Consider the following 55,682-nt stretch of genomic DNA (forward strand, 5'->3'; position numbering starts at 1 on the left):
ACCCAGTCATAGTAGAACTATGACTTATGTTCATTAGAGGGATCAGTGATACTTAAGGAGACAGATGTAACTACTGGGGCATAACGGTTATTGGCCCAGCTGTACTTACGAGCGATCTATGAAGGGTTGTCGCACTATTAATTTGTTAAGATGGACACATAATATATTTGTGGTAAGAAAAGTTTAGCTATCGATCTTTAGTGGAGTGTCTGACAGTTAACGGATGGTGGATCCCGTGACTAAAGAGTTTAGTCAGTTATTCACGTACCGTTGGAGCTTCGAACTACAGGTCCATAAGATCCCTTTGGTAGCTCAGTGGATTCAGTTGAGGATCAGTTCTTGGTATTGATTTGAAATGTTCAAATTGATAAGAGGTATTTTGATTATATATGATATAAATGATATGATATATGAGATACATCTAGTGCAGGATTGATGTAAATGAGATTTACATTAAGTACCATGGAATAGAAAAAGAAATATGGTTTATATGTTTCATGAGATGAAATATTAAAACTATAGGTTATAAATATAATATGATAAGTTGGTTATCATTTATATTTATAATTATTAATTATTGGATAAAATATTTTTCTCTAATAAGCAATTGAGTGGGAGGTTATTGGTGTTGGGTTTTATGTCCTAAAAACTCGCAGTTTGTAAAATGATAAACATTTTCTATTATCAAAATACTTGTTATTGATCTCATAAATTGTATGAAAGTCTAAATCCGATAAACTAAGAACCCATGACTATTGTATGAGTACTTGAACTTTATGTGGAGACATAAGATGGATCAGGTTCGAGTAAATAGTCAAAATGATCTATGGTACATGAATGAGGTTGGGTACTTATTCTTGTAACACCATTGAATGCGGCCTACTCTGTATTTGTTACAAGGAGTTGTAAAGTGCTACAATACGATGTGATCCTAATTCATACATGTATATGACATGAGAAGTGGGGGCGTCCTATGCAATGAGTTTGCATAAGATCAAGACCAAGAAATAGGTCACTCTTACTTTATAACGTTGTTTATTGTTTAAGACTGACTATTTCACCTAGATGACCTAGATAACTCGATCTTAATCCTGAGCTCACTATGAATTCCTGTTTATTCGAGATTGCTCTTAGATTTGCATAGTTGAGGGTTGGCTCAATAGCGTCGACTCAATAAGACTCCCATTTCAGGGGTAAGATCGGATAGATAGCTGAGGACATAGAGTGCAAGACGGAGTTCGCGCCTACCCGATTTAGGGATAGGAGAAACGTTCTTCTCTCAAGTATTGAATCTAGGTCTTGAACAAGGGACCCCACTCTCTCACTAGACTGAGAGAGTTTGGTTTGGTGACTGAATCATAAAACAATTGTTCATTAAAGGATCAGTAGGGACTTGAGGAATAAGATGTAATCTCGGGGATAAAATAGACATTTAACTCAGCCGTTATTACGAACAATCTGAGAAGGGTCGACTTGCTGATTATTGTTAAATCACGTAGACATAATATATCTACAATGAGGGAAGTGCAACTATGAGCTTTAGTGGATTGACCCATTAGTTAACGAATGGGGATTAATTTGGTCTAATGAGTTTAGCCGATTAATCTCGGATCGTTGGAGCCCATGATCGTTGGAGCCCATAATCTGAGAATCAAATTAATTATGGTTTAATTTGAATTTTTAAAATTAATTCAAGGGAACTAATTGTAAAAGATACAATTATATAATGTATTAATATATATTGATACATATATAATTTTATGAGAAAAATAAATATTTGAATATGATTCAAATATTAATTATATGAATCTGATTCATAAAATCTATATGTTAAAATTTAATGTGAATCTAATTCATATTAAATTTATATAGTTTTACGATAGAGGTAAATATTTGAATATGATTCAAATATTAATTATGTGAATATAATCCACATAGAAACTATACGTTATAATTAATCTGAATGTGATTCATATTAAATTTATACAGTTTGTCGAGAGGAGTTGTTATTTGAATGTGATTCAAATATTAATTTATATGTATGTGATTCATATAAAAACTATAGATTAAAATTAATATGAATGTGATTCATATTAACACTGTAGGTTATTTAATAGAATAATAAACTAAGGTTTATGTTATATGTGATATAGCATATAGCTTGTATATATATTAAGTGGTTTATATATATATATATATATACACTAAATTCAAATTTTTGAATTTGAATTTAANTATATATATATATATATATATATATAATTCAATCTTTTAATTTGAATTCAATTTAATTAAAATTAAATGGACCTCACCTCTTATTTTTGTAGGAGGAGAGAGAAAGGTCATTCACTCACACTCTCACATTCACCTCCTCTTTGAGTTTTCTACATAATGGTTTTGACATAAAACTCTCTTAATCTTCTCCTTCCCTCATGCCAAAATTAAGTGGAAACTTATTGTTAGAGTTAGAAAATATGCAGTGGAAGAGAAACAGATCATTAAGCATTCTAATTCATTAGTTTTGACTTTGAATTAAGCATGCTTATAAGCTAACAAGAGGATTTCATGACATACCTTTGAAGATCCACTTGAATCACGATTCTAGCTGCAAATTTTCTCCAAATCAACTTGTGAACCACCATAAGATCTTCCTTACTATCTTCTTAGTGCCTTGGATTGAGTTGTGGGGCTCAAAATAAGCTTGAATTGAGGGAACAATGGAGAAGAAGTTTCTGGTTTTTCACTTGGAAGAACCCTTCTTATAACTTCAAATCTTATCTTAAATTCTGATTTTGCATGCCTTAATTCTACTCAGAAATGAAGTATATATTGCATGACATTCATGCAAAGAGAAACCATACATTTATTACACCTCCTATTATGAATTTGATTGAGAATTTGAAGTGGAAGAGTGATTGAGCTAGTTGGAAATGAAATTGGAAAATTCCAACTTTTCCATTTCCAATTTTCTTCTTTTTTTTCCTTTTAATTTAAAAATTTTCAAACTAAAACTTAATTTCAATTTTTAATTCAATAATTAAAACTGAAATTATATTTAGTTTTACAAAAATTAATTCAAAATTAATTTTTCTAATAAAATTAATAATTAATAATTAATTAAACAATTTAATTAGTTCAATTAATTTAATATCAAATATTAAATTAATTTAACACTAATTCTACCATCATGAATCTTTATTCATTAGTTTAATATTTAAATCGTATTTCAATATTAATTGATTTTCTAATTTCGTTTAATTCAAAAATTAAACGCGTAATTATATCATATATATATACTAATTCCCTTAATTTAAATTTGAACGTTTCAAATCAACTTATCACGCTACTCTAAGGCTAATCCATTTGTGAGCTAGTAGGGGGACCTCGTGGACCTACAGATCATGGGCTCCAACGATATGAGATTAATTGGCTAAACTCTTTACACCGAATTAACCTTCGTTTGTTAACTACTGGAACACTCCACTAAAGCCCAAAGTTGCACTGCCCTCATTGTAGATATATTGCGTCCACTCGATATAACCATGATTAGTAAGTTAACCCTTCATAGGTTGTTCGTAATAACAAAATGGTCAAATGGTTATTTTATCCCTGAGATTACCTCTTGTTCCTCAAGTCCCACTGATCCTCTAATGAACAATTTATTTGTGATCCGATCATCAAACCAAGTCCTTCTCAGGCCAATGAGAGGGCGGGACACCTTGTTCAAGATCTGGAGTCATTACTTAAGGAAACAACCTCTCTACTATCCCTGAAAGTGGGTAAGAGTAGAGATGTCCAATTTTTCTACGGGGACGGGGATTCTCGATTAGGCAGGGAATGGGGAAGGGAGTAGGGGAAAAAAATTTCCCGTGAGCTAAACGGGGACGGGGAATTCCCCACCCCGATTAACTTCTACATATTTATTTAGTATAGTTATCTAATGTTATGTTATTATTATTATTATTATATAAATATTACATTTAAATTTCAAAATTGATTATTTATTAGGAAAGATAATGAATATGTTTAAATTTAATATTTAAATTTAGATTATATATGTGAATAATTTGATTTATAGTTATTTCTTTCTACTAAAAAAAATTAATTAGCTTTGTTTAGCCCAAAATTTGAGTAATTTACCTTTAAATTCAAATTTTCATATAAAACTAATTATAATAACCAATCTAGTGATAGAGTTAATTATTTAATTCGATTTGCTCATATTAGTTATTTAAATTAATTGACTTTTTACAAAGAAAAAAATAAAATAAAAGTAACGAGGAAAATTCCCCGCAGGAATCCCCACCCCGATCCTCTGGGGAATTTCACAGAGATGGGGAATGAAATGGGGAGCGAGGATGGGGATGGGAATGGCATCCCCGACCCTGCCCTGCCCCGGGGACATCTCTAAGTAGGAGTGAGTTCCATCTTGCACCCTTTGTCCCCAATTATCTACCCGATCTTACCTCTGAAATTGAAGGTTTAGTAAGCCTGCGTTGTTGAGTTAACCCTCACCTATGAAAAATTAAGAATAATCCCGAATAAACAGGAGTTCATAATTAGCTTAGGATTAAGGTCAAATTACCTAGGTCATCACTTTGAAATAGTCAGTCTTAAACAATAAAAAAACGTTATAAAGTAAGAGTGACTTATTTCGTGGTCCGATCTTGTGCAAACTCATTGCACAAGACGCCCCTACTCCTAATGTCATTACATGTGCAAATCAGGATCACTTCGTTTGTAGCACTTTAAAACTCCTTGTAACAACTACAGAGTGGGCCACATCCGATAGTGTTACCAGAATAAGGCACCCAATCTTATTCATACACTATAGATCATTTTGACTATTTACTCGAACGTGATCCACTTTTATGTCTCCACATAAGGTTCAAGTACTCGTGTAATAGTCATGGATCTTTTAGTTAATTGGATTTATATCTAAAATAAAATAAGCAATTCATGTATTCAATAACAACTTTATTGAATTTTGAGAATAAGTTTGATTGTTTATAAACCACGAGTTTTAGGACATAAAACCCAACACCTACAACTCTACACGATTCTCGTCTCCAAGAATAATGGAGAAGACCCCATAGTGGTGTCCGGTTGCAGTGTTCGTGAGATCGAGAGAAGATTACGCGAATTGGAGAGGAACGCGAAGAATTGGTCTTCAAAGGTATGTGAATCCCTTTAAATCTTTCTTCTCTATTTGATTAACACGGTAGTTAGCATGCTTAGGTTTATGTTTCTCCATGGTTTCCATCATTTTGAATTATGTTGTATGTTCTTTAAAATGAAATCTAAAGACCGATGCATCCAATTGCTTCCGCTGTGGAGAATTTCAATCCATTCAATTGGTATCAGAGCAATCTCGAAACTCTAAATTTTATTTTTTGAACTTTAATTAAGAGTTTTGGTTGGTGCATGATGCATTTTGAATGTATGGGTTTTTTCATATTGGATGGTTTCGAAATTGACGTAAGATTACCAATTTAAAGTATTTAAAGTTGTAATTGTCTACTGTTTTGGGCGTTTAAATTCATGTAATCGAGTCTGTAATTGTTTCTTTCGTTCGTGATGGAGTTTTGGCTTCGATTCGATGAATTTTTTTTAACAAGAACGGAGTAATCGGATGAACAAGTGAAGCATAGTAGGCTTTCTGCCTTACAGTGCTACAAAGCTGTGATAACATAAAAGGCAGTGTCGCAACGCTAGCATCAAGCGTTGCGACGCTCCAGATGGTCCGCGTGCATCAGGAAACCTCCTAATCATGGATTTGAGCCTCTCTAACGGTTTCTTTGCAGTTTTTCCATTTGCAGCGAAGAGACATCCTACCTAGGTACATTACGAACACCTTTTTAAGAACCTTTGTAGCAAAAAATCTTATTAAAATAAGAACCACAAACCTCGGAGAAGTTTGTGATCAACAAATGTTTGTCGAGTTAAGGATAATGAGTTCTTCCATTGTTCCTCAAAAACTAAAATTATAATATGATAGAAAGAAATAGCAATAGCAGACAATTTAGGTCGTCTCTTATCTGAACACATCATTGAGGATAGGGTTGGCAAATTCCCCGCAGGGATGGGGAAGGTATCCCCGACCTCGTTTCGATTAGATTTTTAATATAATTTTCTAAGTATATATATTAGGTAGTTTAACTTTTTACATTTCGCTTAATATTTCATTTAGCCCAATCTAAGCCTAACTAAAGTGTCCAAGCCCAAACCAAAGATGGTTTTAGGATTTTTTTTTTTTTAAATGTTCCATGGAGAATCAAAAGGGAAAACAGGAAATGGGTCCCCAAAGACCTATTTCATCAATGGGGAATCCTCGCCCCCATCCCCGCCTTCAGTTCAGTTGTAGCAGTGTAAGGAAAGTCTATAGGTATTAGGTAGGCTTCTCTAGTAGTTCAATTGCCCGCTTATCTATAACTGAAAGGAGAGGAAAAGCGAACCCTTCAAGAAGTTAGAGGCAATGGGCCAAATAGCATAGCACCACTTGCTTAGCGCCCTAATTCTATAACCATCCGTTGAGTTGAAGAGTATTTGCCTTTCCTACGGCCGGCTAGGGATGGGGGTAAATTCATCGGGGATAGGGATGGGGAATCCCTCCTTGCCCTTGTTGCCAACCCTAGTTGAGGATTGTTCCACCCCTTGAGGGAAGGTTGGCCAGGTGCACTTGTCCAAGTGATGAACACGACAGTTAATGCATGCTATGACAGAAATAATTTTTAAAAAATTAAATTTTATATTTTTTTTAATAAAAAAATCAAATATTGGAATGTGAGATTATCTGTTATCTTCTAAATTTAAATGGCTCTAAAACTACTCTTTATTAATTCAATCATATTAAAATTTATATCATACTTTTGAATAACTCTAAAAATTAATTCATAAATAAATGTTTTTTATTCAAATTATTAGTTCAAGTTTCTATAAACATTGCATTTGAAACAACAACTTATACTTTATTATTACAATTAGTTTAATATGATTGACATCTACTACTTTAATAAATAAATAAAATATAAATTAAACGTTGTAAATCATAAGAGTATAAGTATTGAAATATAAAATTTAAATGCAACGAAAACTTATAAATTCCAACTATACATAATGTTCACACGAGATTTCCGAAGAAACGTGTTTCGTGGAGTTAAACTTGAGTTAGTGTTGATGTTGAAGTTGATTTGATGCGATGTGGTTCGATCTCTAATACATGATCCTCTGATTCTCTCTCAGTTGGGTGAATGTGCTTGACTTCGAACGTTCTTGAAGAAGAGTCTTTGTGTCTTCAAGGGTCTTCTATCTTATAGAAGTGTAGCTTCAGGAGAATTGGGAGTCTTCTGTTTGTTGATGAATTCTCTCTGGGCTCTCTGAATGTACAAAATGTTGCCTCTACAAATAAATAGAACTTCTATATTTATAGAGCTCTCAGGCGGACTTCGTGGGCTTAGGCTTGGTTGGTCCATGGGTCTGGCCCTTGGGCCTAATTAGTTGGTTTTGGAACTGATCTTTAGGCCTAATTACCTAGACTTAGGTCTATTTTGGCGTTTTAGTCCCACAATAAGCCCATATTTGGGTGTAACTGGGTAATGCCCAAATTATAACGTCGCATTGGTCGAAATTAATTTTACTCAATCGATGTCTGCGACGAAAACACCGAATTTGTCCTCAATTCCAATTTGAGACACATGTAACTCTTAATTGGTCACAAATTTGAGGATTTCAAAATTTCGTCATTAATTTAGCAAATGACATGGCGATTTGTGACATGGCGATTCCTGCACCTACACCACTTTTTCATGTCGCACCGTCAAAGAACATGACCCACAGCCCTGAGGTTTGTATGAAGAGAACTTCGTCATCAGGCAAGTCTTTACTTAACTCCCAATCCGATGGAACTGGGTGATTTGCCAGGAAGTCGGCCAATGCTTGCTCTTTAACTACCCTTTGCGGTACATAAACAATGTCATACTGTTGAAGAATAATTGCCCATTTGGCTAAACGTCTCGAGATGATCGGCCTAGACAGAACGTACTTGATGGGGTCGGCTTTCGCAATTAAGTGGACTGTGAAAACCTACATGTAGTGCCTCAACTTATCTATGGCGAAGAAGAGCGCGAGGCACGTCTTCTCTATAGGGGAATAATTAATCTCGACACCATTCAGAGTTCTCCTCAAGTAATAGAAAGCGCGTTTTTTTCCCTTTTCTCTTTCTTTTGCCAATAATGCCCTCAATGATCTCTCTTGCGCTGCAATGTATAGTATCAACAGCTTGCCTGCTACTGGGGCTTCTAAGACAGGAGGGCTGATCAGGTACCTTTTTATGTTATCGAAAGCATTCTGACAGGCCTCATCCCATTCGAATTTCTCTCCTTTTCTCATCAGTCTTTGAAAGAGTTGACACTGCCCTGCCAGGTTAGAAATAAACCTCCGGATGTAGGCCAGATGTCCCTGCAAACTTCTCAACTCATGTAGATTTCTTGGTCTTGGCATCTTCTGGATGGTATTAATCTTGGATTGGTCTATCTCTATCACTCGATGACTCACAATGAAGCCCAAAAACTTTCCTGAAGTTACGCCGAACGCGCATTTGAGGGGGTTCATCTTTAACTGGTACTTTCGCAGACGATCGAACAAGGTCCTTAGTTATTTCAAATGGTCCTATCGTCGCTTGGTCTTGACCACAAGGTCATCCACATAACACTCCACGTGTTTGTGCAATATATTGTCAAACACCTTCTGCATGGCACGTTGATAAGTAGTGTCGGCGTTCTTCAACCCGAAGGGCATTACCTTGTAACAATATATCCCTTTTGGGGTTTGAAATGCCGACATTTCCTCGTCTGCGAGGGCCATCCGTATCTGGTTATACCGAAAGATCCGTCCATGAAGGATAGGGCCTCATGTCCCATTGTCGCATCGACCATGATCTCCGTGATGGGCAATGGAAAATCTTCTTTCAAGCATGCGCTATTTAAGTCTCGAAAGTCTACGCAAACACAAAGCTGTCCATTATTTTTTCTAATTGGGACAATGTTGGCTATCCAAGTTAGATATTTAACTTCACGAATGAACCCGACCTCAATCAGCTTATTGACCTCAACCTCAATCTGGGGGATAAGTTCTGGCCGAAAGTGTCGTTGAGCCTGCTTAACGAGTCGACACCCATGTTTGATCGCAAGATGGTGGAATGCTACTTTTGGATCTAGTCCTGGCATCTCTTTGTATGACCAAGAGAAAATATCCCTGTATTCGGTGAGCAAACTCATGTATTCGTCCTCTTCCCCTTCTGAGAGAGACGCACTGATGAAAGTCAGACGCGACTCTTCTATAATGCCCAAATTCACCTCTTTTAGCACGTCCACCATGGATTGACCACCGTCCTCTAGACCTTGCAGAGTGTCTTCCACTTTCTCTTCGGTCATACCTTCTTCAGATTCTTCGGCGATGGTGATGTGGTGGCATGAAGTTTTGCCTTCCTCCTACTCTAAATTGCCATTATGAGGATTGGTGAATATGATGTCACGCCTCTTTATTTTGAGTGTGCCCTCGCTTGTGTTTAGAGTAACAAAGGTCTTTCTCTTCATGCATGAGGGGACGGTACTACAGATTTCTCCATCACTTCTTGCCTCTCCTGATGGCTTCTTATCCGATGACGCTTAAGCGTTTTAAGATCGATTTGCCGCCAAATGGACGCTTCAGTGCTTTCTTATAGTCATTTCGGGGGCGTCAGCGCAGACTTTTCCTTTCCCCTTTGTCTTACTAGGGACATATTGGTCGAATGGATCTTTAGCCCTCTCGTGCTTCAAGTGATAAAAAACAAGAGTGCGGGGTTTTCTTTCACTCTTCCTTGGAACTGCGCCTAGTCTCCCGAAGGCCGACGGTCGCTCCACCCACGAAAATTGATAGATGATTTCCTCATTTCCTTCATTCGACAGAGTCAACCTTCGAAAAACTGAACGTCGAGTAACTCTAGGAATAGTATGTGGGCTTCCCCTTTCTGCTTCTTTCATGCTTAACCTCTCGAAGACCAAGGCGCGTGCGGTCGACGGTCTAATACAGTTGAAGGCTGACGCTCTTTTATCTTCGCCCTTCTCTTCTCCTGCATCATCAACTTCTTCTGCAGTGATATGATTGCAATTAGCCACTTTCACCTTCGCCTTTCTAATTATGTGAATTGGCTCTGACGACTCATATCCAAGTCCCGCCCCCAACGTGGGTATAGCGTGTCCTTCTTGCAAAAGCTTCTTTTGGGTCGGCGAGAGTCGAGGTTGCTCATAAATCTTCAAACTCTTGAACTCGGTGTGAGTTCTGAAGTCATAGCCTGCCTTCGCCAATAGCTTGTAAGCCTTTGGATCGAATCCGTCTTTAGTTCGCCTCTCGGGCAGCTTTAACCTTGTCACTTCTGCCTCCGGTTTGGGGCTGTCTCTTATACACATCTAGATGTGTATAAGAGACAGTTATTGAGCATTCCGTAAAAGGTAACTCACCCTTTTTTCGTCTCGACAAAGGAACATAGTGCAAAATTCGAGGTTTTGGGGCTTTTTCGCTACTCACCAGGGGTGTTTCTCCAATGCCATGGGATGTTCTACTCTCTTTTGGGCTGGAGGCTTGTATCTTGCTACCTGCCTCTTTCTCTGTGTCTATTAGCAACCTCGACCAGGATCCACCTACATTATTTGCCAGCAAGTTCTTTGTCGGCATAGTCTCACCAGAATTCTCGCTCTTTAGGTATAACTTTGCATCTGCGAAGTGAGACTCGACTTCGAAAAACGGATTAGAATCTGCTTCAACCTTCTTAATCCCGTCTTGGTAAAACTTGAAACACTAATTTAGTGTCGATGTAATCACACTATTCCCATGAATCCAAGGGCATCCCAATAGCAGCTTATAGGTGGTCTTTGAGTCTATCGCAAGAAACAACGCATCAACCTTCAGATCGCCAATGAGGAGCTCTAAGCGTATCATACCTATCGCCCTTTGGCTGCCTTGATTGAAACCCTGAATTACTAATTTGTTGTTTGATAGCTCTTCCATGAGTATGCCCAACTGTTTCATAGTTGTCTTAGGCATTATATTGACGGTAGATCCGTTGTCGATGAGGATTCGACCCACTCTCTATTCTCGAACGTATCTAGAGACATACAAAGGTCTATTATGCAATTTGGATCCTAGTAGCAAATCTTCGTCTGAGAAGCCTATGGATGTGCAATACGAGGCATAAGCATGTGCTGCGAAGGTCGATGCACCAGATGCTTTGGATTCTAACAGTGCCTCAATGAGGGTCGTCTTAGCTTCTCACGGGAGTGAGAGCATGTCGTCTATGTTGAATGATGACGAACCCTTTGGTTCTCCTGTCGACTTTAATGGACCTGGAATGGTATTATCTTCTTTCATAGTACTGACAGCATGACATACAGTAGCCTCTGGCATCTTCTCTGAACCTCAATTACAGAAGTGCTTCGGGAGGAAATCTACTAACGTCATCTGTCGTTTGGGACGAGGAATATCCTTCTCTCTCTCGTCAACAGCTTTGGGCCTCCAAGTCTTCTTTCTACCCTTCCCTTTTTATGTCTTTCTCCCTCTCTTGTAGCTTCTATGAGATCGTAACTCTTTTTGGGTAGAGTTCAGTCTTTCCTTCTTACGGCGTGCCACAAGGATCCAACCTTCGTTATCGTCATCGTTAGCGTGCTCTCCTCCGTTTTGAGGATCTGTAGCTTCGACCTCCTACTGAAACCGCACTATCAAAGGTTCGAAGGCCCCAAACTGGACCGAGCTCTCCCTTTCTTCATAATATATGATTGGTGTTGCCACGCTTGGAGTTACCATAACCATAGCATGAGTCACCACAGCATGATTCGTTTGGACCACCTCATATAGATCCAACTCTATTTTCCTCTCACGGGCCAATTTGAGGATCAATTCCTTCGGTACAAAACATTTTTCAACTGGGTGGCTAACGACCCTGTGATACTTGCAATAGTTGAGATCATCCACTTTGTCGGCCTGTTCTGGTCGTTTACATTCTGGTAGTTGGATAAGGTGGTTCTTTAGTAGTGCTCGAGCATATCCGCAACGTCAGAATCGGGGAACAGGTAGACTTTTTCCTGTTGCTTCTTCAGGGTTAGGCGACGTCTTTCGCCTCCTTCGTCTTTCTTTTCTATCTTCTTATCTTTCCTTTTTGAGGAGAACTTCAACAGGGTTGTATTAACGACCATTAATTCCTTTGTGGCGTCTTTCACAATTTTCTCGGTGCCCTTCACCTTCTTCTTGTCCTTCCTCAGTTCGTGGCTCAGAAAGTCCCTCGTTCCTCTGTTGGTGATACTTAGCTCCATGTCATGAGCGTGGGTCGCCAATTCTTCAAAGGTACAGGGTTTTATTCCCTGCAGGATATAGAGAAGTTCCCAGTGCATACCCTGCATACACATTTCTACAACAGATAATTCAGTGAGTCGATCTTTGCAATCCAGACTCAGAGCTCTCCATCGGTTGATATAATCGACAACCGGCCCCCCTATTACTATCGAAGTGATTCAATAATTCTTTTTCAAGTTGCTCCCAGCTGTCAATCACCTCAGGCTCTAAGTCTATGTACCAGTTAAAAGCATTCCCTTTGAGGGTTTTGACAAAATGTTTGACTAGTAGGTCTCCCCTTGTTCCCGTATTCTCGCATGTTTCTACGAAGTGGGCGATGTGTTGCTTTGGGTTGTCCTTTCCGTCGAATTGTTGGAACTTTGGGGGTTGATACCCTGTAGGCATTCTCAGATTATCGATCCTCTGGGTGTATTGCTTGGAATATATGAAGGAAGTTTGAGCCGGCCCTCCATATTGAGCTCTTATAGAGGTCATGATCATGTCCTGCAGTTGTTTGACCGACAGAGAGGCCACGAGGCTGACTATTGCGGTTGGTTTTCTTGTAGCACAGTCTTCCCCTTGTCAGTTGCTTTGATCGTGGGTTCTTGGCTTGATTCGGCAGCCTCTCAATATTGCATTTGTTCTTTTAGGGCAATGATCTCATGGTCTCGCTCCTTGACGGCTTTCATCAGAAATTTAATCTTCCTTTCCATTTCTGCCATGGCCGCTTCCGCCGTTACATCCGCCATCATGACATAAATCATATCTGGCGGTGAATCTCTTTTCAGCTTACTGGAGGCAGAAGTAGAGTTGTCAAACAAAGGGTTTTCCTTGATGACAACCCCATTTTGTGGGGATTCCATCATTTGCCTCAAGATGTTGTGGGCGATGAGGGAGCTTTGCTCTTGCTCCTGCGTGACGTCTCTTGAGTGATCGCGAGTGACAGGTCCCATGTACGAGTCGTTTGTGGAGGAAGCTTTGAATGCCATCTTCTTAGGTGTCATTTGGCTTTTTTGGATGCTGAGAGAGAGATGAGAGGTAGAGAGGTCTCACTGGGCGTGCCAATTTGTTCACACGAGGTTTTCGGAGAAACGTGTTTCGTGGAGTTGAACTTGAGTTGGTGTTGGTGTTGAAGTTGATTTGATGCGATGTGATTTGATCTCTAATACTTGATCCTCTGATTCTCTCTCAGTTGGGTGAATGTGCTTGACTTGAAGAAGAAAAGCACCGAACGATCTTGAAGTAGAAGTCTTGGAAACTTGAAGTAGAAGTCTTGGAAGCTTGGAGTAGAAGTCTTGGTAGAGTCTTTGTGTCTTCAAGGGTCTTCTTTCTTATAGAGGTGAAGCTTCAGGAGTCTTGGGAGTTTTCTGCTTGTTGATGAATTCTCTCTAGGCTCTCTGAATGTAGAAAATGCTGCCTCTACAAAGAAATAGAACTTCTCTATTTATAGAGCTCTCAGGCGGACTTCGTGGGCTTAGACTTGGTTGGTCCATGGGCCTGGCCCTTGGGCCCAATTAGTTGGTTTTGTGCCTGATCTTTAGGCCTAATTAACTGGGCTTAGGTCTATTTTGGCGTTTTAGGCCCACATTAAGCCCATATTTGGGTGTAACTGGTAACACCCAAATTATCGTCGCATTGGTCCAAATTAATTTTACGACGAAAACACCGACTTTGTCCTCAATTCTAATTTGAGACACATGTTAACTCTTAATTGGTCACAAACTTGACGATTTCGGAATTCCGTCATTAATTTAACAAATGACATGGCGATTTGTGAGTGGTCCAAAATTTCTCTTTCAACATATAAATTTTAATGATTATAGAAAATCTAATCGACGATATTAACATAATACTACATTTTTCTTTATTTAATTTTACATATTTTTTTCTCAAATTCAACGCAAGTGGGTATTTTTTTCGTTAAGAAATACATGCAACGTAAATGGTGATTAATTAGTATATGAAAAGTAATATATGTATATATATATAGAATGTAAAATGATAATTATATCATACAGTTAACCTATAACATGTTAATAAATAAATCAATAATAATTTATATCGAAGGGTATCAGAAATACTTTAATGGGAGTGCTTGAAATTGAAAACGAAGAGAAATCTCACTAGGCGACACGTGGCAATGCAAAAGTAGTACACCACAAATTAATCACTAGAATTAAATTTATTCTGAGAGATACAGACATCAAGTGGCTGTAGTTTAGTGGTGAGAATTCCACGTTGTGGCCGTGGAGACCTGGGCTCGAATCCCAGCAGCCACAATTTTTTAATCAAAGTTTTGAAACATTAATTTTACTTTTTTTTATTTTACATTTGCTACATATTTTCTTAAAATATAAAAATAACATGAACTACGGAATAATACAACATACCGAATTTGAATGCTTTTAAAATTACTTTCTAAGGATATGGATTAAATTCTCGGTTTTTATAATTTATGAGCCACTTATCTAAATTATTTTACTTGGTTAAATTATAAATTTAATCATTTATTTATTGTGCCTTGAATTTTTTTAAAATAACTGATAAATCTTTGCACTATTAATTTTGTGTAGCTCTTAAATATTAAAAATTTTCTAATAATTTCTTAAACTTTCCATTTTATTCTCGATAGAACTCATTAATAAATCCTTAAATTTGTAGTTTTGTGTCTCTTATATCTCAAAATTTTATAATTTCGTATTTAATAGGGTTTATATTAAAAATTGTTTAATTTATATTCTTTCTAATTTCGATATAAATGAGAGGTTTTTTTTTAAAAAAAATGAATTACAAATTTAAAAAAAAATAAAAACAAAATTAATTGTTACACGTAAAAGTTCATCGACCATACTTCAACTAATATAGTATTTATTTATATCATCAAATAATTTTGATTTTAGTAGATTTTAAGACTAAAATGACATAAATCAGATTTTTTTTCCTTTTTTTAAAATGGAATAAAAATCTAACATATTATCAATTAAATATATAAAATAAAATCCAAAAATATTATAAATAGTAAATCATCAAAAAGAAATCTTGAAATAGATAAATTCAGCTATTTTTTTATTTTTATTTTTTAAGAAATAAACTCCAAAAAAAAAATATTATGAGAGGGAAAATGCATGGATGAGATTCATATTTTGAGAAGAGTTTGGAAAATGTCTCTTTCTCGTTTTATCCTTGTAATATGAATTGAATTGCTCATTGTGTTGTTTATGCAACTAATTTTTTTAGTTTTTTTAATTTATTTAAATAATTTGTTCCTTCTCATGCAAATTCTTTTTTTTAAAAAAAAAAAAAAAAGTTTGTTGCTAAGAGGCTGTTTGGTAGGAAATCAAAAAAACAAAGATTTGAAAACAAAGATTCAATAGAAATATATTTTTATTTCATAATTTTTTAGATATGTATTTGGTAACAAAATTTGGATTATAATTTAAATAATTGTCTTAAATGCTATTATTGAAATATTAAAATTGAAGATTGCATAATGATATATTCGGATATTTCAAATAAAGGAAAATTAGTCAACTTATTTACAAATATAATAAAATGTTACTGTTTATTAGTAATAGATTGCGATAGACATTTTTGCGGTTTATCGACATCTATCAATGTCAGTAATAGATGTCTTTTGTGATCTATCATTGATAGACAACAACATTATGTTATACTTAAAAATATTTTCGATAGTTTTACCACTTAAAACAATTATCCCAATATCCGTTGTTTATTGCATATAATATGTAAACACAATCACTAGTATTAAAAATTATATTGGTTTTTCTGGTTTAAAAACATTACTCTTGAATGGAGATTACATAAACATATTCATGAAAAAAATATATATTGAATCGTTAGCAATTACAATGTTACATAAAAAAATTCAATAAATTTCAGTTGATGAAATTGAATAACTCATATAAGTATAATAACTTTTTTATTTGCCAAAGTTTTTATTTTCAAAATGTTTACTGAAGTTAGATATGGTAAAAAAGTCTTCATCTACATCTAAATAAAAAGATCTTAAAAAACGAAAATAAAAAAATGCATGCATTTTAATTTAGACTTATATATATATATATATATATATATATATATATATATGCCAAATTGTGGTTTTTGTTTGTGGTAGTACAATAAGGAGTTAATTGGAGAGATAGTGTAGCGTTTGAAATTAATTAAGAAAAAAAATGGTAGGTTTGAAACTATTTAGGATTTTTTTTTAAATCTAAGGAGTTATTTTATTTAACTTAGTATTGTATAACTAAACTAAGATCAAAGGTTATTCGTGTAATTGGACTAGTATGAGGTAGACATACAAATGTATCATGTTTAAGTAATAACCAAAAAGGTTTGCAATATATGGATAAGGTTGGGTGTCTTATCTTGGTGACACTACAGATATGATTTACTTTGTAAATGTTACGAGAGTTGTAAGTATTACAAATGATTTACATGAGTTGTAAGTATTACAAATGATTTACAAAAATTATAAGTATTACAAATGATTTGATCTAAATTGTTCATGTGGCGACATGCAGGTGAAGGTATCTTATACAGAGAGTTCGTATAAGACCTTACCGCGAAATGATTAATCTCTCTTTGTAACACCGTTGACTGAAGATATTGACATTTCGTAGGACAATAGTGTAGCTCGATCTCAATCATGAGTGAGTTATGGACTCCAATCTACGAAGAAAGTAATTTGATTTGTATGGATGAGAGAGACCCGCATCGTCGACTCAATAAGTCTACCATCTTGGAAACTTGTTCAACATAACTACACAAGATGAAATTCACTCATTTTCATCTTTACGACAAGTAGAGGAACTGCTTCCTTAAGAACTGATTATGGGTTTTGAACAATGAGGCCTCACCCTCTCATTGGCCCGAGAGGGATTTAGTTTATAGTTGGACTATAAACTGAACAAAGAAATTGCATTAATTGTATTACTTACAGTTATTATAATGTATGAAGGTACGTTATAATATAAATTTTATTTTGAATTATATTAAAAAACCAATCTCTGTAATATAAGAGTATTAATATTTGAATAAGATTCAAATATTGAAATAATATGTATAAGATTCATATTACATGGTATAACGTATATCTACATTATATTATAAAGTTAATTTTGAACAATATTCAAAACTAAACTATATTAGATGAGAGAATAATGTATTTGAATGAGATTTAAATATGGAATAATATGAATGAGATTCATATTAAAATTATAACTTAAAATTTAATATGAATGAGATTCATATTTAAACTATAGGTTATGAGAGATAAATATATTTGAACATAATTTAAATGTAATATTAATTAAATATATAATATTTAATTAATTAATGTTTATTTATTTAATTAAGTTAAATTAAATTGAATTTAACTTTGTGATTAGGGGAGTTAAAGGTTGGTAAAGGGAAATAACTTCCTCCTCTGATTGAAAAAAAGAATAATGTATTGTGTGATGTGGATGGGTATTCTTTCTGACACATAAGGTTGGCAATGGGGTGGGACGGGGCCAGGATGCACTCCCTGTCCCCGTTCTCGTGGGGATTTATAATCTTCGTCCCCATCTCATTCTCCGTTTTAGGAGTCGGGGTCAAGATAGGGAATTCTCGTTCGGAGACTGGGTCCCCACTGGAAAAAACTCCTCGTTTATATTTTTATTTTTAATTAATTATTTATTTAAAATCAATTAAATTTTGGTATTTATATTCAAATTTTAAATATTTAATATAACAAAGTAGGATACACTCCCTGTCCCCATCCCCGGTCGGGGACCCGTTTTTTATCTCCTGTTGGGGATTTTTGCCAAACCCGATTGACACACTCTCAATTACCTGATCAATAAGGAAAAAGAAAAATTCTCTCTCAATTATCAACACTCACAAAAACAAGGGTTCCGACATAACCCAATCCTTGCTAGAGAATGATGGGAAAATCTATGTGATAATGTTTAATTCGGGATCAAAGAAGAAATTACTGAGACTGTGATCACAACATAGATTAAGGAGAAGTTTGAAGATTTGTTTTCGAAGGTAACTATTTTCTCCTTGAAATTTATATGTAAAATGCAGGTTGTAAATTGTTGTTTATTTTTGTTTTCTCTATTTTTATGGATCTTCTAAACTAAACTACAATGGCACGGGATTTATGCGCTTTCACATTGGGATTCGATCCCTTCCGGGAGTTGTTCCACTCTTAAGGGAAAGGTTAGCCAGGTGCACTTGTGCAAACAACAAAAGCTGCACCTAAGGCATTAGTGAGATCATTGAGGGCTTTGAAGGGACCATAAAAGTAAGCAAGTTTAGCGTAGTTGGGTTGAAATTCTCTCTCTATCCTGTTAAGATAGGTGTTGTCGATTTCGAGCGAGGAGGACGACAACTTGATATATATATATATATATATGCCAATTTATGATTTTTAGCCATATATTTGCACATAAACTAAAATTAATATCAAAACAATAAAATCTGCCACGCTTAAAGTTAAACTCAGGGTACATTTACATGAGGGAAAACATAATAAATTAATGGTAATGTGAAAAGTTGGCACATTTGTGTATATTGTTTACTTGTGTTCCATACTTGTACGGGCATTTGGGACCACTTCCAAATTTGTAATAAAAAGCGCAAACGGATTGACGAGCATAAGGTGCTCAATTCAATTGCATTTGAAAATTACGTCAATATCCACTATTATTATTATTACAACATGAGAATAATGAATTTGTCACATTTATTGTTATAGTTGCCATTAAACCCTGAACGGTAATTGTAAATGTGATATATTCATAATTATAAGTAAACATGATTAAAAAAACAATTTTGTTTGCGATGGTGGCCTATTACGATTACACAAATTTTTTATTACGAATGATAAATGTGACCTTAATTCTTAATTAAAGTAATAATTGATGCATACCAAGATACATCTACTTTTATGCATTTTACTCACACCATGTACAAAAAGTAAATAAATTAAAGTATTTTTAGAAAAGGATAAAATTTTAACGTGGGATGTATTTTTGTTTTAATAAAGTATGATTAGTCTGAGAAAGAAGGAAGTGGGCCGGATTGAATGGGAAACGAAAAACAAGGTTGGAGGTTTTTAGGGAGCCCCATATCAAATCAAATTCGCAATCGAAAACCGATCTTCCATTGTATCCATGGGATTCCAAAATTAATTCCGTTCGCCGCCGCAACATCTACCGGCAAGGATCTAGTTCATTTCATTGATTCTCTCCACTCTCCAGAATCTGCTCAACTCGAATCGCATCAAACAAAGCCCTAGACATTACATTACAAACACAAAGGTATGCAAAATACTACAGATCGTCGTCTTCTTTGTAATATTCTTTTTCTGCATCGTAAAAACAACCAGATCGCAGATGCCTGAAATTTGTTCCTAATTTTCTCATCTCATTCTTCTGTCGTTTCCTTAAATCATAAATCAAATTGATTTTCAAATCGGTATCGTCATCGAGCGGTCGCATAGCGGAGTGGATATCGCATTAGACTCCGGATCTAAAGGTCGTGGGTTCGAATCCCACTGCGATCGCACCTTTCATTTTTACGATTCTTTCATGGACCCATTTGGTTTCTCCACTGATTTCTCAATCAATATTATACGCGGAAGTTTCCGGTTGAGAGAAGAGACGTTCTAATTCTCTAGATATTACGGGTTGTTTGGATGATAGATATTATTTCGTGGTATAGATACTAAATATCAGGGATCTGGTCTGAGTTTTAAATGTTCATATCTGTGTTTGTGTTTGGATGTTAATTTGTATTAGAAACTCACAGTAACTAATTACTTAATTAAATTTAAGAAATCAATTAAATTTAATAATTAATTTATTGTTATATTAATTAATTCTTTAATTAATAAAATAATAAATAAATAAATACTTTTTAATTAAACACAAGGAGAATTTTTATAAATAGAAAAATAAAAAAAAAAATATTTACACTTTTTGCATTGTATTTTTGGAATTTTTGGTATAAAATTTAAATATTTTTAAATATTTTTTATTTAAAAAACCTCACTATTAAAAGTAATCAAAATCAATAAATACATTAATTAGAATATTGATAATTAACAATAATAATTTATATTAAATAGTTAAGATAACATAAAATATTAATAGTATAGATATTAGTTGAAATTTATTAAGTCTTAATAAAATCAATAGTAATGAATTCTTGATATTAATTAATTAATTAATTTTAAGTTATATTTTATTATTCATCTCTCAAATATAAAAACTTTCACACTTTTGCGTATTAAAAAACTCATAGAAAACAAAGCGGAGTAATGAAATTTATTAAAAAATGAAGTTCTGTAAAAGTAACAATGATATTAAATGTATGAAATTCTATAGGAAAACCTTTGAAACAAACCGAATCTTAAATAATTAGAATCACTTTTTTTAAATATATATATATATATATATTTAAAAAGATTATATTAATCATTTAAAATAATAATAATAAAAAAGCTACATAATCAAATATGGGTCTTTTCATATACAGTAAAATAACCAAATTATTTACAAATATAATACAATATAATACAATAGCAAAAGGATTTTCATTTTGACATTTTACTACTTTGCCATATTTAAAAATATTTTCAGCGATTTTGTTATTTAAAATACTTTCTCTTAATATTTGATTTTGAGTTATAAATATATTGTTTTAGAGTGGTTTTGAATTTCACAAATGTGATTTTAACACTTTCAAAATCACTCTCAAATATAGCAAGTCTTTTAGAATTTCAAATAAAAATTAAGGATCACAAAAATAATGACCTACACCAAAAGTTTGGATAGATCACCATATTTATTTATTTATTTTTATATCTGTGAATGTCAAGATATTTTTCTTATAATTGGCTAAATGAACTTTACCTTCTGAGTTTGATATCAACGTTCATACTTTAAAGAATTTCATATCATATCTCAATTTTCTAAGGGAAGGGAATGTTTGATTTTTAAAATATAGAGTTTTTTTGTTGTTTTTTTTTTTTTATTATAAATAATTTGGACTTTAATTTAAGATGAAGGTAACTTATAGATTTCTATTGACAATCTTGATCCTTTTGAGATGACAGTCTGTCTTGAAGCTTGTCTTCTGATTTATCAACTCTTTAGTTCTGGTTTTACTGTATTACTAAAGAAACTATTGAAAACAATATGTATTATTATCAAACTGATGAAATGGGATTGGTGAATCAAATAATAGCACGTGTCAGTGTGGACTGGAAGAAAAAAATCATCCAAATTTTCAAAATCATGACATTGGAAGTAAAATTCAATATTCAATCAGCTTTCTCATGATGGTTAATATGAAATATAGTTGTATGCTACACAGCCTACAACTAAAAATTTTACATATATATAACATAGAAGGCCAGCTCATGGAGTTATTTTTATTATTTCAAATTTCATTTCAATCAAGATACATAAAAAGTCTAAATGGGAGGCTGAAATGTTTAAATCATATATATGAGGTTTTTTTTGTGAAACAAAAATAAAAGCATGGAGAGCTCATGACCAAACAAAATATATTATCGTGAAAATGTGTGGAGAGTCTATTATCCCATGCACCTTATATTTTCCTAGCGAACCAATGTGATAAACAATCTTGAAAATAAGTGATTTAATAAAAACAAATTTGTATTATATGATTTGATGTGTTCTCTTATTCAAAATAATAACTAAAAAAGAGGAGGGAAGGAGGGTGAAAAGAGAGAAAGGTAAAGGGAAAAAAATGTAAATTTTTATGACCTCTTTGATAATCATTTTAATTTTAATTTTAATTTTTATAAATTAAAGCTTATAGACACTACTTCTACTTCCAAATTTCTTCTGTTTTTAAAAATTTGACTAAGAGTTCTACCATTGTACTTAGGAAAGATATAAATCATGATAAAAAATGGGAGGAAATAGACTTAAATTTAAAAAAACAAAATGATTACTAAATGAGGCTTAAACTATTTGATTTTAAATTCCAAATTCATGTTGCCATTTAAATTAATAATAAAAAATTACTCTAAGGCCTTTTAAACCTAGTATTAAAAATTTAGTAGCTAAGTGAACGTTTGGGACGCTAAGTTGGCATAATCTATAGTCATAATGCAGACTATTTTAGTATGAGTTATATTAGTATGTGTTGGAGCACAAAGAATTTTAGTATGGGTGTAATAAAAAGGGATTTTAAATATTATTATCTAGACAAATGTATGTAACAAATAGTTGTACATACCACTATGTATCGGTATCTAGAGCCCCAAACATGGAGTGGACTATAATAATCTACTCTATCAACTTGAGGTTGGGACCAAACAACCCAAAGATGACATTTTGAAGCTTTGAAGACCAATTCTCAAGATATTATGTAAAAACAAAAGGGCTTGATATTCAAACAAGTTATGGAAAATTGTTCATAATGGTAGATCGGTAAAGAAAATCTAAAGAGATTAGTATACTTTTAACCATCATAATAACTACATCAATTCAAGTCACCATAATAATAAAACACTTCAATAAATAAATAAACTTTATTATTCTCTATCATAAACCTGAAAAAAAAAATCGTACTTAGAGAAGCTACTAATACTATGAGTCTATGGCTGACTATGCACAAAAGAATTACCCAAATGTTGACATGTCGTCGTCGTAGAGAACAACACAATAGTACACCCTACAAATAAAGAGAAAGAACCAACGAAGCGGAATAAACAGTGAAGAACAAATATTCCAGTGGCTAAACATACCAAATGGTCCAAAATCTTTTTATGTAATTTTTTCAATTCGATCCTTAATCTTTTGAAAATTTGATCATTTTTTATTATGGTTTTATCAATAACAAAGGCTAACTTATAAGTTTAGTCCCTAAACTTTAGAGTTTATGTCTAATTAGCCATTAAACTTTTAAAAAATATCTAATACGTCCTAAATTTTCAATTTGTGTCCTAGATCTATCTAATAGTCCTTAATATCCAATTTTGTTCCTAATAGATCCTTTAACATCTTTTTTCTAAAAAAAAACAATCTACCCAATACAAAATTAAAAATTTAGGATTTAATTAGACAAAATTTAAATTTGTATCGACTCAATTAATACATTTTAAAAAAAATTTAAATATATCAAGAATCATAGACACCAAATCAAAACTTCAAAACCTATTAAACATGTCTGAAAGTTTTATCGTGAATTTTCAACAAACTCTAAAATCTATGTACTAAACTTGTAGTTTAAAAGTTTAGGATTTAATCGAGAATTTTGAGAATATATAAATTAAGGACCAAATAGAAAGAAAATAAAAAGATGAAAGGACCATTAGGTATATAATTAGCGAAATCAAAACGACATGACGCCGCTATAGGGTGTTTTAGAAATGAAAACGAGAGCCGTTGATTACGAAACAAACGACCCGAAAACCCGAAAGCAAGGAGGATAACCCGAGAAACAGGAAACCGGCAAATCCCAGTGCAATAGAGATCGTGGATTGAACACAAAAGGCACTCGTTACCTTACACGTGTCGGTTCCCTTCAGAGTTATCGCCAGAGCCGTCCCTGCCGAGTCTGCAGAGAGAAGAAGGTACGCGAACGCCTATGGAATCAGAAAAAAAAAAAAAAAAGCCCTAATTCCGATTAGACCACAAGAAAGAGAGAAAGGAAGAACGAAGGGATTAGGGTTAGGGTTTCGACCTGGTCATGGCCGAAATCGAACCAAACTTGTAAAATCTCAGGGAATAGAGTGACTTCTCTTGAGATTTCCCAAACGGAAGCGATCATTTCGAACAGTGAATACACTGCAACTATGGCGTTCGCTGCGAAAACATACCTATTTTTTTTTCCCGAGATTTGAGGTGAGTTGTGAGTTGATTTGAATTCAATGAAGAAGTTAAGGGCGAAAGACGTACCTGAAGGCGTCGAAATCGTACCAGCGAGGGGAATCGGATCCAGAGCCACGAGAGTTAGTAATCATGAAAACCGCAGAGGCGAGGGAGAAACAGAAGGTAGATAAACGGAAGACGAGGATGAGTGAGTTGAAGCGTTTGAGTTTCTGAACAGAGACGGTGGAGTGAAAGTGATGGTGAGGAGTAGGGATACGAGCGTGAGGAGATGGTGTACCGCCACCACCGCCAGCGCCGCCGTTACGGAGTGACTGAGGGGATCGCATGGCAGTCACCGTCGCCGTTGCCGTGAAGAACTAGAGGAAGAGAAGCTCATACATGAAATGGAGGAGATATAGAAGGGAAGGTATGAATTTGTTTTGTTGTTTTTGGTATTTAGAAGGGAGGTGGAGTCACGGGTGAGGGCAAGAGTTCCATGAGAGAGGGAAATTATTCAAAGCAGGAACTGAATAAAGAGAGAGAGAGAGAGTATAGAAGAGAAGAGAAGAAGAGCTCTGAGGACAATGATGGAGTACTGGAAAAAATGAGAGAGAAATTTTGCTTTTTAAAAATTTTTGGGTTTTCTTCTTATCTCTCTTCTCACTCTGTGTGGCCTGTCCCCCTGCTCAATTAGGTTGATTATTTTCTTTTCTCTTAGAAAAAAAAATCACTTTATGTACTAATAAATAACTTTTCTTTTTATGATAAACTAAACTTGATGTTTGGTAATCAGTATGAACTCCTTTTTCATGGGGTTTGATGTTCAAATTCTAGGACTAAATTCACTGTTTTTTTTTTTTTTTGTTTAATTTTAATCTTTATCTGTAGTCTTTGTAATTTTAATAATGTTTAAATTTAGTTCCGTAGATTTTTTTAATTATTTATGAGTATTTTTAATATAAAATGTAAAAATATATCCTACTTAGAATTGGATTGGATTGGATTGGATTGAGTTGAATTTTTTTTAAACCCAATACAATTATATTCAGGTTATAAATTTCTTTAACCTAAATAACTCTTAAAAAATTAAGACAACACGATCCAACCCATTAGATTGGGTTGGTTCATATTAATCAGATAATTTATTTAAATTTTTATTATGAAAATAACTAAAATGTTAATAAGTAAAAATTTGATTTAATTATTTTTACATATTAAATTAAAATAAATAAATCAATTTTAATTTATATAATGAAATTTCTCTTTTTCAAAGTGTTAAAAACAAATTTTTATAGGAGTTTTTGAAGTTTAAATTATCTAATAAAATAATAAAATTAAATAAAACGAAGATAGGTATATGTATATATAATTGTATCATAAGTAAAAAAATATAAAATTTAAAGTTGATAATAAGTTCGGATTGATTTGAATTATTTCATGTGAACCATGAATCAACCCAATCCATAAAATGGGCATTCCAAATGATGTGTTGATATGACATCTTTTAAAAATCAAATGATTCATATTAAAGCTACATACCAATAGTTGGTAAAGGGAAAAGGTTTTATTTTATATTTTTGTAGATTATAATTGAATATAATATAATATAAAATATTTTGTAGGTATAACAAAATTTAAATTGAGTTCTTGAAGTTTGTCAATAATAGACCATTGTCAATACGAGTCTATCATGGATACAGTACATCATTAATAAATTTTGTTATATCTATAATTTCTTAAAAATGTTGTTATATACTTGATTATTATTTCTAAAAGTAGTACTTGCAACTTCGAGAATAAAATTGAATTCAAACTTGAAAAGCATGTTTATATATAATGTGTTCAGATAGTGCCTTTTCAATACATTTCAATTAAACGAAGGAAAATTTCTATAAATAGAAAAATCATAGAAATATTTACTGTTTATAGTAAAAAGTTCCAAAGTGGAAGCACTTTTTGAACTTTTTGCTATAAACTGTAAATATCTTTTATATTTAAAAAAATATCCCTATGACATAATTATAATGTTTATGAAAATGTCATTAATTTCATTATTTTATTTATTTATTTTTGGTAAATATCAATTCATATCTCTATACTTTGGGGTTTGTATCAATTAAAACTCTAAATTAATAATAGTATTAATTTAAACCTTCGAATTTGAGTCTGTATCAGTTTAAACCATGAACTTTGAGATTTGCATCAATTAAAACCTCGAAGTAATAATTGTATCAATTTAAACCCTAAACTTTTATAAATGTATCAATTTAAACCCTAATTTTTCATAAGTGTATCACTTTAAACCCTGAACTTTCATAAATATATCAATTTGAATCCTAAACTTTCATAAGTGTATCAAAATAAAACCTAATAGAGGGCTTAACTTAATGATACAATTATGAAAGTTCATGGTTTAAATTGATATACTTATAAAAGTCTATGATTTAAATTGACACAATTATTAGTTTGGGAGTTAGGTTAATACAATCCCAAAATTATGGATTTAAATTGATACAATTATTATAGAGTTTAAATTGATATAAAACTTAAAGTTTAGATATAAATTGATATTTGTCATTTATTTATTTATTTATTAATTATTATTATTATTTTTGCAAATGATTACAATTTAACAAACAAATATTCTTCAACCCAATAAGCACTAAAATTAATAGTGGTCGAAATTAGTAACATAAAATAATTATTGAATTAATTAAGTGAGATAATTTTTACAATTTTCGTTAATTCATCTATTAACGTTAATGATTAAAAAAAGTCTAAGTTTAATAATATCAAGTTATTGCACAAATCTATATATATAAATTAACCATTTGAGCACGATAAAGTGAAATTATATCAATTACCATCCCAAATATTGATACTTTATTCTTTTATCTTGCAATGATTGAACTGGAAAAAATAGATAAAATAAAATAAAATTCATCGTTTTTCTTCGAAATTTTATCAATTATATACGTACATATGATTTTGTAATTAGGAATCATGTGAAAGTACTTTCATTAACAAAATTTCAAACAAAAGCTTAACAAAAGACGAGATGTGTAAACCTTATCTAAATTTTGATTGGAATTGATTCAATTTAAAATAAAGATTTGATACACTTTAATTAGTTTAGAGTAAAATTTGATTTTCTTTTTCCCACAAATTAAATTTAGAGTATGAGTAACATAAGAGTAGGTAGAAGTATTTAGTCAAAAGCATGATAAAATATTAAACACAAAATTCAACATAAAGATAAAATATTACCCTAAAAAAAAACAAAGATAATTATTTTCATCCATTGTTTCTTTATGTTTTTTTTAAAGAAAAAAAAAACTTTATTTAAATTAGTTTATTTTTATTTTCTCCATAAGCAGTGATTCTTAAAATTATTTCATTACATTAGTCAGATTGGTAATAATTTTGAATTTTTATTTTATTTATTTATTTTAATCTATAAATTACAATGAATGTCCGTTTTCTTTAAAATAAATCTTAAAATGACATGAGGGATCAATTCATAATTCATAAGTAGCAGTTCAAATGCTGGTGTCAATATCAACTGAAATGTCAATTATTTATGTATTTATTTAGTACAGAAATGTCGATTTCTTCCAATTATGAAATATTAATGTTGATATTTCTTTCTGTTTTGAAAAAAGGTGCAATAGAAACTAGTTGAATTAAACGCAAAAATATAGAATATAAAGTATAATTTTTTTCTATTAAAATATTATATTAATTTATGTACTTGAGAATCATTCAATCTTAATCCGTTTACTCTCAAGTATCTAATTTTAATTATCGTATTTTCAATATATTTTAAATTTAGTTTGTTTATTGTTGGATTTTTTTTTTTAATATTTATTATCAGTAGTTTCACTATATATTGGAACAAACTTGTTTACGTATGGAATTTCAAACTTGTTTTTATTATTTAACTAATTTTGATTAAAAAATTTACTTTAAGAGACAATATTTAAAATTTATTGAATGTGATCGACTAAATGATTTTTTTAAAATAATATTTTTTAATAAATAATGACAAAAATAGGATTGGGGGAAAGTAATCCCAAAAATAGGTGTTTAAATCGTGTACTGGGTACACAATTACACCTAAATCGTGTACCGGGTACACGATTTCCTAGCCACTTGGCACGCCTAATCTGGCGTACCGACTTGGCACGCCCAATCATGCAGGTTTGACTGAGGAAATCATGTACCGGGTATACGATTACCCTAAATCGTGTACCGAATACACGATTACCCTAAATCGTGTACCGGATACACGATTCCCTCGCATTAAAACGTCCGCCCAACCCTTCTTCTTCCTCACCAAAACGACAATTCTTATTCCCTATCGCCGTTTTCCCTCGCCGAAATCATCGATCCCTCACCGAAACTATCGTTGATTTTCCTCACCGAAGCCTCTATTTCACCAAAATCTTCCAAAATTTCGATTTTGCTCGACTTTCAGTCCTCCATTTGATCTTCACCGAATCTAGCGGTCGTGTTGCTCGATTTTCCTACATTTTCCGTTGTCGAATTTTGTTTGGTATATTTCTTTCTCTAGTTGGGCTGATCTGTATTTATATGTATGTTTTGCTTTTTTTTTTTTTTTTTTTTACTGAATTTTGCTTGGTATATTCCTATATTTTTGTATAGTTTATGTATAGTTATAGTTTACGTATGTATAAATAGTTATAATTTATGTATGTATAAATAGTTATAGTTTATGTATGTATAATTTATGTATTTATAATGATTTTATTTAATAAACTTATTTTATGTAATTGTATTTTCTTATGTACTTTTTATGTATCTTTTATGTTATATTTTATGTAATCGTTTGTCTGGTTATTTGGACGTCATACTCACAGATTTGGTCGTTAGTACCTGATTATTGTCGTGATGGTGAAGACATCTGGTTGACTGTTAGCCCTCTTATATGCTTCCATATAGTAGAGTGGCATCATCCAGATCGTGTACTGAGACAGTTCGAGATGCGACGAACGATACCTTCGTTGTCCTATACACTCCCAGAACTACACCAGATTGATTTAAGAGGTAAGCACAACCAAGACTGGCGTTGAATCCATGCGGAGTATTTATCTTACTGGCATAGACAACGTGATCATTGTGCACAGGGAGAATTAACAAACGGGCCAGCTGTATTAGACGACTACTTTCCCTGGTACAATTTGATCACGAGGCGATTTATCTCACCAGACGACGCTTACTATTACTCCATGGTAAGATATTTCAAATCATACATTTTTCGTATATATATAATATGAATATTGTTTAATATTTTTTTTTATTATACGGAATAATTTAATAAGCGAAGTTCAACCATATTCAGTGCAGAACAACCTTCCAGAATTGGGTTCAATATGTCAGCAAACATTGATGAACGTAGAAAGTATTATTCAACAAACAAGACGACTCAATGTTGCTGACACCGATCGAAGACGTATTCATCGTAGACGACAACGACAACGGGTGAACCTAATTCAGAGGGATACGAAGACAACTCCCACGAGGAGTAAAGGCCAAGGGGTCGTTTTTAAATCCCATATTGTATCATTTTCAAATTGCAAATCTCAAAAGAACTAATTGTAAATATTATTTAATATCATAGTATTTTTTTTTTAATATGAGTGTAAGATGTTTTCATTGTAGATTTAATATATAATTAAGTTTAATAATGAAAGAATTAAGTTTAACAATTAAAAAAAATTATAAGGAAGAAATTAAGTTTTAACGATTAACTTAAAAAAAAAAAAAAAAAAAGTTTACAAGTTAATATAATAGACATTTTTGAATTAAAATAGAATAAATCCCCAAATATAATGGCAAAAATATGGTGTTTGAAAAAAGGAAAAAGAAAAAAACTTAGAGGTTGTAGCTATGTAGCCGACATCTTCAATGTTTTTCGGTATTTCAATTTTCTTCCACGTTTAAATAATTATATATATATTTGATTTGATGGACAGGACAACAATAGAATTTGGACTTTGGTTGAAAAAAAAAACATATTTAAATAAGGGATCTCAAATATAATATAGGAAAATTTTTACCTACGAAAAAAATATCAAACTAAGATACTAATAAAGTGATATGCTTCTATCAATTTCTAGACATCTATCAATTTCTAGAAATCTATAAACTTTTATCAGTCTCTATTAAATAAAATTAATTTTTATTATTTTATGTAAATAGTTTTTCTTATTTTTTTTATTTTGAAAATCCCCCAATAATGCAAGTTTTATTTTTAAGTTGAATCTTTTTATTCTAAATTTTTTCGTTTTTAGAGTATTTAATAGGTTATTAATTTTTTAGTTTTATCTCTAATAAGTTCATGAACTTTCAATTTTATCTATAACGTGTCGGAAGATTTTGATTCTTTTAAGAACCAATTGCTCAATCATATATAAATTTAAATTTTATACCTAATAAAATCCCAAAATTTCAATTTTGTGATTGTAAATGTGTGAATTTTTAATAATTCAACTGTTTATAAATTTTAATAAATATTGAGACACAAATATTAAAGTTTACGTATTATAGATACACGTCTTAAAGATTAGGGATTAAATTGGTAGTTGGATCAATAAAGTCATGAGGGTTTTTTTTTTTGGTTAAAAGAAAATTAATTTTTCTTCTTCTTGTTTAGCATCACAATAATTTACATTAACACATGTTTACCTAATGTGTTAATTTACACACCTATTAAGATTTAGGAGCAACTAATATATCTTTCACTCATTTTGATTTTAGGATAGAACGTAGATGACATTTTCTTATTTTTCCAAATTTTCACTATTTTTAAATTTTAAATTCATCACATAAATGTCTTTAATCAATCTATCGTAGACGAATAACTAAAATGACAATATCATGGTAAATAAAAAACGGGCATTTCATTAAACAAGAAATCAAGTAAACAAATTCAATGGTGGAGAGACACTTAGACACATATCCATAATAAAAATCTCCAACCAATAATTAGGTGCAGCTTAGTCTCACACTCTTTTTTTAACATACAAAGAAATTTATTATTATTTTTTTTAAAAAAAACCACCATGTGACCGTTATTTTACTAGACAACTCCTTCAGTTGTACAAAGATAGGTACAGTCCAAGGAGCACCTAAATATTTTTTAGTAATCTTATATTATAATTTGTATTATTAGAAATTAGTTTACATTTTGTTATACGGGTAGTTAAATGGTTAGTCACTATTGTAATTATGCCTATTTATAGGTATCTTTTGGTTAATAAATGATACAACAGATTTATTTACTCTCCTTTAATATGGTATCAGAGCAAATTAAAACTCTTTGACTTTTCGTATTCCCTCCAGCCATTTTTTTCTTGTGACTTTTCTTCTTCTCGGGCCGATCTCGCTCCCCGACCTTCCGGACGCTAACGCCAATTTCGCTCGCCTCCGTCCACAGTGTCGAGTGCCATCAGTGAGCGCCGATTTTTCGTTCTCCTTCTTCATCCGAAACGACGATCATGACCAGATCCGACGACCCAACCTCATCCGAAAACTCCAACTCCATGGAGAATGTTCGAGCTTCCTCATCTTCCATTCTTGAACAATATCAGAACCCTTATTTTCTTCATCCCTCAGACAGCACCAGCCTTATGCCCGTTTCCAATCTTTTTACGGAATCGAATTACGACTCGTGGAGTCAGGCGATAAAGATCGGGCTCACTGTCAAAATAAACTCGGCTTCATCAATGGTGAAATCCCTCGACCTTCTGGTGAGTTACTCAGTTCTTGGATCATATGTAATGGCATTGTCACCGCGTGGATTCTTAACTCTCTTTCCAAAGAGATTTCTGCTAGCATCAACTTCTCCGATTTCGCTCAAGAAATTTGGGTTGATCTGCAAGAACGATACCAACGTAAAAATCGACCAAGAGTCTTCCAACTACGCCGTGAAATTTCCAACTTATCCCAAAATCAATATTCTGTTACCATATACTATGCCAAGTTGAAAACGTTGTGGAATGAACTCATCTCCTACCGCCCATCTTGTTCTTATGAAAAATGCACTTGTGGTGGTGTCAAGAACCTACAGACTTACTTCCAAACAGAGTATGTTATGGATTTTCTCATGGGTTTAAACGATTCATCTTCTCCTATCAGATCTCAATTGTTACTAATGGAACCAGAACCATCAATCAATCGGACCTTCTCTCTAGTTACACAGGAGATTGACCAGAAAGCTTATTCTTCATCCTTTGGCAATGCAATATCTTCATCTAATGCCACTGCCCTCCTTGTGAAAAATGGTTCTTCTGCTTCCCATCAGACTTCTCCAAGCTATTCTCGCAACACCAATCAAAACAAGAAGAATGATAGACCGATCTGCACCCACTGTAATATTCAAGGGCATACTGTTGATCGTTGTTACAAACTCCATGGATATTCACTAGGGCACAAGCTTTACAAACCTCCCAAATCAGCAAGAGCAGATCATTCTGATTCTTTATCCTCTTTAACATCTGAACAATGCCAAGGCTTATTGGCTATGCTCTAATCCCATCTCAACAAGTCCAACACAGCCACCATAGCAGCAACGTTCAATAAGGCAGATTTTGTCACTCTTACAGCTCACGTTGCAGGTATTTGTTCCCTTTCTGATATATCTTCTGATCAGTGGATACTTGATTCTGGTGCATCAGCTCATATCTGTCATAATAAGGTCCTATTCACTACTCTAAGACAAATTAAACCGACAACTATTACTTTGCCTAATCAGTCTCAGCTTCTGGTTGAATTTGTTGGGGATATTCAAATCAGTACAAATATCATGCTACAGAATGTGCTATATATATCGGATTTCTGTTTCAACTTAATTTCCATAAGCTCTTTAACTTCATATCTACCCGTCATGGTCACTTTTTTTAGTGATTTTTGCCTTATTCAGGACAAGTACTCTTTGAAGACGATTGGCAAGGCTAACAAATGGAATGGAATATACTTGTTGCAAGCATCAGTTGATAAGTCCTTACATTCATTTTCACATACTACAGAACTTGTTTGTCTTCCACTACTACATTCTCTGCTTATACTTGGCATAATCGGCTTGGACATCCATCATATAAACATCTTAGTTTCCTAAAAGACATTTTACATGTAGACATGGATAGTACTTGTAATAAATGCATGATTTGTCCTCTATTCAAAGCCATAATAGACTTGCCGCTCATGCTTTTGATCTTATACATTGTGACATTTGGGGCCCTTACAATGAACCTACTCATGCTGGATATCGTTACTTTTTAACACTAGTTGATGATTATTCTCGGTACACTTGGGTTTTTTTTTTATGAGGAACAAAAGTGAAGCTATTACTATTGTCCCTCGATTCTTTCAGTTAATTGAAACTCAATATGGTTTTTCCATAAAAGCTTTTCGATCGGATAATGCACCAGAACTGGCCTTTACTGATTTTTTTGCTGCCAAAGGTGTTCTCCATCAGTTTTCTTGTGTTGAACGGCCTCAACAAAATTCGATAGTAGAAAGAAAACATCAACATTTGTTAAACGTCACACGATCTCTGTTATTTCAAGCTAGGTTACCTATCTTGTTTTGGGGAGAGTGCATATTGACCGCATTTTATTTGATCAACCGCATTCCATCTCATATCTTATCCTGGCAAACACCTTACTATCGTTTGACTACTAAACATGCTGACTATACTTCACTACGAACTTTTGGTTGTCTTTGTTTTTTCTCTACTTTACCTTCTCACAGGACCAAGTTTCAACCTCGGGCCATTACCTCTGTTTTTCTGGGATATCCTACTGGCATCAAGGGCTATCGCTTATATGACATTGAGAAGAAGCAATTCTTTATTTCAAGGGATGTTGTGTTTCATGAAGACATATTCCCTTTTCATCAAATCAGTTCTCAAGCAGAGGTATTTAACCCTTTTCCTGATCTAGTTTTACCATTATCACTTCCATTTTCAGGTGATTTATCCAGCAGTGAAGTCTCTTCATCATCTGTTTCTGTTACTCCTGAGCTTTCTGACCAGCGTACTTCACATGACGTTTCTTAACCTACTGCTCCCTTTGTTCCCTTTGCACCTGCTGATGATGATGTTGCAGTCACTGATCAGCCTCATCTGTCTTTACTTGATAATTCTTCTCACTGTCGCCGCTCTACAAGGACGACTAAACCACCCTCATATCTCAGGGACTATCATTGCAACCTCCTTTTACACAATCATTCTCAGCAAACAGTTACTAAGTATCCTTTGCAAGCTGTTTTATTTTATGACAGACTGAATCCTATCTACAAGATGTTTGCCCTCAATATCTCAGCCGTATATGAGCCTCAGTCTTATCACCAGGCTGTCCCTCATGAACATTGGTGCCAAGCTATGCACGATGAACTTCTAGCAATGGAAACCAACCGTACTCGGTTTGTTGTGCCCTTACCTCAAGGCCAACTCTCTATTGCATGCAAATGGATATACAAAATCAAGTATCGTGCAGATGGGACCATTGACCGCTACAAGGCACGGTTAGTAACTAAGGGATACACCCAGCAAGAAGGCCTCGACTACATTGAGACATTTTCTCTTATTGCCAAGTTTGTTACTGTCAAAGTACTTTTGTAACGACCCGACCCCCTAGGACCAAGGTAAGGCCGTTACTAAAATAAATGTATGCAAAGAATTTAAAACGACGCTCAGTCATTTGAAATAAATGCTAATTAAATACAAGAGAAGTTCAAAAGACACTTATTAAATGCAATTGTTAAAAACAATAATAGGGTACCCATAAATCATAAAGATTAATAAATACATATGAAAAACAATTCTTAATAATAAGTTTCAAACATCAAAACTAAACATTAAAGGAAACATGAAGAGAACTCTAAATCTCATGATGCGGACGCGTAAAAAAAACTAGTCCCAGTGGCTCGATCATGAATTCCGCTGCGCCATCGTCAGTGCATCTCTACCCTTACCTGAAACATCAATATAAGAAAGAATGAGTATAAAAAACTCAGTAAGTAACCCCACCATTGGGGTCAGACTAGACATCTTTGTCCTTTGATATACCACATATGGCACATAAATACATGTAACATATAAGAGACTGAGTCCTATCCTATTGTAGTTAAGTAATGCCAACAAACTGGTGAATCTCGAAGGAAACACAAAACTGGTGAATCTTGAAGGAAACACAAACTGGTGAATCCCGAAGGAAACACAAACTGGTGAATCCCGAAGGAAACACAAACTGGTGAATCCCGAAGGAAACACAAACTGGTGAATCTCGAAGGAAACACAAACTGGTGAGCATCTAACTAATCAATGAGAATATTCATACAGTCTTAACGTGCTAAGATTCAACATTGTACGGTTCTAAAGCATACATAAAAATCCTTAATACCATAGCTGCATCGCATACCCATAATTCTTAACAACATATTATACATCATCCATGTATAACTTATATCATAAATCCACAACATACAAGTATGCCTCAACGCCAGCAGATCAGACATCGACATATGAAAACACATACTATCACATACTAACGATCAAGCACTTAGGTGTGTATGTAAACAAATCAGAATTTGTGCTAGAATATACTTTGATTCAAGTCATACTGTCAATCAACATGCTAGCATTTACCATAACATACACTTATCATGCTAGCATACAACTAGAGCCTGGCTCGTGAGCAGTTCCAGTGATAAGATTACTTACCTCCAAATTAAATCTAACAAAAAGTAATTTACACCCTCCTTTAACTTAGTAAAATTCTTGAATCACACCCTGAATCAAAATTTAAAAAAATTAAGTTCGACAATCAAGACTAAATTCCAAATACGAAAATACCTCATATGCCACAAAACAACTTACTCAAACGATAAGTTGATCCAGAAATCTATTCCAAGCTTAGCATGGAGATTCCAATCTATTTATAACCCAAAATTCCCTAAAGCCAACTCTAATCGTACTAGGCAGTGGTTCCCAACACCTTGAAAGTTCAATCCAAGCTCCACAACATAATTAGTATAACTAAAATTAGACCAAAACTCAATGGGTGACTAAACCCATTCAAGAAAACACACAAATCTTAGATCTTACCCCATATTCCAAGCTTCTAGCGAAAACCCCACGGAATGGCGGTAGAAGAGGATGAACCCGACAGCTAGCAGCTGCTATACTGGCGGACAACGGCTGAAGGGCGAACCGGAACAGCGTGGAGCAGATCTAAACGACGACGCGGGTAGCAAAATGCCGGAACGACGACCGTCGGGGGGGTTCACACGTAGTCGGGCCTTAACGAATGATGGGGCGTCGACTGGGTAGCAATGGCAGCGAAATGCGACGAAGGGTGGTCGGCTAGGGCAAAAACCTCGGCGGCGAGTGGCTAGGGTCAGACCGGTGGCATCTGGACGACGGGCTGAGGAGGGCGGCGGCGGACGTTCAGCGTTCGAGCGAGGCGGCTGTGAGGGGCGGCGTTCAGGCGAGATGGCTATGAGGGAGATGGGGTGCCCTTTTTATTTTAAAAAAAAAACTACTACTACTAATAATAATAATAAGAAGAAAAATAGTATATCTCTAATTAAATCATTTCTTTAACCCACTTTATACTATTTAATCCCTTTCCTTTTTCCAAAAATAATTAATTCCTACCATAACTTTTCAAATTGAATTTGAAAATTGAATAATTTTTGAATAATTTCCACGAAAACACTTAAATCCTCGCATTTATACTTTAAATTCAGAATTCCAAACATGCTCTTCACCTAAGGACAATTACTAAAAAGGGAAAAGTTTTACATTATTAATAAATAAATAAAAAGGTGTGGGATGTTACAACTTCTTACTCTTACGGTCTCAAAAGGTTGGTCTCTACTTCAATTAGATGTTAATAATGCTTTCTTACATGGTGATCTAGTTGAAGAGGTATACATGAATCTGCCCTTGGGTTACAAGCACAATGTTGTTCACAAACAGGGGGAGTATCTTGTTTGTCGCTTGCATAAATCCATATATGGCCTTAAGCAAGCATCACGCCAATGGTTTGACAAGTTCTCAAAGGCACTCCTTTACTTGGGATTTTCTCAGTCCAAGTCCAATTACTCCTTATTCACTCGAGGTTCTGCTCAATCATTTGTTGCTTTGCTTGTTTATGTTGATGACATCGTCATTACCGGTGCTTCTTTACCTGTACTACATGAGATTAAAGATCATCTGCACGAGGCCTTCAAGCTCAAAGACTTAGGGTCTCTTTGGTATTTCTTGGGCCTTGAAATTGCAAGATCGTCTCAGGGTATTCTTCTATCACAACGGAATTATACATTGCAGCTTCTAGCAGATCATGGTTTGTTGGCTTGTAAACCAGCTCCTCTACCTCTTGATCCGGCTTTAAAGCTCCAATTTGATGTTGGTACCCTCCTTCCTGATGCAACATTGTATCGGAGACTCATTGGAAGACTGCTATACTTGACTATTTCTCGGCCCGACATAGCTTTTGCTGTCCATAAGCTCAGTCGGTTTGTTGCTCAACCTAGACAACCTCATCTTGATGCTTCCATGTCCTTACTTAAGTATTTGAAAGCTTCACCGGGCCAAGGTATTCTGCTACAACCTGTCCACACATTCCAATTAAAGGCGTATTCTGATGTTGATTGGGGATCTTGTCCTGATTCAAGGACGTCTATAACCGGTTTCTGCATCTTCTTGGGTGATTCCATAATTAGTTGGAAGGCTAAGAAGCAGTCTACGGTATCATATTCTTCTGCCGAAGCTGAATACCGAGCTTTAGCTGCTACTATAAGTGAATTGCTATGGGTTGAACAACTTCTTCATGAGCTTTCGGTACCTCTTATTCATCCCTCTTTAATCTACTGTGATAATGAGGCTGTTGTCCATATTGCTGAAAATCCGGTTTTTCATGAAAGGACGAAGCACATTGAAATTGATTGCCATTTTGTCCGAGATCACATTGTCCGTGGCAATGTCAAACTTTTTCCCATCCAGTCTCACTTGCAGCTTGCTGATATCTTCACCAAGGCTTTGCCCAAAACTTTGTTTTTCTTCTTACTATCCAAGATGGGTATTCTTAATATAACCACACCATCTTGAGGGGGAGTATTAGAAATTAGTTTATATTTTGTTATAAGTTTTATTATACAGGTAGTTAAATGGTTAGTCACTGTTATAATTATGCCTATTTATAGGCCTCTTTTGATTAATAAATGATACAACAGATTTATTTACCCTGCTTTAATATGTATTATAATACATATACTTTAGTTTAATATTTCAAAATGTCTTTTTTCGATACAAGAGATTAACCAACTTTGAAGTTATAATTTTATTTTAAGTGCAAGAATGATTATATCTTGGAATTAAACTTTTTGAAAAAAACATAGGGAAATAGAAGTGTTTGAGGTAGTAAGTAAAATGTTCAAATATTAAAATGGTATTGTAGAGATTACGATCAAGTATTTAATAGTTGAGGTGAGGATTTTAAATAAAAATAATTAGAATTTATTTATTTATTTCAACACCATGGTCATGGTGAATTGTAACTTTTTGGCTAAAAACATATCTTTTAATTTTAAACTAGTCATGTTTAGAATGACAAAATGAATTCGTAACTAGAACACAAAAATTGTTCTTAAGTTGATATAAACATACTTTATAAGTTTATGAGCCCAGGTCAATTTAGGCATGTGTTTTTGACCGAAAAGTTAGAGATTTGAATCCATCCCCCATATGTTGAACTAAAACAAAAACTATAAACCAACAAACTCGTGCATTTATATGGGACGTACAAATATAAATAACATGAAAAAGGAGAAATATCAATTTATATCCCTAAATTTTAAAGGATATATCAATTTAAATCCTAAATTAATAATTGTATCAATTTAAATCCTAAAAAAATTTCAAATTCAAAATAAACTCGAAAATCAAATATTTCATCAAAATGAAAAAACCGGTAGCCCACGAGGTCCCACGAAATTGATCTTATATTGGTTGTGTTTGGTAAGCCGGACCGTCATAAATAGTCGGGCCACAAGGGAACAAAAAAAAAAAGAAAAAAAGAAAAATGAAACGTGCGTTTATAAAATTAAACAAAATTGAAAAATAAAAGAAAAAGTAAAATAAAAAGCGGGGCATTCCGAGAATTCAACTCGGGACCTCTCGCACCCTAAGCGAGAATCATACCACTAGACCAAATGCCCATTGTTGAGATACTTATTTCTTTAAATTATTTATTATATATTTATTTTAAACTCATCAAGAACTTTCAGAAAATAATTATGGACAAAATTGCAAATTTTGGTATGGATCTATATGGTTCTGTACTCTAACCATGAAATTAACCCTTCATCACCTTAAGTTAATGAAATTGTTGCAATTTTTTTTTTTTTTTAGATAAGGTAGCAAAAGGAACTACATAACAACATCACAAGAAACAAGTAAAGAAAACTATATAGGTAAGGGGAAAATAATTTGTGAGAATATCTCTCGTTCAAGGCCTATGTTACTAGATTGTCAACCAAAGTATTGTGGGACCTCCGAACGTGGGAAAAAATATCCCCAAGATTTGTGCTAAATCTTTTACTTCTTTAATAAAGAAGAAAACTTCAATAATATAAGTTCTTTCCCGTTTATTAGCTTAACTGCTTTTAGATAATCCGATTCGACTTAGATGGATTGTAATTTGATTGCCAACACCTCAATGAACTCATCATACTTTTTCAATAAAATTGTTTCAATTAGACTCTTAAAAATTTCAAAATGAATAAGTCACCAATAAACTATAATCTATAAAGATTGTTATAAATTTATTCTAAAAAAGTAAATAAAAGATATTTATATGATAAATTAAAACTTCAAACTATATGATACTTTTATGTTTTTTTTTTAATTCCACAAAATTTGAATACTAAAGCATTGACCATGAGAGAATTTGTTTTAAGCTATGCCTACATCTCAATTTAACAACACAACAATTTAGGAAATTTGAATTTGATTGAAACAACTTTATAAATTATAGTTTGAGGGTATTTGTTACTACAATCCTCTTTTCATTATTATTATTTTTTTTTGCAGTTAATTAAGGCCATGCTTGATAAATATTTGATTTTTTAGAAGTTAAGTTTTGAAATTTTACTTTCACTCAGAAGTTTTTATGTTTTATTATTCTTATTTTACTAATATTTTCAAAAAAAAAAAATTAAAATTTTAAACTATCGTTGTCAAATTGGACGAAAATTATAGATTTTTCTTTTCTTTTCTTCATTTCATTTTTTGAAGTTGGTCTAATAGGTCAAATGAATTCCTATAACAATCAGACCAATGGCATCAATTTCATAGTTTTAAGATTTCTTAGCAGTGAGCTGTTTTTTACCATTTTTGTATTTAAAATTTGAGAGAAAAATAAAAGATATACATAATTTTGATGCGACACTCTTGTAATGAACTCGAGAGGAAGAGAACACCTAAATGGAGATTTAAGCTCCCTCGAATGAGTTTATTATTCATTTCAATTTCAATAATCTTTTTCCCCTATTTCTTAAATTGAAATTGTATCTGTAACATTTGGAATTGGAATTGGAGTTGGTTCATGGACAGTGATGAGCTCAAAAGGGAAAATTTCACCAAATGATCCAACTCTAATTTTTTATTTTATTTTATTTTTATTTTTATTTTTAATGAATGACTTATTCCTCAAAACTTATCTATGATTGACCTTTTGACCATATGAAACCCCAATTTAAAAAAAACTATTCAAACCGTTCCACATTCTTCTTTCTTCAACAATTTCTTCAGCTTTTCATTCAATACGTATTAAATGCAGCACTAACATTCCACCAACACATTTATTCCCAACTAATATTCTACCTATAGCATTAAATAACATTTATATCAAGAATGGAAGGTCACTCTCAGTTATTCATTTTCCATCAAACTCACCACAAAGTTCTCCCATTGTTCTCTCAGAGTTTCAGTACAACATCCACATTGTCGATCGTTTTCATCTTTGTTCATTTCATTGTGTCTTTGGGTATAGAGCAAGATTTGTTTATCAGATCCATAAATGAAGAGATGTAAGTGATATTCCACAGTATTTCTTGTCCCCCAGATCGTTTAGTATTGAATGAACGATCGTATAACAATATATAGACGATCGTTTATTACAATATAAGCACTCGTTTAGTAATATGAACGATTGTTTAGTATTATATGAACGATCTTTTAGTATTATATAAACGATCTTTTATATACTACTTCACGATCGTATAGTATTATATAAACGATCGTGTATATAATACTGAACGATCGTTTAGTAGTATATACACGATCGCGTATACAATTCTAAGCGAATACTTATAAATAGTTGGGCGATCACTTATCAATTAATGAGTGATTTCTTAAAGTTTGATTGGCTATTGCTTAAAATTTGTTAATCCAATTTTAGACCAATGATGCTACTTCGCATCTTTGTACAGTTTGGTGGGGAATGGAACCAGTTAGGAAGAAATAATGTTGGAGGTCATATGAAAGGTCTGAAGATCAGAAATGATATAACAGATAATGAATTAGTGAATATTATGCACCAACGACTGAATATTGATCCAAATATATTTGATATACACATTAAATATTGCTACAATCTATTGGTATCGACTCCCCCAATTGACATAGTCAATGACGAAGATCTTAGCTTCTTTTTAGAAGGTAGTGATGCATCATCCTGGATGCCATTATTTGTATCAGTTACACCTCACGAAAGTCATGGAGTACACACCGAGAATATGTACCAGCAGTGGAATCCAACGAATCAACCCATTTCAACTAGTCAAAATTTTGGATATTCAACCATTCCAACACGTAATATTCCCACCATGTCCACCATGTATTCAATGGATGATCATATTAAGCCATGTAACTTGGGAGATGATCAAAATGAAGCTTGGTTTGGTCACAACAATGAATCCAAATGTAATCCACAGTTCGATATTGACTATGGATTGTTAGGATTGATGCCCTAACTTTCGTAGGGTCCTGTAGTTTGTAATTGTATTGTACAAACATTTTATTTATTTAATAAAATACGAAATGTTTTATTTGACATTTAGTAGCATCAAACCTATAAACCAATAAACTAATATCCAAGGTTATTATCTGTAGCTTAAACATGTATGTAGAGACATATAGGTGGATCATGTTTAAGTGATAACCTAAATGGTCTGTAGTAGATGGATAAGGTTGTATATCTTATCTTGGTGACACTATGAGTACGACTCGCTTTGTAGATGTTACAATTGTTGTAAAATGTTATAAATGATCTGATCTTGATCATTCATGTGGAGACATGTGATTGGGGGTATCATATACAAAGGAATTTGTATAAGACCGGACCACGAAATGACTAGTCTCATATAACACCGTTCATAATGGAGACCTACATTTCACCAGGATGATCATAGGTGACATGACCTGAATCCTTAGTGAGTTGTGAACTCCTGCCTATCAAGGCGATCATTTGATTTGTATAGGTGAGAGTGGTCAGATCGTTGACTCAACAAGTCTATCATTTTGGGGCTTTTTCTGATTGGGGAGTTGGGAATACAACCACACAAGACGAAATTCACTCATTCCCCAACGTCGGAGAAAGTAGATAAATTTCTCCCTTAAGGGTTGGTTCTGAGGCTTAAACAATGTGGCGCCACACCCTCCCTTGGCCCGAGAAGAGTTTGGTCATAGTTGGACTATGATTTATTGTTCATTAGAGGGATCAGTGGTATTTAAGAAGTTAGATGCAACTATAGGGGCATGATCCAACTGTACTTACGAGCAATTTGTAAAAGGTCATTTCACTGTTGACTGGTTATATCCAATAGACACAAAAATATATCTATAGTGCGAAAAATTCAACTGTCCGTCTTTAGTGGAGTGCTCAACAGTTAATGTATGTTGAATAATTTAATTAAAGAAGTTTAATTAATTATTTAAGTACCATAGGAGCTTCAAGCTACATGTCCAAGGTCCTCTTTGTAACTCAACAAGGATTAAATGAAAATCAATTTTGAATTAATTTGAATTGTTCAAATTAATTATATGTGATATAATTAATTTAATATAACTATATATGATATAATTACTATAATGTATGTGATATATTATAATATAAAATTTGTTTGAGAGAAAATAAGTATTTAAATATAATTCAAATATTAATTATGTTAATTAGATTCATATAATTAAATTTAGTATAAATGAGATTTATATTAAATACCGTGCATTGATGAAAGAATTTAAAACTATAGGTTATACTATATAACATATAATTACATATATATATATAAAGTGGTTATGATATAAATATATATTATTTGTTTTACTAAAATATATTTTTTAATTAATTTAAATTTTTGAAAAATAATTTTGGGAGGGAGTTGACTCCCTCTCCTTTTTCTCTCTACTATGTGAAAGTGGGGTGGGTAGATGGTTGGTTATTCATCTTTTTCCTCCTCTAGATTTTTACAGAGGACTATGTGAAAACTAATCTATAAAAACAAAACAAAACAAAACAAAAAAAAAAAACTCTCTAAGAAAAGTTCTCAGGATCCCACAACCCTTTCCTTTCATAAACTCTATCCTTATAATCCAAAATACCAAGAGCCCACAACTCCTTGGATTCTCATCTTGGAGAATACAGATGAAACTTTCGTGGTGGTGGCCAAATTAGGGTATCGAGTTCGTGATTTCTTTTTTCTGGAAAAGAGGAATCATATGAGAAGATCAGATCTTCAAGGGTAAGTCTCCTATTTCCTTTCCTCTCTTCTTTATTTATAATAATATGCTTAATTTTTTTTCTTTTATTACATATTCATTCTGTAAAATTGGGATTTAGGTATGATTCTCGCTTCTACTCAAAGACCTTAACCAGTTTTTTCATGGATATGGACAATCTTCAGGACCACAAATTTCTCCAACACTTTACATTCATGTTCCAACCCCACCTGCTCCCATTCCATCAGTTGTGATGCCTTCGATTCAAATGCATTCCACTGTTCCAACTCAACCATTTATAGATATACCCAGACCATCAACGAAGAACTTTGACTATTGTGTAAAGAACTTCGACTACCGTGTAAAGAAGTCAATGAATAACTTGCTAACTGTACGATGTTCAATAGGGGAATACAAGTGGAGTGTTTGTGCAGAAAAATTGAAAGAAAGTGATTCCTTTAAAGTGACGAAATATCTAAGTGAACATACATGTTCTCTTGAAATGAGAATGGTTAATTATCAACAAGCAAAAAGTTGGATTATTGAATACTTAATCAAGTTCAAATATGAACACGTTGTTCGAACATACTGTCCGAGGGATATCATCGAGGATGTCCGACGAGATTTTGCAATGAATATAAGTTATTGATGGGCTTATCGCGCTAGAGAGTATGGGTTGATGTTTGCACGAGGGTCGTCGGAAGGATCATATGTTATTGTTAGGGCATATGACGAGACACTTAAGCTTGCAAATCTGAGTACGATCGTTGATGTTGAAGTAGAGGATAAACATTACTTTAAGTATGTCTTCATGACATTTGATCCGTGTATTAGGTGTTTCTTGAACCGCATCTGCCCAATAATCATTGTTGATGGGACACATTTGTATGAGAAATATAAATGTATGTTGTTAATAGCAATACACATTGATGGCATTAACAACATATATCCTATCACTTTCAGTATTGTAGATAAGGAGAGCGATGCATCATGGAATTGATTCATTATTCATTTGAAGGCTTCGGTAAGAGACATTCCGAATTTAATAATTATATCAGATCGTCACATCTCAATTGTGAAGGTTGTTTCAAGTATATTCCCTGATGCATTCCATGCTACCAAATTCGGAACAATTTGGTAGATAGATTCAAGAATAAGAACATAATTCTACACTTCTACTTAACGGAGAAAGCTTATAGAATGTCTGAGTTTCAGATGTCTTGGGCTAAGCTCCATCAATATCTCGGGGTGACGACTTATATTGAGGAGATTGGATTACAACGGTGGGCAAGAGTTTATTAAATCCATTGTAGGTATGACAAGATGCCGACAAATATAGTAGAATATCTCAATAGAGTGTTGAAAGATGCACGAGAACTACGAATCACAAAGCTATTAGAGCATACCTGTGAGTGACTACAAGGTTGGCTCAAAGTCCAACGTACATATGCAATGACATGCACAAACATTGTAACTGATTACGCAATGAGTATTCTTAAGAAATCAAAGCTGATGCTAGAACATATCGTGTGTCCCCAGTAGACATGCATATAATTAATGTGGACGAAGGATATTTGAGGGGTTGGTTGATCTTCGTTCACAAACATGTACTTGTATGGAGTTCAATTGCATGGATGCTCCCATGCAATATCTGCGTTAACTCTTAGGAACATTAATGTTTAAACATTATGTGCAACATGGTTTACAATTGAACATGTGTTTGCTGCTTATGTAGAACTGATCTTCCTTGTTGGACATAGACAAGAATGTAGTCGAAGATTAAATTTTGAAGACTTCGAACTTCTACCACCATGAAAGGTACCAAGTGTGGATCGTCGTTAAACCGTTAGGGTACCTTCTGTTAAAGAGGAGCCAAGACAAATTCACAGGTGTACAAGATGTAGTCAGAGAGGGCATAACAAGAAAACGTGCAAACAAACATTAATAACTCTTGGCACTGACCCATCTAAGCTTGATGATATGTAATTTATAGGTGATTGTTTACTTGTGTATATACGATCGACTTATTTCTGTGCGATCATTTACTTTTTTATGAACGATCATTTAATTACTTATAGACGATCGTTTAGTTATATATATGCAATTGTTTAGTATTATATAAACGATCGTTTAGTTATCTATAGACGATCGTTTAATTATTTATGTGCAATAATTTATTTATGTTATTTTTTGTTCTTAAACGATCGTTGAAGATTTACTGCACAATCGTTTAAGCTTTTCTAAACGATCGTTGACGATTTTCTAAGAGATCGTATAATATTTGCTAAATGCTCATTTGATAATTTCTAAATGATCGTTTAGGATTTTTTTTAGTGATAATTTAACATTTTCTAAATGATCGTATAGAAATTTTATAAGTTATCATTATAGAATTATTCATGTCCCTAATCACCCATGTGTTCTTCTCAAGTGTCCTGAAGAACTCTTTGGTTTAGAATGTATATACCACCGTTCACTCATCATTTTTTGTTTTCGGATGGTTTTTTTCCATTTTTTGTATGCATTCCATAACATATCCAGGATTGGGAACAACGAGTCATAGGAGCTAAGTTTCTTATGGAAAGTTAGGTACCGGGATCAAGAAGTTGAGATTGATAACACCAGTGGCTGGTTTCAATTCCACTGCAGGTGGTTATGGCTGCATTGTTATCCTGAACAAATCAAACAAAATATACAAGTAAAAAAGTGATCATATCTGATTATATAAATGATCGTTTAAGATTTTCTGCACAATTGTTTAAAAATATCACACGATCGTTTAAGATTTTCTAAAAAATCGTTTGGAGAATCTTAAACGATTGTTTAGAATTATCCAAATGATGGGTTTAGGATTTTCCAAACAATCGCTTAGGATTTTCCAGGCAATCGTTTATGATTATATACATACATATCCCATTTAGTTTTTTGAGGACTTATTTTGCGTATTTGACGATTCATCCTGCCCCCTCTTATCCTTCTCTTGGTTAGAGTATGAATCGGTCTACGTGATTTGAGCTTTATCGCATGATGCTTAGTTACATGCTGATCTTGCTCACCAACATGGGGTTCATCGGACGGAGGGTGTTTTTTGCTCCCTAACATGCTGATCAAACCTATCATGCCCTCCGAAGGACTCATTATTATTATTACCATCATCATGAGTCCCTTTCATTATTACACTCATTATTATTATCGTCATGAGTTCCTTCATTGTTATCCTGAACAAATCAAACAAAATATACAAGTAAAAAAGTGATTCATCTGATTATATAAATGATCGTTTAAGATTTTCTACACAATTGTTTAAAAATATCACACGATCGTTTAAGATTTTCTAAAAAATCGTTTGGAGAATCTTAAACGATTTGTTTAGAATTATCCAAATGATGGGTTTAGGATTTTCCAAACAATCGCTTAGGATTTTCCAGGCAATCGTTTATGATTATATACATACATATCCCATTTAGTTGTTTTGAGGACTTATTTTGCGTATTTGACGATTCATCCTGCCCCCTCTTATCCTTCTCTTGGTTAGAGTATGAATCGGTCTACGTGATTTGAGCTTTATCGCATGATGCTTAGTTACATGCTGATCTTGCTCACCAACATGGGGTTCATCGGACGGAGGGTGTTTTTGCTCCCTAACATGTTGATCAAACCCATCGTGCCCTCCGAAGGACTCATGGGTCTCAAGAAAGTGATCATGACTCTCAACCTCCTCAATCTTTCTTCTTTCCACATCATGGATCACATCGAGTCTTTCCAACCGATACTCTTTGTACATTATCACCTCTGCGCTCGGTACAAGTCTTGTCAAAACACTATGCTGTACATAAGCAAATGAATAAGTCAGAATGCATGAAACTATGATATATGCCAATAATTACTAAGCAATCGGTTACTTACTTTTTTTGGGTTGAAACGCATTCTTACTCAAGGATTTATAAGATGGAGCACGAGAACAAGTTCATCTAAGAATTCTAGGAATTGCAGCGTTGCTGACTTTGGTGGCTATGAACTTACTTGACGTAGATAAAATTTCGTAAGCCCAAACTTATAATATGGGAGCTTTGTTACACAAACATAACGCCCAAATTAAAGTGAAATGGAAACGAAAGCACATACCTAGAATACAAGTGCAAATCCCTTTATAATGAGGCACAAATAGCATTTTCTACTTATTTGACGTAGATAAAATTTTGTAAGTCCAAACCTATAATATGGGAGCTTTGTTACACAAACATAGCACACAAATTAAAGTGAAATGGAAATGAAAGCACATACCTAGAATACAAGTGCAAATCCCTTTATAATGAGGCACAAATAACATTTTCTACTTTCTTTGACTCGTGTGCCTCCTTCCCGCGCACGATAATCTTCATACTATTCAATGTATGTTTGGAAAAGACGGACGACCAGTCATAATGTCTAAAGACTTCAGGGTCATCGACAATCCCAAATGTTTTCACATCAAATTGGGTTTTCTTGTCTTTTCCAATCATCACTGTTTTTTTATGAATAATGCCAATGCAAGCTTGACGACATCTTCATCGTTTGTAAAAGTGAACTTCTCGAATGCATTCTCCACATCCTTGCAAGAACTATCCTTATCATTTAGGTCATTCGGTCCAAGAATAAGTTGTCATAGTCTCTTACCACTTGTTTGTCTTTCTATTATTTCCTTGGTCGGCCACAACTCAGTTATCAAATTAAAATCGTCTTGAGAGAATGTTACCCTATTCCCCAGTATGTTGAATGATATAACGCCTAGGTTCGCATCCGTTACTTCCCTCAACAAAAAATGATGAAAAAGTTGCCCATTAAATACAAGATCTACGTCGAACAGTGGACCAAAGTTAGTTGTCCTAAACATTCTCATCTGCTCTTCTGTCAACTTATTCTTAATAACCGACGCAGTTTTGTGGACTTGACAAGAAACTGTAGCAGGAAAATATTTCTTAGCAGGGACAACCAACTTAGCAATCTGTAACAAACGCATACATTACCACAATAAGTAAATGATCGCCTAAAACAACTAAATGATTGCATAATAAAAACTAAACGATAGCACAATAAAAACTAAACGGTCGCACAATAAAAACTAAACAATCCCATAACAAAAAAACTAAGCGATCGGATAACAAGCAACCAAACGATTTCGTAACAAATAACTGAACGATTTCATTACAAATACCTAAACGATTGTGTAACAAACAGCTAAATGATTGCGTAACAAATACCTAAATGATTGCATTACAAACAACTAAACGGTCGCATTACAAAGAACTAAGCGATCACGTAAACAAAACTAAACGATTGCTTATGTTTCTCTAACCGATTGTTTAAAGAATACTAAACGCTTGCCTAGGATTATCTAAACAATCTCTTAAGAACGAATACACAATTATTTAACAAAAGTTGAGAGGTTGTTTAACAAAAGGTAGGCGCGAACCTTTGCGAACCCTAAACGACCAACGAGAACCCTAAACGAATATCAACATGTATTTAAGGGGAAGAGTCACAAATCTTTTAGAGATCGACGACGGTGGAAAATGTGTATAAGTGACTGGCGAGAAGGTGGCCAGACGCTCGATGGAGAGGGGAGATGACGAGGCAAAACGAGAGAAATGAGAGCCAAAATCGCACAGTGAGAGATGTAAGTGAAAAAGTGGGGTGAACGATCCTTCGTAAAGCGGTCTAAAGAGTTTTTTAAATTGGGGGTAAAATTGGTATTTCACATGGACAAAATGTCAGTCGTAGATAAGGTTTGGGAATAGGTCATTCATAGAAAAGTTTTTGAGATTTGGATTATTTTCTAAAATTTTTCGCTTAGAAGAGATGGTGAGTTGTAGATTGAAAATGCAAGAAGAAGAATAAGACAATAATATAATTGAAATTGAAGACGCCAAAATGAGCATACCATAACTAGCAGATCATATGTGTTAGTCTTTGTGGTGGAAATGAAAGAATTTTTCCAATAATAAATACTAAAACAAGAAAGTTTTGTTTATTAGATGAAGAATAAGAGCTATGTTTGGAAGATTGATTTTGATAGTGTTAAAAGTGATTAGCACTAAAAGTTCATGGGAAACAACCTAGCGGCCCATACCAAAGTTTGAAGATCCACTCAATCATATATCATCTCAAAAAGCTTGTAAAATAATGATCCAATAATGTAATTATACTAATACAAAAACATATCCTAAAAAATTCAACATCCCTAGTAGGTTTCTTCCTCTCTATTTACTGTTAGTTGCTTCATGAAACAAAGTCTGCCACAGGCCACAATCTCAAGAGAAAAGCAAAGGCCTTTTTTAAAGGGGAGAATGTCAATTCTGTTCCAAAATTGGAGTGCATAGAGACCCCTTTTTGTGACTACACAACACAACTATTCAACTTTTTTACAAATGGGAATTTTCAAGGTGCCTTTTTTGGGCTCACTTTTGAACAAGAATTCTTTGCAATTTTATGAATAAAAAGTTTTTGTTATTATCCTAAAGAAAAACAAAAAGTGGCAGGTGATAAGAAAGGTTTTTGGATTGTAATGCCTTGAAAGCACTAGCACAATAGATATCAAAAGCACCCCACCAGACAGAATTTTGAAAGAAAAGAGGGAAAAATAGCCTAAAACAGAACATATCCAAGTGCCTAATAATCCATCAATGAAATCAGACATACAAACTTTATAAGCAGTGCCAAATCCATCATCATATATTGTCTCATTCTAGGTTAATTGATGGTTAGTTTTTCCTCCACAGATGAATTGATCTAAAGTAACAGCCCTTTCGAAATCCAAAGAAGAAATGAGCTCCTGCTTACCTTTTGAGGTGACATGTCTCTTGTTGGATAAAAAAAAACTAGATTAGGATATATAACATAAGTTGAAAATAAAATCAGAAGAACAGAACTTTCTGAAATAATCTACCTATACTTCACTTCGATTATACAACAATCCTTCAAGAGGCTTAGTTTCCGGTAAAACCCACATGCAAATCCCCTCAAAACCAAACAAAATAACTTTTGGTTTTACAGAAAAAGTCAGAGTGGAAAAGATCATATGTATTAGTGAAAAGAACAACCCTTCTTGGGTTGGTACTATCCTTTTAGTCTAACAAGTTTGCAACCACTCTCTCCCATTTAATAAGGAAGATTTACTAATGTAATAAACTTAAAAAACCAACATGATATACTCATCTTCTTGTTCATTAAAATAGGAACATGGTCAGAAGAAAAATTTAGTAAAGGTTACCAATCTTACTGCATTGCTTGTGCTGTTACTTTATGCTATCTTTACTTTGTGTAGCATGCTTTGATGAGCCTGGATAATCATTCACACACAGCTTAAAAGTCCAAATCAATTGAAAAAAAGAGGAAAAGATCATAATAATGTCATTTGGGCATTTCAACAAACACCTATGCAGCACAATGAAAATTTGGATTGAGGTTACAGCTGTGTGGAGAATTTTGAAAGGAAATGAATATGTTTACGAGATGATTACACAGTAGATTAACAAGTCAACGAAAAACGACATCACAGATCTAATTTTGGCATAGGATTCCCAGACAGAATTTGGATCGAAATCTCAAATGGTTCAAATAAGTTATGATTATGTTGCAATAGAAATTATATATATAAGTTTTCGAGCTTACAAATCTCAGCAGAGAACAAATGGCAGAGCAAAACAGAAGGCTGCAAGTTCTTGCTTACCTCTTTTTGGGTCTCTTTGTATCTTGTCAATGTGTTCATTCGCATGGCTTCATGGTTCAAGCGGCTGAATCCAGAGAAGCGAACTTGGGGAGAAGAATCATGTTTGACGATACAGTGAGTGGATTCTTTCTGCGTTTTTTTTAACATTCAATTATCTTCAAAATCTTGTTGTTTTTCTTACGAATTGAAATTGTTATTGAGATATGAAGAGGAAAGAAGAAGTGAGAGAGAGCAGTCGGAAGAATCCTTCAGGGCCGAACCCGATTGGGAATCGACACCCACCGTCAATCCATGGCTGAAAATTTGTAAGATTTTCGTTTGTGAAGATGAAGAATGTTGAAATTTCATGGGGTTTTATATATAAATTTAGAATGTTGAAATTTCATGGGGTTTTATATATAAATTTTGGCAGTGGTGGGGAAGTGTTTTTCCTTTGCATTGGATTTTCTTATTTGAATTTTTTTCTTCTCCAACAAACATCATATTTGGTGGGAAGATTCCAATAGTATAGAATTATATGAATTTATTATATTTTATAGATTTTTTTTAAAATTATATTTTAAAGATATTTTTACTAAGTTTATTGATTTTTTATTTTGTCCCAATTCTCTTTGCAATGTAAAACTAAAAAAAGACCCTTTAAAAAAAAAATCGTTCAAGAACTAGCGAGAACTACAACCCTTACTCAAAAGAGGTGAGGAAAATCAATCTGAGATCATTCGAAAATTTCAACAACTTCTTGAACTAGAAGAAGAAAAAGATACAAAATGACCCATAGTTACCACAAAATATTGTAGCATGAGCCGAACGGTGGGTTAACTCATTGCAGAATGTGAACACCAAACAAAAAACACCACCTGAGTCGACACGACCAGAGCCCCAATCTTCTCAACAAATCCCGACATCTCTAACAAATCCTGAATGTTGTGAGTAATCACACTAATGATGTCTAAGCAATCTGACTTCACAATAATAGAGGATGAGAGCTACCAAACCTCTAATTACAGTAAAGACATCAAGAATCTTAATAGGTCATTTTACTAGAACTCTCTCGCAATTAGAATTAAAAAAAAAACACTTTTAATTTTGTTTTAGTGTTAAATTTGCCTACAATCAACATCTCAAAACTCGCGAAAATTAGGACATAAATTAATTATACACAAAATAAAAGAAATAGAAATCTAAGCAATGAAAATGTTTCAATTAAAGGTATAACATTAAGTACCTTTGAAAGTTTAATGAACTATATTTTGACCCAAAAAAAAAAAAAAAAAAAACTAAACTAAACTAAAATCAATGATAGCCTTGAATTCAGATTTATCTATTAAATACAATTAGGGTTGTGCACCCGATATATATATATATATATATATATAAAAGTGAACTAAGTTGATAGGAAAAAAAGTATAGTACTACAACAGTACATACATTACGTAATATTTGTCAATCATTTGATGATATATTATTTTATTTTATAGGACCAACACAATTTTGAAATATTTCTTTTATGACATTCAATGGATTGAAGTTATATGAAAATTTGTCCTCACTTTTATAATGGAAAGTTTTCAATATTGTTAGGCATAAAATTTTCTATGCTATTTCAATTTATTGTTCACCACATCAACCTACTTTTAAAAAGAGAGTGGAGACTACTAACATTAGTACGGTGTTGATTAATATTTATAGAAATAAATATTTGAAAAAAATGACCATGTTACTCTCTTAATACTACAAATTTTTCCTATTGTAATACTATAAAATTTTCCACTAGTTGCCTTTTATTTCGACTAGTTAACCGTTGGAGTAGTCAAAAAGTGACTATCACTCGTTTAGTGGACCAATTTATTAAAAAGAGAAAAAAAGCTAAGATGTCGTTGGATAACTATTTAGATCCTATTTGATACTAATGTTGTTTTTAGTTTTCTTTCTAAAATTTATACTTGTTTTCTTCCAATTTCTTTATTATAATTTTCACATTTTTTAAATAAATATATGAATTCTTAGAGAAATTTTAAGAACAAAAATAAATTTCTAATACATTGATTTGGTTTTTTGAAAATATTGGTAGAAAATGGATAACCAAACAAAGAAAATTAAAGGTTGAGGTAGTGTTTATAAGCTTAATTTTCAAAAACTAAAAGCCGAAAACTAAGACCCTGATGGATAATGGTTTTATTTATTTTTTGAAATTTATTCTTACTTTCTCATAAATTTCATACTATGGTTTTCACATTTCAAGAATAAACATTTGAATTCTTAATCATATTTTAAAAGCGAAAAAAGTTTTTTAAAGCTGCCTCTTTCAATTGTTCTAAATTTGCATTTGATTTTAAAAACATTGTTAAAATATAGACAACAAAACATATAAATCAAATGATGGAAGTGATATTAATAGACTTAAATTTCAAAAGATAAAAATCCCAAAACTAAAGCCATGTTTAGTAACTAATGGTGTTTGCAATTTTCTTAAGCAAATATTTGTATTTTTTGGTCATATTCTAAAAACAAAAACAAAATTTTAAGAATGAAGACTTTATTTCATGAGATTTCGTTTTTCATTTTCTACTTCTGAAATTTATGCTTGTTTTCTATTCGTTTCTCAATCATGAATTTAATTTTTGCCAAAGGAACACTTACATTCCTACTTTTTTTTAAAAAATGTTTTTGAAAACTATTTTATTTTAGTTTTCAAAATTTTGACTTTTTTGATGACATTAGTAGAAAGTGGATAATAAGATCTAAAAACTTATTTGTAGAAATAATGTCTATAAATTTATTTTTAAAAACAAAAAATCAAATAGTATCAAAGGAGACAATGTTTTGTTTTGTTTTTTTTTTTTTTCAAACTCAGTTTAAATTTTAAAAACAAATGACCCAACAAAGTAGTACTAGTAGTAATGTTTATAAGCTTTAAAAAAACTAAATGGTTATCGATGAAACTTTAGCCTTTATCACTAATAAACATATGTTAAAAACACCTTTTTATCCCTGAACTTCCATCGAAATAAAAATTTATTCCATGAACTTTAATTTATAACAACTTAGTTTATATGTTTTCAACATTTGTAATAATTTAGTCCCTAGTCTTTAAAACGGAACGATTTAGTCTATAAACTTTAAAATTTGTAATAATTTAGCCTACACTGAAATAAATCTCATGAAAATTTAGTGTAAGTTATTACCTACCAATCTAGTCTTTATAGTTCGTAAACAAATTTGATCCCTAATAAATTTATCAATATACATGCGTGTATAAGAAATTTTATTAATTAAATTTTAATATTTTTAGAACATGAATTAAATCATTATAAAATGCAAAAGTGTAGAGACTAAATTGTTGATACACATTTAAAAAGTAAATTATTATTTTCACAAAAATACACGATGAACCTCATAAACATATGAGGTTTTACATAGACTTTTAGAAGACAAAGCCCATTTTCACTAGGTGTGCAGTCCAAGTCGAGGCCCAATTTGGATTTTCGCCACTTAAAAAAAACGAAAATTTTGGGTTAGTTTGTTCATATTTAAAAATGTTTCTAAAAAAATTAATTTTTTATTAAATTTTTTTTTGATAAAAAGTATTTAAAACACAATTCAAAAGCATTTAAAAAGATATTTTAAGTAATTGCTAAAACACTTCAAATTTTTCTAAAATAATTTATTTTCAAAATTAAACTAAACACACATTATCTGATACTATAAAAGTGTTGATTTTTATGTGCGGTATTTTAAGAAAATTAACATACTACTAAGTAATCTAATATCTTTCTAATATTTTAATTTGTTAGGTTTAGTTTTTATTTGATTCATAAGTTTGAAAATATCATATTATCCTTAAGTTTTGAGTTAATCTGCCTTTTGTCATTAAATTTCAAATATTATATTTTTACTCTTGAGCTTTGAATTTAATTTTCATTTAATTTTTGAATTATAATATTTT

At 32.9% G+C, this 55,682-nt stretch overlaps 1 protein-coding gene, 1 long non-coding RNA gene and 3 other non-coding genes across 6 annotated transcripts; 2 read left to right on the forward strand and 3 right to left on the reverse strand.

The window, feature by feature from the left end:
• The first annotated feature begins 14,567 nt into the window (after window positions 1-14,567).
• Window positions 14,568-14,639, forward strand: TRNAH-GUG. Its single transcript has one exon. It is a non-coding gene; the product is annotated as a tRNA-His (tRNA).
• Window positions 14,640-19,863: 5,224 nt separating this feature from the next.
• On the forward strand, window positions 19,864-19,936 carry TRNAR-CCG. Its single transcript has one exon. It is a non-coding gene; the product is annotated as a tRNA-Arg (tRNA).
• A 2,897-nt stretch (window positions 19,937-22,833) lies between these two features.
• Window positions 22,834-24,942, reverse strand: LOC120082066 (CASP-like protein 4C1). Its single transcript, XM_039037288.1, has 3 exons — window positions 24,309-24,942; window positions 24,094-24,229; window positions 22,834-23,995 (listed from the first exon to the last, which is right to left on the reverse strand). Exons 1-3 carry the CDS (start codon window positions 24,566-24,568, stop codon window positions 23,774-23,776), a joined length of 618 nt encoding a protein of 205 aa, XP_038893216.1. The 5' UTR covers window positions 24,569-24,942; the 3' UTR covers window positions 22,834-23,773.
• A 14,453-nt stretch (window positions 24,943-39,395) lies between these two features.
• Window positions 39,396-39,467, reverse strand: TRNAP-AGG. The gene has a single exon. It is a non-coding gene; the product is annotated as a tRNA-Pro (tRNA).
• A 7,971-nt stretch (window positions 39,468-47,438) lies between these two features.
• Window positions 47,439-51,878, reverse strand: LOC120081311. 2 transcript variants are annotated; one of them, XR_005482784.1, is made up of 5 exons: window positions 51,737-51,878; window positions 51,287-51,346; window positions 48,313-49,012; window positions 47,935-48,241; window positions 47,439-47,854 (listed from the first exon to the last, which is right to left on the reverse strand). It is a non-coding gene; the product is annotated as an uncharacterized LOC120081311 (long non-coding RNA). The 2 variants fall into 2 exon arrangements; XR_005482783.1 differs by having other exon boundaries at window positions 47,935-49,012.
• Window positions 51,879-55,682: the final 3,804 nt, after the last annotated feature.

Source organism: Benincasa hispida, chromosome 7, assembly GCF_009727055.1.
Source record: "Benincasa hispida cultivar B227 chromosome 7, ASM972705v1, whole genome shotgun sequence".
Lineage (NCBI taxonomy): Eukaryota > Viridiplantae > Streptophyta > Magnoliopsida > Cucurbitales > Cucurbitaceae > Benincasa > Benincasa hispida.

Excerpts from the sequence above, each read along its gene's own strand:
- LOC120082066 (XM_039037288.1), bottom strand. The coding sequence starts at position 24,568 with ATGCGATCCCCTCAGTCACTCCGTAACGGCGGCGCTGGCGGTGGTGGC. Across the intron at positions 24,230-24,308 it reads TACGATTTCGACGCCTTCAG|GTATGTTTTCGCAGCGAACG; the intron begins GTACGTCTTTCG and ends AAAAAAAAATAG. Across the intron at positions 23,996-24,093 it reads TCGATTTCGGCCATGACCAG|GCGTTCGCGTACCTTCTTCT; the intron begins GTCGAAACCCTA and ends CTGATTCCATAG.